Genomic DNA, 72,089 nt, shown 5'->3' on the forward strand with positions numbered 1-72,089 from the left:
TGATGATGATGATGATAGTGATGGGGAATTTTTATGGCGCAAGGGCATCTGCGTCCAAAGAGCGCCATGACACAAGGTATTTTGAACAGTTCAAAGTGGGTTCAAAGACCCATTTCCTAAGCATTTCACCCTAAAGAAGCCCAGCACCAAGCAGGGGAAAGCTTGTACCCATTTTATCGCCGGTGGGTACCCGGCGGCACTGGGGATAGAACCCCGCACCTCCCGAATGCGAGGTGGATGCTCAACCACTTGGCCACCGCTGCGGTAAAAATGTGAGGTTGAGTTGAGGTTGAGTGAGGTCGCTCGTGTACTAAAAAAAGAGGTGAGGGCATCTCAGAAGACCACAACCTCCAATGGTGTGGTGGCAAATTTTTTGAATGTGAGGTCATGTGGAGATGTTTGAGGTCAAATGCCAACTTCTGCGCACAGTAGTAGTCATTTTTTATTTCTTAAACATCTTGCTTCCTGCGAAAAGACATTAAAGGCGCTCACACAAGACAGTAAACATTTAATATAGCTTCGGTGATATTTACAACTGTAATATTGCTCGTTGTATGCGGAGATATAGGACCAAATCCGGTTCCAAACGACAGGCAAACCATGCACGAAATTTCAGAAAGCCACATTAAAAAAGAAATTGGTTTCTTGGAGAAAATAAATGGTGCAATGTGAGACTGGCGTCACTTCCTTTTCTTGCAACCACCTTTCATTTTCCTTCATTTACGGCGCGGTTCCGGTGTCCACCGAGATATGCGAGACCGGCGTAATTTCCATTCCTAAAAACCAACTTTCATTTCACTTTGCTTCCCTTTCGGCATGGTTCGGGTATCTACCGAGATACGTGAGACAGGCGTCATTTCGTTTCCTTAAAAACAACTTTATTTCCTTTTCCTTACCCGCGGCAGTGGCTGAGTGGTTAAGGCGCTCGGCCACTGAACCGGGGTACCCGTGTTTGAATCCGACCACGGCGGTGGCGTTTCGATGGAGGCGAAACGCTAAGGCGCCCGTGTGCTGTGCGATGTCAGTGCACGTTAGATCCCCAGGTGGTCTAAATTATTCCGGATCCCTATACTACACCTCTTTCTTCCTTTGCTCACTTATTTGCTCCTTAGTTCCGCTGCTGTAGCTGACCTCAAGTGTCGAACCTGACTACTACCTGTTATGCTCATGGTTTGACCTCTACCTACATTCAAGGTGAAACTTGCGGCCACCGTGACCTTTAGCTACATTCCAGGTCAAACTTGCGGCCCCGCAGAAGTCTCCAAAAGCTGCCGTAGTGAAGTTTTTTGTTTCGAAATGCAGTGGAGGGCTAAAACGCGGCCAAACCGATTTTATGTTATGTAGTGGTCGCGCAAAAAGGGGAAAAAAAACAATTTCCTTTTTCACCCCCTGGACAAAAAGAAGGCCTGCGCAAGTCCCCCTCTCCGCTGTAGTACATCATGACAGTGAGGTCATGGGAGGCTGCTTTACGGACCGCTCAGCCCGCCGGCTATAAATCGCTGGTGTATCGGGCTTTATGTGAAGCACAAGCCCATGGACTCCTGGGCATGTAGGAGGCCACCCTGTAACAATTCTCTTTCCTTTAATAAAAGTGGTTCCCATCCAAGCAGGGGAGAGATTGGTCGCTGCGAGCGCAATGAGCGCAAATTCGAACGGAACTGCAATCTTAATGTGCTCAGTGCAATGAACAACAGTGCTTTCGGAGCCACTGCTTCATTTTTACTTTTGCAGAAGTTATCATTCCTGACCACCGAAGGTGTGCGAGAACACATGAAAGCTGCGCTAAGTTCTTTCTTACAGAACGAGTAAACGATTATCCGGAGGCTATCCACGAATAGATCTCGAAGTATTGCGCATAATCATTTATTAAGCAGGATAAATTGCTGTTTTGGTTACGGTTTTGGCAGTTATTTCCTCCTGCTTATCATAATTCGCATGCGTACCTGCGCTTATCTGGCCTCCAGGGCAAGGATATTTTTGTAGATGAAAAGGTGTGCTGTCAGCCGCTCCAAGAGCAGCATAAAAACAGTTTCTGTTGAAAAACGGAAATACCCGCCGCGGTGGCTCAGTGGTTAGGGCGCTCGACTACTGATCCGGAGTACCCGGGTTCGAACCCGACCGCGGCGGCTGCGTTTTTATGGAGGAAAAACGCTAAGGCGCCCGTGTGCTGTGCGATGTCAGTGCACGTTAAAGAACCCCAGGTGGTCGAAATTATTCCGGAGCCCTCCACTACGGCACCTCCTTCTTCCCTTCTTCTTTCACTCCCCCCCTTGTCCCTTCCCTTACGGCGCGGTTCAGGTGTCCAACGATATATGAGACAGATACTGCGTCATTTCCTTTCCCCAAAAACCAATTATTACTATTATTAAAAGGAAAGGCGGAGGGAGTTAAAGAAATCTCCCCCCCCCCCAGCTTCCCGAAGGTGTGGCCCTCAGTCAATTAGACCTCCTAGGCCTGGCGGCCGCGTTTCGATGGAGGTGAAACGCTAAAGCGGTAACTCGATGGGCACATCCTACGCGTACGCGCAGAGCGCCTGTGCGCCCAGCGCCGCGTCGCGACGGGCGTCGCAAGTGGTGTGCACCTCCATAGCCTGTCGCTGACTCGCGCTCGTGCGCGCGCTAGCACGTTGTTGCTAGACCTCATAGATTGGAACTGGCCAAAACAGTTAGACTGCCACTTGAAATCTTTAGATTTTGAAAGTAGCAAGGCAAGTTATGTAATATATAAACTGAACTGCAGTTTTAATAGTAGCTTTTCACTCAAACTGGCACGTATTTCAGTGCAGTTTTCTCAGGTCTTTATTTTAACCAACAGCATCATCGCCATAGCATTGCATGGACGGCATTTCCCGCCAGCTCGTCACCCGCAAACGCTTGTCAGCTCGTCAGCATTGCGAGCATTCTCGGTGTTGCTCATACTTGTGCCGCAGTCATGCCAGCAGTGTGCGCACGACAGCAACGAAATGGACTTGTACTGCGTCTGATTCGAACAGTACTTGCTGTCATTCTGAGATGGAGGCGGCGCCAGCGGAGACGGCCACGCTGGTGGGTTCGGCCCGTGTTTGCGGTGCGCAAGGAAGAAGGCCTCTATCACACAGCGGTAAGTTGTTTCGTTCCTTTGCGAGAGTACAGCGTGAGTGTGGAGTTGAGCTGCAGTCATGTTCCATCTGAATGGAATACTACACACACAGTAGCTAGAAAACTTTAGGCGCTCTTTGGGGCCGACTGTCGTTCATTCGTTTCGCTTTTGACTGCGCGGATGCCGTAAACTCTGATGTTCTCCTTCGCCAATGAAGGGCACATAAATTAGAAAGGAATTTAACGTCACATTACTCGATCACTCGCATGTTCCGAGTAAGCGTGGTTTTCAAAAAACCGTGGCTACACTCTGTGGGCTCAGGTGATCATCATTATTACAAAGCAATTCCGGGAGAATCGGTGGCTGTGAAAATTTGGGTGCTTCTGCGCTGCTCTGGCAGAAGCGCAGCGCCTACGTATCGGAGATCCAACTAAGGCTGGCGAAGTAAGAGAGCTGCGTCAACCTCTACAAGGTCAAGCTGTGAATACCACGTTAAAACCTAACCTGGCTTAAATGATATGCGCATAAAAACACTTCTTATTTCATTCTAAGAAACACCCCGCAATAGCTGCGCTGTAATAACGCAGCAACAAGTGTTGTAATCATGCTGTCTGGTTTTTGCTGATTAGCCTAATTGTTTGCATATTTTCTCAAAAGATGCGCCGCATGCGGGAAGGAGACCATGATCTGTTCTACAAGTTCTTCCGGATGACCCCACAGCTATTTGGTGAAGTGCTCGGGTTGGTTTCCCCAGACCTCACACGGCAGCACGTTGTGAGAGAGCCCCTGGAGCCAGGTGAGCGACTGGCAATAGCATTAAGGTTTGTGGTACTTGAGTTTCCTTTGCTAGAAGTGTCGTTTTGGCAAATAGTGATCTGTTAGTGTGGTGAGATGGACATTTGTATCCTTTTAGCCCTTTAAAGGTCCTCTAAAAACAATAACAAAGAAATGGATCAGTGAGGGAGACTGGACCGGCAGAGTTTTCCTTAGTTCATCCAATAAGAGATAGCTTGCTAGGTGCTTAAAAAGGTTTGAAAAATTGGAAAACAAAACAGTCTTGCGCAAGGGGGCAAAAGCACCAAGGCACAGTTAAAGGAAACAGGAAAAAAATGCAATAATTGAGACATGGCAAGAAGGGCTAGGAACTTTTAACAAGGAAGGCTGATGACAATGGAAGGTCAGGATGCAGCAGCTGGAAACTGAAAAGGCGGAAAACAACAGAGTAAAAAAAAAGCCCAGAAAAGTAGGAATATGACAAAACTAATAGGACGTTACTGTAAATAAACGCTGAAATGACTAAGAAGCAGTGCAAAGAGGTGTACACGCTGCTGGCAGGAGAGCTGAGATGTAAACAAATGATAAATGTGTTGAGAATGCAGGAAAATGGACACCTCAGCCATAAAAAAAGAGAATAAACAGACATACTTTAGAGGCAAAATGGCAATTGTCTTTACGCAGAAAGGAATGGCTAGAACAGTGCAGTGTTGAGAAAAAAGCAAACGTGCATAGCACACTATAGCACTGTGGCGTTTTTCCCAGGAGCAAAATAATGGTAAATATAAAGTAACAAAGAGGTGAGGGCAACTTTAATGACGAAGGGGAAAAAAGGAATAGTCATGTAGGTTTACACAATGCTGTCATGTTGGTCGTCTCGCTTGGCGCATGCGCAGACAGGATCCAGCGTACGCCCGTGCGCGTAGGCGCTCCGCCGGTACGCGTAGGATGTGTCCATCGAGTTGGGGCTTAAGGCGCCTGGTGCTGTGCGCTATCAGTGCGCGTTAAAGATTCTGAGGTGGTCAAAATTATTCCGGAGCCATCCCCTACGGCAACTCTTTCTTCCTTTCTTTCAATCCCTCCTTCCTTTATCCCTTCCCTAACAACGCGGTTCATGCATGTGTCCGCCAATATGTGACAGATACTGTGCCATTTCCTTCCTCCCTCCCCCCCAAATAAAAAAAGCAATAAACGCAAAAGGCGCCCACGTGCCTGGGATTTCCCTACCAGGCTTTACCAACATAAATTATATTGGGACTAAAAGAACAACAAAAATACGTCCAAGCCTGCGCCACTATGCATGACAGCATAGCGGACTCAAATAACCCAAGGCGGCTCCAAACACGCACCTTACCCTCCCCTTATATACGCTCGCGCTATCACCAAGTCCACACAAACCCCTCCTGTACCTTCTGCCACCACCCCAAAGCCACTCTCGACCATAACGTTTTCCTCTGCCCGGCGGATCCTCCGCTGCAGGGCCTGGAGCGCTTTACCACTTGGGAGGCTTGGAAGACCCTACTGCGCTCCGAGCACCCGGCCAAGCAAGTCATCGCCGTAGGCCGGGCTGCCAGCGTCATGAGCTTCCGGGACATGAACATTTGAGTGGAGTGGGGCTATGTGGGGGCCCAAGGACCTGCGTATCGTAAACTCCCTCGTGTGAATTAAAATTTTCACCACCACAACCGTAATAACAAAGGGCCACAATTGTAATTTATGTAACAACTAAGATGTGCTTTTCGTGGTTGCCCGCCACGTAATCACTCTGGGCGATTTTAACTGTGTTTAATGCGCATGCTGATGTTTAAAGCCCTAGCAGTGGTCGGCCGAGCTGCAACGCCCTGTAGTCCCGTCACCTTGTCCAATATTTTTGAAGCTCGGTGTTCTTGCGTGGCTCTCATATCTGTTGGACATGGCGCCTTGCGTCGTCGGCAAGCAGGCTGCACTGCGCTAATGTGCATCGGGCTCTGCTACGTGCGTGTCACGAATAAACTGTATTTTTGCCCTCGATATAATTGGTTTTTGGTGGAAAGGAAATGGCGCAGTATCTGTCTCATATATCGTTGGACACCTGAACCGCGCAGTCAGGGAAGGGATAAAGGAGAGAGTGAAAGAAGAAAGAGAGAAATAGGTGCCATAGTGGAGGGCTCCGGAATAATTTCGACCACCTGGGGATCTTTAACGTGCACTGACATCGCACAGCACACGGGCGCCTTAGCGTTTTTCCTCCAAAAAAACGCAGCCACCGCGGTCGGGATCGAACCCGGGAACTCCGGATCAGTAGTCGAGCGCCCTAACCACTGAGCCACCGCGGCGGGTAATTTTGCCCTCGACGCAAGTGAGCGTTTCTGGCTCTATAGTGGCTTTTGAGGAAAGGAAATGGCGCAGTAATTGTCTCACATACCTCGGTGGACACCCGCACTACGCCGTAAGTGAAGGAAGGATGGCTGGAGTGAAAGAAGAAAGAGAGAAAAAGGACCTGTAGAGAAGGGCTCCGGAATAATTTCAACCACCTGGGGATCTTTAAGGTGCTCTGACATCGCACAGCACACGGGCGCCTTTTTCGTTTCGCCTCCATAGAAACGCGGACGCCGCGGTTGGGTTAGAACCCATGTACTGCGGCTCAGTAGCCAGGCGCGCTAACTGGTCAGCCACTTTTTGTGCTTTTCTAACCAGCGGCTAGTAATGCCCGCGCTTTGTCTTCCTGGTACTTAACAGATCGCCCATGGCGACTTGTATTGCGCGTGCTGCACACTCGCGTTCGCGCACGAGCCTGTTACGCGCTCTGCGCACTTCGCCGGCCGACTGCGGCCACGATACATGGGACGCGCTCTAAGAGCTTTGGCGATCTTATTGCTCAGAGGAGGGCCGCTACTTGCGCCGTCATGTTTCACATGACATGGCACTCACAACAGCGAAGCTACAAGTTGAGACGCGTACAGAATACGCGCGTAGTATGACAACCGAGGATGTGGTACATACGCCGCATTGGTGCTTGATCTCATTTAGCAACCGTGCATTTTCAGCCTGGCCCGTGTGCGTGTTCCTAGGTGTCAAGCCTTACAAGATGCTGTACTCTAAGGAAAAAGGGTGTGAAAATGGTGCATCTTTACGATTTATGCTACTTGAAGACGCATGGACTAGCTATGCACTCTCCTAACACGCACGAGGGGGTCTTTAGTCTGTTTCGCAATCCTTACATCCTTTTTTACACTCTTAAAGGTGCACTAAAGAGGAATCTGAACCCGTCTTTTTACCGCGGGAATTCTATCTGCACCTACCGGGCATTCTTTGAAACTATGAGTAATTGTTCTGTGCGGGCGACTGCCCTAAATAAATCGGATTAAACGTCCCGGCTCCCGCCTTTTTAAGAGCGTTAGCACTTATTCATCACGTTTCTCAATTTCTTGGTGTCCGCTACCACCTCCCTTCGGTGTGAAATACTTCTAAATACGAGGAATTCAAGATGGCGGCCCACATAGTAAATCGATATACAACCCAATTGGTAATTGACTGGTGACGTCTTTAGTATATCAAATTGGTGATTGACTGGAGGGGATACACCACAGCAAACCACAGCAAACAGAAGGTTGCCGAACTTCGAGATGTTGAGGAAACGCAGATGCGCCAGCGTGCTCTATCTCCTGCCGAACTGAGTGAACTGAAAACCTACGAGATAAGAAGGCAGGAAGTCTCCAACGATAAGTGCAAAAAACTAGAACCCGACAACGTTCCGCTTCCTTCTTATCCATATTTATTTACACAAAATACCCCTAAAGGCCCTCAATTTGAGGGTATTACATAGGGGGGAGGGCGGTATAGGCAAGTAATAAAAAAAGAAATATATAAGCCAAAAATTTAAGAAACTACAAACAAAAGGCAGATAAAAGCATATTGATCGTTGAATAAAAATATAAAACCGACATAATTAAACATTGAAGCATAAATGGCAAGAAACAGAAACATTAACAGAGTAAAGTTAATACAAGTTAAACAATGTCTATCCACAACATCATGAAAATAAAACGAGAATCATCAATAACAGAAAAAAAAGGCAAACACCTAATGCACTGGTATGTTAACAATGTACTAAAAGATGTAAAGCAGAAGTAGTGGCAGATATTAGTTATAAAATTTCTCCGGGTCAGTGGTGGTAGCAACATCTGAAGGGAGAGCGTTCCAGATAGTAATAATGTGTGGAATCAATGAATGGGCATTGTTCGATGTACGGTATGACAAGCGCTTAACTTTAAACTTTTGGTCGTGGCAGTCAAAAATGAAGGAATGCAAAAAAAAAAGTGATTATGAAGTGTTGAGTGATGATACAGTTCATGAAAAAGTGATAAGCGTGCCACTTTACGACGGACATAAAAATCTTGCCGATCAGCGCATTACTTCAAGGCTGTAATCCTGGAATGGAGTGAATAATCAGAGTAGATTAAACGAGGTGCGCGATTCTGCAATGATTCGATGTTATTTATTAAATATGCTTGATGAAGGTCCCAAATAGCCAAAGCATATTCAATTTTAAGTCGAATAAGAGCGGTGTAAGCACGTAATTAGAGGTGAGAGGGAGCATGCTTTAAGTTATGTTTTAAGAGGCCTAATGACCGATTAGCAGATGCAAGAAAGAGGTTAATGTGGTGGTTCCATGTTAGCTCTGAATAAACGTGAAGACCAAGTTATTTATACGTGGTTACCAACTCAACAGGAGTGTTATTTAACGAACACGCTGTTTGAAATCGAGACATTCGGTTAGTAAAAAACATAAATTTTGTTTTGGAAAGGTTAAGTTGCATAAGCCAAGTAGAGCACTATGCTATTACGGTCTCGACGTCGGATTGTAAGGCTAGGCGATCGTCGTTAGTATAAATTCTGCGCTAAATTACACAATCGTCGGCAAAAATTTTGATTCGGGAAGAAATGAAGTTAGGTAAATCGTTAATAAATATAAAAAAAGCAAGGAGCCAAGCACACTTCCCTGTGGGACGCCAGAATGTACTTGGCTGAGAGACGAATTATGGTTATTGGCAATGGTAAACTGAAACCTGGAACAGAGAAAATCTTTAACCCATGCAATAACAAGAGGGTGAATAATATGAAGAGTTAATTTGGTTTATAACCGGTTATGAGGTACCCTGCCGAAAGGTTTGGAAAAATTAAGAAATATGGAGTCGACTTGAATTCCAGCATCAACAGGTGAATGAAGTTCGTGGATGAAACCAGCAAGTTGCGTTTCCGATGAGTACCCTTTAAGGAAGCCATGTTGGTATTTAAAGATGATGTTGTGTTGTTCTAAAAATTTAATAACCTGCGAATGAATCACGCGTTCAATGAGTTTACAAATCGTGCTAGTTAATGAAATTGGTCGATAATTGAGTGGTAAAGAACGATCACCGGACTTGAAAATAGGCACATCCTTAACTAGGCGCCAGTCACGTGGAACCAAAACAGATGAAAGGGATTGCGACAAAATAGCGAACAAGATGCGATGGGTACCTTCAGATGAGTTCATGAGTATTTTGTTATTAAAACCAAGGTGATCAGACGCGGTTGTCGTTTTAAGTTTCTTTCATAAAGTTTAGATAGCAGTCTCGCTAATAACTATTTCGGACATTGAGGTAATAGAATGATTCTAAGAAGCAGAGACTGAATAAACCTATTCTCGAGTAAAGACTGATGTGAATGCGTCATTAAGAATTTGTGCGCATTAAGCCACAGGAACGCTGCCTCCTTCGGCATTGGTAAGAGTTATATCAGGATGATTCGTAGGGTTGATCGTCTGCCAGAACTTACGAGGGTTATTCTTTCACATTGATTGTAAACCGTGGGTGAAGAAAAGGCGACGAGCAGATTTAAGCGCCGTCTCATAATCTTTATCGCACTTTTTGTATCGTTGCCAGGAATCAGAGTCCCTGTTTTTGTCGGTCTGTCTGTAAAGACGCTTTTTCCTATTGTTCAGGCGACGCTGGTGTCTATTAAACCAGGGCGCGGTGTTAGTGTTTGGTATACTGATAACAGGTATATATCTGTCGATAAGTGCAGCAAGATTGTTGCTGAAAATGTTCCAGTTGTCCTCCACTGAACGTGTTAAGAAATCGAGAAGGAAGTCTTCAGCAAAAACTGTCATCTCAGCGTTAATTTCATCGATGTTTGCTGTGTTGTAGCACCTGATTTGTTTCTTGCGAGTTATTTTTTTATGGAGCGTGAAATTAATCTTTCCGGTGAATAAGGAATGATCCGAAAGTCCTTCCAAGAGCTTAAGATTCGAATGAATATAAGGATTATTGGTTAAGACAAGATTCGGAACATTTCCAGAAGTGGCGGAACAACGCGTGGGTCAGTGATTAGTTGCTGAAATGAGAAGTCCAGCCGAGACTGGAGGAAAGCCCGAGCTTCCGGATCATTAGTTTGAGCAAATAGTGGGGACCAGTTAATTGTCGGAAAGTTAAAATCACCTAGCAACAGGAAGCTTGGCCTCGGAAACCGAACAGCAGGTTCGTTTATTATTCGACAAAATTCATTTGAGAATGAAGTGCTCATGTTAGGAGGCCGGTAAATTACACCAATAATGATAACAGAAGGGCCACATTGCAAGCGAGCCCACACTGATTCCAGGCACGACACGACGTATATAAGCAAAGCGGTGATCTCTTTCTTAACTCCTAGAAGTACACCACCACCCTTACGGCTCATGCGGTCACAACGAAATATGTTAAATTCAGAGTCACAGGTGAAAATGACATTGTTAGGAATCGTGTCATTTAAACAAGTCTCGGTATTCGTGGTGATCCACGAACAGCACGAATCGATTAGTGAAGAAAGAGCCACGTTTTTATAAGGAACACTTCTTATCTTGGTGTAGAGGAAGTTTGTACCCAAAACAGCGCAGAGCTGTGCAAGTGGCCGCAAGGGTGGTTTGTCTGATAATTTCTGAGGACTGGAAGGTGTGCGTCACTCTTGAGACACCCGCACTGCACAATTGGCTTCGTTATCCCAGAAGTAAGACACACTATTGCTATACACTTTATCAAAAACCAAACGCACTTTGTCACCTTCTGATTTTACTAATTTTGCATACGTGAGTAGTTGGCGGCGTTTATTGCGAACAATTTGAGAGTAATTGCGTGAAATACTGAAGTTCGTATTCTTGAGCATGTAGCCCCTACTCTTGACAGATTCAACTTCTTTTTCGTTGAACAACTTAGCAATAATAGGCCAGTTTTGTCGTCTGAAAAACGCCCTATGCGGTGAGCCCGGGATAATGAAGATACAGTAAGAAACAGTTTATCAGAACGAAATTCCTTAACAAGACGATCAGTGTCTTCCCAAGTTTCAGCCTTATCCTTGTCAGGAACGCCATAGAAAAGAATGTTGGACCGGCGCGATCTGTTTTCCACATCATCAATATTTACATGAATGTTAGACACATCGTGAGTGCAGCTCGTGGAAGCCTCCGATGAACGTGTTGACTGATTCTTAAGTTCAAGTTCTTCCACACGTTTAGCTAAAGATTTAAATTCATTTAGCAGGTCTGAACTTGTTTGGTTTTTGAGCTCAAATTCATGTACACGTTTAGTTACAGACTGCATATCCTTTTGCAAGTCGATATGAGTGGTGAAGATCTTATTAACACTTTCAAGGATGTTTGCGTGGCTAGCCTTGAGCCTTTGAAGAGCGTCATAAACAAGCTTAAGCTTTTCCCCCTGAGCCTTTGTCATGGGACCCGGGTTCATTTCAATGTCCCCTCCTAGAACCAATAAACAGCATATATACGTTGCCACAGTGCGAAAACGGTTCAGGACTTGGGGGCCCCGACACCGCTAAAAGGTAGACATCGTCATCTCGGTAACAGGAATATTCGTAGTAACTAACCTGAAACAGCATGAACAGTGCGTGGCGTGGCATTTCGCCAGCAGGGTCGTGGCCCAAGGGGACGGTGAGAACCGCACGCCTTGTGTAGGTGTCCTGATCAGCTGATATTGTTGCGTGTTGCCAAATCAGAAGGTTGGACGCCTCCAAAACAGCTGCGGTGCGCACAGGTAATCTGTACAATGGTTGCAGAGGTCAAGAATCCATTCAGCGGCGGCAGCTTGCGCATCCGCTAGGCATCTCGGTGAAACGGGTGGCTGATAGTAGAATCCGGTCAGCAGCAGCGCCTGAAACAGCATGAATGGTGAGTGACGTGGCATTTCGTCAGCAGTGCCGTCGGAAACGAAGTCGTCCAAGTTGAGCTCTGCCGTTAGGTTGGCAGCTGTTGGCCGTCAGACCATTGTCCCATCATGACACAACTGCTCACAATTCTCCGAATGTTGTTGGTACCAGGTCCGCAGCTGAGACTGTGAAACAACGTCTGGGTACACAAATGTGGTGAATTTTTGACATAAGGTTCTCACGCCGGCCCAGCTGAGCCGTCTGTCCAAAGGTTTAACTTTTTGTCCAGCATCTGGTAAGTTCAACGAGTTTCAACTCTTTCAGGATCTGGACAATTCAGCGCAAAACTTCCGCCCTAGGGAGTATTTCCACGAGCAGAACAGCGACAGACAGCAAACGATACCTACTGTCTCAGATAGGTTGTGGACACCGAGCGAACAACGCGATAGACACCTTGATATGTATATCTGTGGTGCAGAAGGATATCATCAAGGCGTATGCAAAACAACGTCCGGTCCGCAGCAATATTTCGAACGAGAAACTACGGGCTTTGGAAACGTTGCGCAGAGACAAAAACATCGTAATAAAACCGGCTGACAAGGGTGGAGCTATAGTAATACTAGACAAATCAGAATATTTAAAAGAAGGCCACTGCTAGCTTAACGGTGCTCAATTCTACAGGGAACTTCCGAACCACCCTACACGTCAGCTAGTGATCGAGATAGAGGACACTCTTGCTGGACTCGCTAAGGACGGTAAAACAAGTGAGGCAATGTTAAAATCGATGTTGCCGAGCCATCTAGCTCCCAGCGGGTTTTATCTCCTCTCTAAAATACATAAGGTCAATCATCCTGCCCGTCCAATCGTGTAAAGCAATGGGGCTGTGACGGAGAGCATATCTAATTTTATCAACTTTCTCATCAAGGACATCCCTCCTAGTTTTCCTTCTTACATCACCCACAAGCCATTTTCTTCTGGAGATTTCAAACTTGACCAACCCCACAGGAGGCCTTCCAGCGACTATGGATGTTTGCTCCCTGTATACAAACAACCCGAACGCCGACGGCATTGCAGCAACGCTGGCAGCCTTCGAAAGCTCGAATTCTTCGGTAGATTTGGACAATGGAATTCTTTCCGTCCTTCTTGAACTGTTTCTGAATTCGAACAATTTGGAGTTTTGTGGTGAGCACTAGCCCCAGATAAGCGGTACTGCAATGGGCTTAATAATGGCACCTAATACGCCGGAATCTTCATGGCGTCACTAGAAACTCCCTTCCTTGAGAAACAGCCAAAAAACCACTTTTATACAATAGTTTCCTGGAAGACATATTTCATCTATGGGAACATAATGAAGAAAGCCTGTTGGAATTCATTGCTCAGTTTGCTGGCCTGCACCCCTCAATCAGGTTCACCCACAGTATCTCCGACTCCAGAATTAATTTTCTCGACGTGGAGATATCGGTAGACGGTAACTGCTTTTCGACTACACTATACAAAAAGCCCACGAATAGACAGCAATATCTTCATTTCCAGACTAGCAATCCGAAACACTGCAAAACAAGCATTCCATACTCTCAGGCGCACAGATACCAAACAATATGTTCTACAACAGAGGAATTTGACCAACATGCAAGGACTCTCAAAGCCGCTCTGTCACGACAGAAATACCGCGGGGAAATAGTCGATGACGGGATTGAACGCGCTCGCAACCTTGACCGCGCATCCATACTGGCAGAAAACAAGGTGAAAGACGACATCAAAACAAACTTAATCCTTTCCTTCTCCTCAACGACTCCCAGAGTAACACCTAAGCCGTCATTTTAATATAATGTGACAGAGTAATAGATTATCATTAATATTCAAGGAATCGCCCAGAGTAGGGTAACGCCGGACAAGAACTTGACAGATATGTCAATGCGAAACGAAAGAACTCTACCCAAGGTGGGTGCCACCCATGCTTAAAACCACGCTGCAAAGTCTGTCTGCACATTTTAGGCACCAAATGGGCAAAATCTAAGTTCGAAAACTTTGTGTTTAACATAAGTGGAGACCTCAACTGCGACTCAAGCAATGTGATTTACAAACTTCATTGTGAGGTGTGTGGGCAAGAATATATTGGTCAGACCAAGACATCATTTCGCTTCCGCTTTAGCAACCACAAAGCCCACGTGTCATCCTTACCCAGCTTACCCCTTTCCAAGCACCTGCGTCTGCCACTCCACAGTTTCGAAAACATCCGGGTAATCCTTCTCCAGTTCGGGTTACCTAGCACCTATTACAGGGAACAAAGGGAGTCACACCTAATTCTCAAGTTTGGCACGTTTTTCCATGGCATGAACGCTACTCCTGGGAGGCTCTCCTGTTTGAAGGAGACAACGTAGGAAATTTCACCCGTCATAGGCTTTGGACAGCATTATAAATCAAAATACGCCGGATCTTGTTCTTGACAACTTCAATAAAGCTCTGAAATGGCTGGGAACCTAGCTGTTTATTTTGTCAGTAAGCTCCTTTGTCCAAGTTACAGGCAGCATGCATGTTCTATCTGGAATAGACATATATTTCTAACTCTATCACCTAGCCAACTGCAACCACGCAGCAGCCCCACGGGCCACAGACCTTTCGCGGTTTCCGCACACATGCATTAATATTATTTAGTTTTTTAAACTTTTGTTTTATATTTTTTGTATTCTGTGTAATGTCTTCCGCGCCTTATTCAATCTCATTAACCATTTCGTATTTGTTGGGCATCACATTCTATTCATTTTCTTGTGTGTGTTAATGTTTCTTTCAAAATTCTACGTGCTAATAATTTTTTCTGCTCTTTCTCCCTTTCGTTTTCTCTCCCGAATTCCTCTCTGCCTTCTCATTACGCGCTCGGGCTTGGCTCAATATTTTTTCTCTTTTTTTTTCCCCATGGCTGCCGCTTTTTCACGGGAAGCGCACTGCCGGACACGGGTTGAAGCGGCGTAGTATATTTATGGGAAGAAGGGCGCCAGGATGTCCGGTAGAAAAGCGCGACAGAAGAGCCTAACGAAGAAAAGAAGCAAAGATACGCATACGACACGGTCGCAGGTTGCCGTTGCGGCGCGCAACAAGTGTCTCTCCTGCGCGTCCCCAGCAAGCGTCTCAGAATACCTGACACGGGCCACCCGCGCGGACCTGACGGCGTCTTGCGGGAGTGTCGTAAAGAGAAAAGGGGGTGGGGTGCGGCCTCCCGGTGCGCCGAGAGCCGTGTTTAACGTTCCTTTCTCTTTTCTTTCGCTGTTCAAATTCGTTGTTTTTTCTACTCCTTTACTATTTCCACCTCCCCATTTTTCTCTGCGTCTTTCTGTGTTTTATTCAACCGCGGCCCCTCTGAGAACTGCTGCGCGATCCATTATACGGCCCCTTGCCCTCACATTCAAGTTTGCTTTGAGGGCGGAGATTATACTTCCTCGCTCGCTCTGTGTCATTATATTCACAAAACTGTTTCATTGTAAGCTTAAGAGGGCTCTCGCACAGTTTCTGCCCTCGTCGTTAGATGACGTTCCACGTCACGCTCCCGGTATTACAGGACGTGCTACGTCCAACGCTATGGTCGAGGGTGGCGCTGGTGAACACTCTCAAGGTTCGCTTACACCTAATGAACATAAATACCCACGAGAGCATCACATTGGGCAGCCGTCGCCGTAGCTCAGTTGGTAAGAGCACCGGACGCGATATTCGGAGGTCGTGGGTTCGGATCCTACCGGCGGCATGTTTGTTTTTTCTGTTGCTTTAAGTAATTTTCTTTTAGCGATTTATTGATCTAAGTACTATAATATCCCACTGATAAGCACAACCCATAAAAAAAACATTCACCTATGGTTTCGGGGACTGTTGGCTCCCTTCATAATCATAATTTTGTCAAACGGGCCCCTCATTTCCTTTAACTTATCTGCTGTATATATATATATATATATATATATATATATATATATATATATATATATATATATATATATATATATATATATATATATATACATCAGCCTTACTACACCCATTGCAGGGCAAAGGCCTCTCCAATTAACCCTATCCCCTGCCAGCTGCATCCACACTTTGCCTGCAAACTTCTTAATCTCATCCGCCCGCCTAACCTTCTGCCGCCTCCTGTTACCCTTACTTTGTCTTAGAATCCAATCCGTTGCCCTTAAGGACAAGCGGTTTTCTTGCCTTCGCATTACATGCCCTGCCCAAGCCCATTTCTTTCTCTTGATTTCGACTAGGATGTCATTAACCCGTGTGTGTTCCCTCACCCACTCTGCCCGCTTCCGATCTCTTAACGTTACACCTATCATTTTTATTTCCATGGCTCGCTGCGTTGTCCTTAACTTAAGCTGAACTCTTTTCGTTAGCCTCCACGTTTCTGCCCCGTAGGTGAGTACAGGTAAGATTATGCGGTTGTACACTTTCCTCTTGAGGGAAATTGGTAAACTGCCACTCATGATCTGCGAGAATTTGCCATATGCGCTCCACCCCTTTCTTATCCTTCTAGTTATCTCCCTCTCATGATCCGGATCAGCTGTCACTACCTGCCCTAAGTAGACGTATTCCGTCATAATTTCTAGGCTCTCGCTGCCAATTGTGAACTGTTGTTCCCTTTCTAGGCTGTTGAACATTACCTTGGTTTTCTGCATGTTAATTTTTAGACCCATCGATCTGCTCTGCCTGTCTAACTCATTGATCATGATTTGCAGTTCACCTCCTGAGTGACTCAGCAAGGCAATATCATCAGCAAATCGCAGATTATTTAGGTACTCTCCATTTATTCTTATTCCCAACTGTTCCGAATTCAGGCCTCGAAATACCTCCTGTAAACATGCGGTGAACAGCATTGGCGAGATCGTGTCTCCTTGCCTGACGCCCTTCCTTATTGTAATTTTTTGCTGACTTTATGGATGACTATAGTAGCTGTGCAGTTGCTATATAGATCTTCCAGTATTTTGACATAAGGCTCTTCTACCTCCTGATTACGCAATGCCTGTATGACTGCTGAGGTTTCCACTGAGTCGAATGCTTTCTCGTAATCAATGAAAGCTATATATAGAGGTTGGTTATATTCTGCGCATTTCTCTATCACCTGTTTGATAGTGTGAATATGATCTATTGTGGAATATCCTTTACGAAAGCCGGCCTAATATAAATTTATTAGTAGAAAGGAAAGACGCCGGTTACGGGTCCGTCGAGAGCACGATGGTCGAGAGGTGCAAGGTGCCGGCGAGGGTCGCCGTACCAACCTCCGTCGCCGCCGTTTATCGCAAAGCGCAAACCATAGTCGCGCAAGCCGTCGTCTGCTTCCATAGCGGGTGCAGCTGCACCATTTCGGCACCAACCATTGAGGAGGTGCACAGTTTTCCTGCACTTTCCTGAACTAGACCTGCACAACGTCTGCACTTTTTTAAAAGAATGCCGTCGTGCCATGGAGGAAAAAAAAACTTAGGAGTGAGCGTGACGTCACGCGGCCAGCCTTCGCAAGCCGATTGTTTATGAAGCCATTTCATCCTCCATTTTTTCGCTCTCCGACTCAGAGTCCCTAATGTTTTGGTGTCGGTATGTTTTGGTGCGCGCGTCTGCTCGGCCGCGTGGCCTACGGAGCGGCCGCCTGCATTGGCGAGCTCCAAGCCGCTTTCTTCTGGTTCGGTATGTGCAATCGTTCAGCGGCTCCTATGGAATTTGAGAGATAACGTATTTTTGGTGCAACACACATGTCATTCACCAAACTAACAGCGCCAGGCAGAAGCGTGCGCATCTGGTACGTCTCACGAAGATGGCTTGCGCGAATTCAATACTTACTCAATAGAAAAGTGAAACAACTCTTTTGGATGGCTCTCTCTCCGTACTTTCGCTTAAATTTTCACTGTACATGGGGAAACACGTAACTGAAGGCGTCCGCCTGCGATGACGCACGGCAATGTTGCATTAGCATAGACGCCTTTCCCCGTCTTCCAGCATAAAACGCGGGAAAGGATCTGCCGTAAATTGTTTGCATGGATTTTTAAGACACATCTGCTCCAGAGATGAAGAAACGAGGCAATCGCTCGCATATTACTGTGGATAATTACGATCCCAGTTTCGGCTGCCGCATTTCAGTGGTAGCGAAATGCACAGGCCCGTGCATCGGTGCACGTTAACGATGCTCAGGCGGTCAGTTTATCTTGAACCCTCCACTACGGTGGCACTCATAGTCTAAGTCGTTTTGAGACGTTAAATAAACCCAATGAATCAGGCGATTGCTGGGATTATCTTTGGTGCTCTCAGTGAAGGGCATTGCGGAATTATACGCGCGCCGTGGCTAGTTTTGCTTCGCCATCGCCGTAGACGATGCAAATATGTGACTTCTTTGATAGAATCAGGCGAGTACCCTCCCAAAAATGGGGTTTAAAAAAAAACATTAATACTGGCGACCAAATTCCATTTGTGTGCGAAATTTGAGCTCGAACGATTCACCAGTTTAGCTCAGAGAAGCATTACATAAGCAGATTGGACAGCCGTCGCCGTAGCTCAGTTGGTAAGAGCACCGGACGCGATATTCGGAGGTCGTGGGTTCGGATCCCACCGGCGGCATGGTTGTTTTTTCTGCTGCTTTATAAGTAATATTCTTTAAAGCGATTTGTTAATCTAAGTAATATTATCCCACTGATAAGCACAACACATTAAAAAAATACTAATAATAGCGTTCCCCTATGCACCTTGGTTTCGGTGACTGTTGGCTCCCTTCATAAGTTTGTCAAACGGGCCCCTTATTTACTTTACCTTCTCTGCTAATAGCTTAACCAGAGTCTCGGTTCTGGCAGTCTTGATGCCACAGGTTGCTTAAGAGGGCTCTCGCACAGTTTCCGCCCTCGCCGTTAGATGATGCTCCACGTCACGCTCGCGGTATTACAGGACGTGCTACGTCCGCCGCTAGGGTCGAGGGTGGCGCTGGTGAACACTCTCAAGGTTCGCGTACACCAAGTAAACATAAATACCCACAAGAGCAGCAGATTGGACAGCCGTCGCCGTAGCTCAGGTGGCAAGAGCACCGGACGCGATATTCGGAGGTCGTGGGTTCGGATCCCACCGGCGGCATATTTGTTTTTTCTGCTGCTTTATAAGTAATTTTCTTTAAAGCGATTTGTTAATCTAAGTAATATTATCCCACTGATAAGCACAATACATTAAAAAAATACTAATAATAACGTTCCCCTATGCACCTTGGTTTCGGTGACTGTTGGCTCCCTTCATAAGTTTGTCAAACGGGCCCCTTATTTACTTTACCTTCTCTGCTAATATATATATATATATATATATATATATATATATATATATATATATATATATATATATATATATATATATATATATATATATAAGCACATTTACTATGACACGAGCCAGGTCTCAAAGTTGGACTTTTACGGATCTCTCTGAAACTACTGAACGCAGCGTAAAAGACATTTAGACGTTTTTTTTTCAACAAATTTGCGTATCCTGTCTCTCGACACTAGATCTGATGCCCACAGTAATCAGTTTTGAGCGTAGCAGCATTTCCTGATTATGTTTTGGCGTCTACAAGTGTTTCACACAGAAGCAGTTCGATTTCAACTTATTTTAAATTAATGAACAGGCAACGAGGCGACCAACGCACTTTAATTATATTATACAACTCTGTTGCGGCTTCTCGACAGGTGACGCCGAGGAGTAAAGAAGCTGCGACGTCGAGCTCCGCTGTTAATGGCCTTTTTCGGCGGCTTTTAGATTTACCCAGTACAATTTCAACACAGACCGATTTTTGGAAGTCCCAACGATCAAGTGAAACCAACTCTCTAAAAGGTGGGACCACCAGTTTGGTTTTTACGAGACTTTGAAGTTCGGAGCAAGCACGCCGCCAAGTTAAGCCTAGCCTCCAAGCCTAGCATCCGGCCTAGCCGCCCTCGAGGGGAGATCCTCGGACCGCCGACGGCATGGACTGGTGGAGCGAGGCAAATCCGAGCTGTCAGCCAACTCTGAATCTAGTTAAGATGAAAATATGGAGGCGATTGAGGCCTAGAAGAAAATTCGTGGTTCCGCCAGCAAGGAGGCAGATACAATATGTGAAGGATTGTGACGCAGCGTCAGAAGCGAAGAAATAGGAACCGGTGAAGGGGAGCGAAAGGACCGAGGCCCCCAAATCGCGGCAAAGAGGGATAGGAAGGTCACTCGCCGAGAGATCCGTCGGCATGGTCAGAACGAAATTATCGATGGAAATGTTCCGCGTAGTCCTGCGACCGCACGGAGGCGCGGATCAGCTGAGGAGGAAAGCGGGACCGAAACCAGGCCAGTTGCTGACTGCGGCTGCAGGCCTCGACCTGATGGATAGCAGGCTATTCGGCATGCTCAAAAAGAAAGAAGAGCAAACGAAGAAGCTCAAAAAGCAAAATTGGGACCAAAACCTCAGAAAAGAGATTGCCAGACGCAACGTCGAAATAGGAAAATACGCCCGGAAAGCCGAGTCGCAACGTTGGGATAATAAATACGACGAGATGGAGGGAAACATGAATGAGGCCAAAACCTGGCGACTGCTCAGGTTCTTGATTGACCTGAGTAAGTCGAAGACGGTCGCAAACATAGAACAGGTCAAGTCGAGGTGTAACTTTGAAGGCACGGTCAAACACCTCATCGAGAAGCACAAGTCCATGTACGTAGCTCCCCTTGCCACAGCGCAATAGAGATTACAAAGTACCGGCGAAGAGCGAGCTTGACACGCCCAATAACAGTGGCAGAAGTCAGAGGGGAGCAGCACGGCCTAAAAATACGATCGGCCCCCGGGCCGCACCTTGTTAATAACAAGATGATCGGCCATCTAAACAAAGAATCGATCAGCGCCCTAACCAGATATCTAAATCAGGTGTGGGAGAGTGGTCAAGTACCCCAAGAGTGGAAGAGGGCTAAGGTCACCCTAATCCACAAGCAGGGAAAACCACCGGGCTTAGAGAATCTCCGCCCAATATCACAGAACTCCTGCGTAGGCAAACTACTAGAGAAAGACATTCAGAGGAGGCAAGCCAAACACACCGAAGAGAATGATGCGTGACCGGCTGAAATGGTCGGATTCAGGCCCGGTCTCTGTACGCAAGATACCATGCTCACACTGCATAACGATGTGGTCAGAGACATCAGGAAAAAATGCGAAAGCCATTTAGGCTTAGATCTCAAGAAACCTTTCGCCAACGTCAACCACGACGCCATTCAAGACGGGCTCGCTGAGCTAAGAGTAGGCGAAAGAACCTACAACTACATCAGATCATTCCTGCGAGACAGGACGGCGATCATCAGCTTCCAGGGCTCAAAATCGGAGGATTTCCCGCTGGGAAACAGAGGCACACCGCAGGGAGCTCTGCTCTCACTCTTCCTTTTTAACATCGTAATGAGGAATCTCCACCGTAAGCTTTGGCATCTCGATGACTTAAAAGCAAACATCAACGCGGACGATTTGAACGTCTGGTTCTTCGAAGATTACGACTGGCACATTACACCCAGGTTCCAAGATGCAGCAGATGTAATCAGCAAACACGCAGAGGAAAGAGGTCTATGCTGCTCATCGGAAAAATCAAAGCTCCTAGTAATGACCAGCAGTAGCGGGAAGATAACTCCAGGTATCAAAATAAAGTCAACGGGAACGAAGTCTCCAAAGTAGAAGAAATTAGAATATTAGGTATGATTATCAACAGCAGGGGTAGTAACCGAAGCCTGATTGAGAAATTAAAAGACCAGGCGGAGCTTTTACTCAGAGTATTCAAAAAGACGTCCAACAGAAGGAGTGGCCTCACGAAGGCTAGTAGACTCATACTCGTACAAGCTTTTGTCACGAGCAGAGTCTGCTACGCGACTCCATTCTTTAATATCAACGAGACGGAAGAACGGGAAATAAACACCATAATAAAGAGATGCACGAAGTGCGCTCTAGGACTCCCCATAAATACTTCTAACGAAATTCTATAGAACACGGGGTTGCTTAATGAGTGGAAAGAGCTAGCTGCGGTGGTCAGGATCTCCCAGAGAGAGAGATTTGCAGGAACGGCGGCGGGTAGACAGATCCTCGACTGGGTAAACCTACTAGCGCCCGGGGAAGACAAAAGTGTAAGAGAAACCATAGATAGAGAAATCAGAAAGCATCTATACGTCTCGCCTTTACCGAAGAACATGCACCCTGTACACGACGAGGGGAGGAGGAAAAGCAGAGCTAAGCACCTGGCTAACAAATTGGACAACCCCCCCCCCCCCCCCCGCGATCGGTCGCTACACCTCTGTCGCCCTATTAGACAACTGGATCGCCATAGGAATCGAAAGAAACCGAGATCTAATGCCGGTAGAGGCGGAGGAGATTGCAATAGCCATAGCCATTGCACGACCAGGCGTAAAACACTTGGTCAGCGATAGCAAAGTGGTGGTTAGAAAATCCTGCCAAAATTCTGAACGAGTCGAGTATCGCTGAAAGCGTGACTATAATCTTAACCCCAGCACATGCCGGTCTCGCCAGCAACGAGGCTGCCCACATGCTCGCCCGCTCCTCGATCACTACCTCGGGATGCTCCGGGCGCCTCCACAACATCTCAAAGCAAAGAAAGTATTGGCACGTTTAGGGACCTAACCGACAATCTGAAGGAAGACAGGAGGATATATCCGCCACCGGATGGATCCTTGAGTAAAAAGGAATCCTACGAGTGGAGAAGACACCAAGCTCGAAATTTCTCGCCCATGTGGAGGAGCTTGACGGGTGCCAGAGGGCGGAAGAGACACGGCGCAGAAACCAAAATTTGTAAATTCTGCGGTTGCGTGGCAACATTAGATCAAATAATATGGAGATGCATTCTTGCCCCAGGGCGCAATGCGATTAAAAGTAGTGGTGAATGGGAGACCACGCCAAGACGCTCCGACGAAAAAACTCAGCACTTCGCCGTCCGCCTGACGGCCGAGGCTGAAGACCTCTTCTCATAGACGGGGTCGGATGCCCTCCCGGCTGCGGTGCGACATACTGCCCCCCCCCCCCCCCCCCCGCACGCCTGTGTGCGGACCCGGAAGTGGCTGCCGCGCCACATTCGGTAGAAATAAATGTTCTTCCTCCTCCTCTCTTGTAGCGCTCTTGATGAAATTATGCTGCATGCTTAGAAGAGCAGAAATTAGCTTCGCAGTGTACTTGTACGTCATTTTTAGCTCTTCAGCTGTTTCGAGCAGTTCTAATCATTCAAGTAGTACAGGTAGGCAGAAATGAAGTTGATTGTTTTCATTTTTGGCGAATAGTAATGACATGAAATCATTGAATTCACCAACAAATCGGGTAACACAGGACACAGTAACCGAGCCGCTAATATTACGGCAGTGCATTGTGTATTTTGATGAAATGGTTCATGGATCAGGAAATAACTTTTCTTTTAAAAGGTAATAATAAGCACTAAAAGTAGATTGCACTGGATAGACGCAACCCGAAAACCCAAGTTCGAAAATAAATGAAGCTTTGGCGTAGAAACCAAGAGGGTTTACTTCATCATCGTAAGCTGCTTCGGTTGATTGAGACTAATGCCTTGTACGCACAAATAAAACTGAACTAAAATACGCATATTGTATCTCACTGACGAACCCATCTTTAACAAAAACATAAATTGAGTGGTGGTAGTTGCCTGTCTTGAATAAAACGAAAGAGCGTATAATAGACGGAATCGCCCGAACCGTCTGTCGCTTGAAGCTTTTTAACATGTTCTTGGGCTGGCAGAGCACTGGCAGGGCTTAATTCCTGCTCAGTAGACCGATCCTTTAAAATATTTTGAGAACTCCGCATACATTCCAGCGATCAGAGGTGAGAACTGCTGCATCAGCTGTGCTCGACTGTTGTTTGAAATCTTTTTCTGCGCCATCTTCCTCACCCGCCGCGGTGGCTGAGTGGTTAGGGCGCTCGGCTACTGATCTGGAGTTCCCGGGTTCGAAACCAACCGCGGCGGCTGCAATTTTATGGCGGCAAAACGATAAGGCGCCCGTGTGCTCTGCGATGTCAGTGCACGTTAAAGATCCCCAAGTGGTCGAAATTCCTCCACTACGGCACCTCTCTCTTCGTTTTTTTCTTTCACTCCCTTCTTTATCCTTTCCCTTACGGCGCGGTTCAGGTGTCCAACGTTGTATGAGACAGATACTCCGCCATTTTCTTTCCCTAAAATCCAATTATTATTATTATTATTACCATCTTCCTCAAAAGTTCAAATGTCTGATTGCCCTGTGTTTGCCTGAAACTTCTGAACACTCAGTGCGGGTTTAAAAATCTTTACTTGTATATCTGTATCTGTTTCGCTTGAGATAAACTACTTTGGAACAGACCTTTTTTTTTCTTTCTTAGGAATCGCCTGAAACGTGCGGCCCATAAGCCGAAAAGAAAGTTGAAATTTCATATCAGTATTACAAACTGGTACTGTATCTGACGTGCAATCAATAATGCTCTAGCATTTACATGGCTTTCTTAGCCAGTTCTATGAAGGACTTTGAAGTACAGGAAGGGAATTTTATCGATAGTTATTTCGCAGTGCCCTCCGTATGCGGCAGTAAACGAGACAACAGATTTACGTCAACATATGCCTATTTACTGATACTGGATATTAGCTGGCTATCAGAAAAGCGTTAAACAGATGCTGTAAGGAAGAGCAGGAACAGTCGATACAACAAAAGTCTCTCCGCGCTCGTTGTCTCTGAGAGCGAAAGAGCTGTGGACGTGTCGAAAGCGTGGAAAAATGGGTGGCACATGGGCAGAGGAACGCACGCAAAAAGAATGCAAGCAACCCGCACATTGCAGCCACCGAAGGCTGTCGTCCCGCACGCGGGTGGCGTGACGTTGGAACACTGCTGGAAAATATGTGCAGTGACGTTCCTTCAGTCAGAGGAGAAAACGGAAAGAGGGCAAGCGCGGCTCCCTGCCGAACAAAAGTAAAACGAGAAGCGCGCGAAGCATTTTCTTCTTAAATTTTGTACTTTTTCCCTCTGTTCTTTATGTCTCGTGCCTGTCGATTTGAATTGGCTATTTGCTCCCCTAGAATCGAAGATGAAGCCGCTTTTTACCACGCTTGTCGTCCTTGTTGCAGGGTGCTCTGCGTATGTGTCACGGCGCGCGTTCATCTTTTTGTGTTGTAGGGAACGCGTGCGTTTTGAATTCAGTTGTGCTCAGCGATTACTTCATCGTGTGCGCTTCATTGATGTGTGACCCTGCAGTGAACGACATCTTCGCGAAAGAGTCAACGTCTGAAAGAAACGGCACACGCCAGATCGTCGCAGCGAGGTCGTCGTATACGGCTTCTTCGCGCCAAATTTCATCCGTACATGTGACCTTTTCGTTTGGTCGTACGTGTTTTTCACCTGCCACCAAATTATAGTGTATTGAATAACGATGCTTTATCATGAATTGTGTGCGCGAGTCACTAATAGCTGCAATTTTTTGTTTTGAGCTGGCTGTACAGCGGCTGTAGGGACCCGATTCGTGTACAAATCACGACCGCAGCGGCGCAATGTACAAGCATCTTTCTCATGTTTTCTTTCGCTACAGCCTCCGATCCTTCGTCTCCTCCGCGCAAGAATATTGCCTGTCGCCTCTTCGACGCAACGTGTTTGTCCCTGCTCATGATCATTCAGTCAGGTATGTCAAAAACAGTCTCCGTTCATAAAAGGGCGATTAAGTTAGTCTGCACGCTTCTGTGGCTGGTACTGCGCGCCGTGCTCACTTCTACCGCAGCACTGTATCTGATTCTCATTGGACAGCAAACATGTTATAATTTTAGCGCTACAAGCGGACTCCACCTGCCAGGTAGCTTTTTTTTTCTCTCTTATGGGTGAATGAATGGCGTCAGTTTATTTCTCTACCATAGAGTAGAAAGCAAACGATAAAACAGTAAATGTGGGACGTTGATAAGCAAGACATTAGATGCTCATTTTTGCTCTATGTTTGGTAGCGCGCGGCCATTTTTGTACATACCTTGCAAATTTTTTTGCTAACCCAGAGAGTGACTTATCATGCCAGCAGTTTTGCTGTATTCGAATGGAAGGTGCGTGTGCGAGTGGTGTTAAGTTGATATGCAACTTTCTTTACACTCATGTTGGGAACTAATGGAGAAAACTGGACTTGTTTAATTGTTTTCACAAATGAAAAAGTTTAGGCTGGTTGGTGACCGACAACTTGATCACAGAAGCGTACACTCTATGCCACCTCTTTTTGTGCTCTTGTACTCTTGTATTCTCTTAAGTTCAGTTCAGCGCTCAATCCTTGTGGGAGAGTGTAGGCTTTGTAGTGTAGTTTGCAAGCTTTTTCTGTTACCGGAATTTTGAATCTAGTAAGCAGTAACAATATAGTTCTTTCTTCCTTCTGTAGTTGCTGTTGTTAGACAATATGTTAATTATGTTAGGCACTTAGTCACAATTCACTGATACTCAGCGACTGTGGTGTAAAAGTTTGTCTAGCTTACTATGCGAGCAGCTGCCCGGTATAAACCAATGCACTGCGTCAATTACACATGTTATAGGTACGTGGTAAGGGCTGCAATGAATAAAATTTTGGTTCGAATGTTGTACTTTATAATTGCCAAAATATTCCTGTTGTTTCTTGAGCATGTGTGCTGCCATTATGTGGTTTAATGATTATACAAGTTATTACCAACCGTTACACCAATTCCATCAATGGTGCCACTATTGCAGTGCACTTGGCAGTAGGAGGGATGCAAAGGCGCGCAAGCACTGCGGCTCCTAGCACTGAACTTCAACCTGGCTTCTTCAAAACCGCACAAGTAGTCGAGAGAAGATTTGTGTGGTAAGTGTTTTATTTTGTAATTATTACATTGTAGCAAGTTCATAATCGCAAGATGTCCATCAATGAACATTATATACTATGTTATACAGCTACAACAATCGTATTGCATAGATTTTGGAGCCGTTCAATATTTTGGAGGACTTAGAAGTGAAGGAATTTTTGAATAATTGAGATCTCTTCTTATTGCCTGAATTATAATTACAGTTTTTTTCTCCTAGACTCCGATGATTTTTAGGAAAGAGGTGCATAACTGGCTCCCTGGGGCAGTGTACAGCTGAATCGCGATTTGAGGTACGTGGCGGTGGCGAGAGATGTGGGCTGCATGCATTAGCGCTGACAACGTTGTGGCAGGCACGCGCTACTGCAGCAATAAGCCGCAGCGTTCATTAGGTGAGAAACCTCTCGCGATCAACCATTATTTTACCGCCACCTGGCCTGGTGGGCGCATTGCCTATCTAGTGTGCGGAACGCACTCATCGCTAGAGGCCAAGCCGCGTGCACTTACCCCATACACCACAACTTTCGCTCTCTAACCATGTTAAGCAGTAGTTGATCCGCACCTAATTTTTATAATCAAAACACAAAAATATTGGCTTTCATCTAAAACTACGCACGATTATAATAACGCCAACTCATCGCGCGTTCCGTTAATATCATATTTATTCACAGGTTGCCTACGCATACATAAATAAACCCTCCTGTGTCGCTCCGACCGAATTCACTGGTGGTGTACTGCATTTGAAAGCACTGTCCGAAAATCGCACTTCGACATCAGTGGCTGCACAGAATATTATTGTTCTAGTCCCAGCATGTGAAACGGGCCTAAGTCTGGGTGATAACGTATCGTGTGTCAATGGAATGCCACAGCAATGCCGTATATATAATGCAGGCATCCTTAAACCTGTAGGACCCCAACTGATCACTATGCTGAGATTAAAATAAGGGGTGAGTGTCTCCACCCGCCGCGGTGGCTCAGTGGTTAAGGCGCTCGGCTACTGATCCGGAGCTCCTAGTTCGAACCCCACTGCGGTGGCTGTGTCTTTATGGAGGCAACACGCTAAGGCGCCTGTTTGCTGTGCTATGTGAGTGCACGTTAAAGGTCCCCTGGTAGTCGAAATTATTAAAGAGCCCTCAGTACGGCACCTCTCTGTTCGTTTTTTTCTTTCAATCCCTCCTTTATCCCTTCCCTTACGGCGCGGTTCAGGTGCCCAACGATATATGAGACAGATATTGCGCCATTTCCTTTCCCCGAAAACCAATTATTATCATTATAATCTCGCAACAAACGCACAATGTAGCGGAGAGCGAGTAGCCGGCAGCTAAGCACGGACGCGGAGGGAAGTGCGAACCCACCACTCGAACGTGGCCGCGAAGCGCCGCACGACAAACCAGTTTCATGCGAACTGCTGCACTACACCCCCTCCCCCCCTCACCACGCACATAAAGAATAGCACAGCCGATTAGCGTAGCTAATCAAATGCAAAGTAGGTGCGCTACCACTGCCTACCCCTGCAGCTATACGTTTATAAGCGACGCGAAGATCACCGGCGTTCTATGCGGCCGCTCCGCCTCCTCATCTGCAAAAACGCGGCCTCACCACCCTCTCCTTCGCGCTTTAATATCACTGAGCATGAGAGAGAGCTCTGGTACAAGTGCGCCTAGCAGGCTGCCTGCTGCAGCCTGCGCCGGCGGCCGCCCTCGTCGGCTGGTGCTCTCTCTCTATCATGCTCCGTGATCTTAAAGCGCGAAGGAGAGGGTGGTGACGCCGCGTCTTTGCCGATGAGGCGGAGCGGCCTCATAGAACGCCGGTGCACTTCGCGTCGCTTATAAACGTATAGCGGCAGGGGTAGGCACTGATAGCGCACCTACTTTGCATTTGATTAACTACTCTAATCGGCTGTATTGTTTTTACGAGGGTTGTGGGAAGGGGTGGGGTATAGCGGAGCAGTTTGCATAAACTAGTTTGTCGTGAGGCGCTTCGAGGCCACGTTCGAGTAGTTGGTTCGCACTTCCCTCCGCGTCCGTGCATTAGCTGTCGGCTGCTCGCTCTCCGCTGCACTGTGCGTTTGTTGCGAGAGGAGGAGGCGCTGACATATTTTAATCCTGGCATAGTGATCAATTGTGGTCCTACAGGTTTACGGACGCCTGCATTATATATACGCCACTGATGTGGCATTCCACCCACACTAACAAACATTAATAGCAAATATTAATGACATAGCATTTAAGCTCTCGTCGAGGGAGAACCCCGATGTTCTTTGATACGAAATTCAGTGTTTGGTCGAAAGAGTTGTGATGTCTTAAAGGCCCAAGAGGGGAATCAGCCAGGCCAGTTTGTGAATGTCAAGAAAAATTCAAAGCGCTAAGGACGGGACAAAGTGAAAGGAGACACACACGCCAGCGCTACTAACAACTGAAAGAATTTGGTTGCCACAAGAGCAATATATATCCATGGGCAACGCCCACACCCTAAAAACGTAAAAAAAACATTAGCAAGGTTCTGCGCATGCTCAGCCATCGAGGAATCTAATCTCTTTTCGTTTCAGCGTTAGGGAGGGCGCGCTGACACAGGTTTTCCCTCTGCAATGAATAAGATAGGCTGCATACATTTCGCGCACACGCTGATGCTGGTACTTTCTTAGAACCGTGCTTTTGTCAATGTTTGTCGTGCACTTGCATGTGGTGGACACCTGGGAGGATAACAAAGACTTAAAAGAAGGAGCAAGTTAAAACCTACCTGACTAAGGAGTGTAATGGCGATAGCCATTACAGTCCTGTCAGTCTCTCGCACTTTGCTTAGGATGACGTCGTCTTCTTCTATTCGTGCGCAATGGGTACACACTGCTTTCGCATTTCCTTCTTAAGGTGTCTTAAGAGGGCCCCTAAATTTTTTGACACGAAAGACTCTAAAATTGCCTGGAACAAATAAATCAGTGCTAGGCGCAGCACTCTCAGAAAAATCTTAGAGTTATGTACAGAGACCCTTAAAGGGGTCAAGGCCGCCGGAAATATGAATGCGTTTAACCCGCACGGAATTACGGTACACTATTACATGTTCAATAAATAGCTCATTATGGTATTTTTTACAGCCAGCGATGGCATTATGAAATAGGGGTGTCATGTCAGGCTAAGAAAGCTGAACTATTCGGGAAGAGCCAGTCGCTATTTTTGTAACTTACCTCAATTCTTGCCTTTGTCAGCTTAATTTCGAAGCTGTGCTTCTGAAGAGCTCTAAGCACGTAGGGTACCTAATGCAAGCGAAAATGACGAATTGTCACAGAAACGTAGACCGCCCGTCTCAGATACCCATTCCCCATGATGATGATGATAATAATGATGATAGATTTTTTTTGCTCAAGGGCATCTGAGGCCAGAGAGCGCCGAACGCAAGGCAATTGGTCGACTACAGTTAATGGAATGTGCTGGGTTTGAACTTTTTTAAAGAGCGCCACTATCACAGTGTGCGTTACGAAATAAACTTGAATCTTGAAAGGTGGTGTATAGGGCATAAAAAGTGATTTGCGCTGTATTATGAGATGAGGAGAAATTTATGAAAGGCTACGTATATACGCTTTACAAGGTCAAAATGCCTTAGCGGAAGTCCTTACCTGGGCAAGGGCTGCAAGGCTCCTGACATGTCTGATTTAAAAATAAACACAAACATCTATAAAATGACGAAGAGGCTATGGTCCATGTTGGTGAGAAACTTCATGTAGAAAACCTACTTTTAACAAAAACTTAAAAACTCTTTTTGAAGGAAACATTTATGGTCACTGATAAAGAAGGACGGGTGTGTATGTATTTGATGCATGTAGAGCTCTGGAAAGTGGCGTCTCCTTTCCGGCTCTAGCCGCCGACGCATGATTAAAACATGGATAGGAGTAGGAGTAACCCCCCGGTCACCGCATCTAGGGCAATGCGGTGCCGGGGTGTTCGTTAGAAGATAGGAATGCGTTGCATATGTGCGGCCTATAATCAACCCGCACAAAGTTACTTTTTTGAATCTCCCTTGTTTTTCTGTGGCATACCTTCCTGACCTCGCCTTTAATGCGTGTAGTTTGTTTTCGTTGCTGCGTTCTAATCATATTTGCTTTACTCTCGAATCGTGTCCCTGATGTGTGGTTAAATGGTGGAGCTATGGTTCTCGTAACGCAGCGCAACGACTCGAAGCCAAACGGGAAATGGACAAAACACAGCGCTTACTAATAACAGCACGGTTTCACTCAGGACACCATACCACAATGTCCGCCATATCGGGATCCACTGTCGTTATTGTTCTTTCCGGCCGATTTTCGAGAAGAGCCAAATTCTAGTAAAAACTAAAACCAACTCACCAGAGAAATAACTGACGCGTCAGAGATTATGAGGCTATGCGTGCAATGCATAAGCGCCCTTTCTGTTGCCTATCGGACGAAAAACCACGAATACTTGCTGTTCTCACATTACTTGCATCGACAAACTTCTGCAGGCTCAGAATGATTTCCCTTGTGAATCTTGATGTTTTCTCTTCTTTCTGTTTTTTATGCGATACCAGCGGATAATTAAGCACTGGAGTCCTGAATAAAGCTGTTCTGTCAATAGTCAGCGCTGTCTTTTGTCCATTCCTCGTTTGGCTTCGAGCCGTTGCGCTGTGTTACAAGAACCATGTCTGACGAACTCGCCCTCCAGTTGACGTTGTATTCGTGAGCCACGCTTTGGACTATTAAGGCAGAGCAGCAGTGCTGGCTCGACCGGCACTCCTGTTTACCGTAAGGTTCTTATGTGGAATACGAGATAACATTGAAGATGATGCACTGCTGCGAAGTCCAATTTCACTGCTTTGGTTTGGCTATTACACACACACGCGGTGCTATAACGCTGTCTTCAGCACAGTGAACATCGTGGCTCACTTTCCCTTATAATCTTCGTTAATACTGCGTGGTGCGCTCACATATCGGGCATATCTGAACGCACACAGGTTGACGAACAATACTTGGACCAACCCAACATTAGGTAGCCCTTTTTGTAGAACAAATGCTGACGTCTAGAAGTTAATTGTTCCCTTTATGCGATGAGGGACGACATAACGACTGCTTTAGGTTCTTCCGTGCAGGCAATATGCTTGACCTTGAGCAAGAGTAGAGATAAGAATAGCCGAAATTTGAAGATAAGGAATCAAAGCACAACACGGGTGCAGAAACAAATCGCTTTAAACAGCTTAAATCAGTACAAAATAGCATCAAGGTCTAACCTGCATGGGGCAGGGAATGTTTAAACGGTGATCTCTCAGCGGATGCTGCTGAAGGCAATGAATTCCGCACTTGTGAAGTTGACACCGGGCAAGACGCTGACGGCGGCTCGCTTAACAGGAGAGTACAGCTTGATCTGCCGCAGGTGGGTGTCCTGGCCATTCTTGTGGTTGGCCAACACTGCAATCTGCACATGGTAGGCGCGCACAGGGCGGCCATCCGAGTCTTGCGTTGCAATGTGCACCCATCCCGTTGGCTCATTCAGGTCAACAGTATCGACCACCCGCAGGTCGTGGAAAGTGCTTCCCACTTTCACGGCAATTCTGAAAGCACAGGTCAGACCAAATGTTAACACCATGCGGGCACTTTCGTTCATGGACTACAGGAATCAGCAATGTGAGACGCAAACTGAATTTGACCGGCGTTAGCTGATTGGGGCAGCCTCTTTAGCCTAAACCCTACGTCGTGGTTCGAATGTGAAGGCATTCCGCGCAGGTTGCGGAGGAGTGTCATGAGGGTGGGGGGAGGGGGGGCGAGAAAGGAGTGGCCTGTGTGTGGCGATCTTGCAGCGGACACCTGAACCGCACTGCACTCTTGGGCATAATACCTACGCAGGAGTGCGAGAGCGCCAACTGAAGAATGACGGCCCTGTGACGTGAACAGCGGAGACAACAGAGGCGTAAGAAGACCGGAGTAGATTCCACAGCGTTTAAAGAAAAATTACAGCCACGAGGTGGAGTGCATTGCTCTATGTATTGTGTTCATGTTTCTGTGCGTGTTCTGCCGAGTAAGAGAACCGAGAATGAAGTGCGTAGTGTGGTGTGAATAAAAGAAAACTAACAATTACACCTGAGTACGTCCTGTCTGAAGAACATCAACGGCTGTAAGAAACAAACGCGCCGAAGCGCAGCGTGTGCCGTGAGTTGCATGCACCCCAAGATGATGTGCGAGGATCAGCGTTCGCGGTGGTCTTGCTGCACGCAATTTTCATGTTTAATGACATCGCCTAACCATTATAACCCTGTTGCACGCGAGACCAATTGTGAGCTGCATAGTGTGTTCAACGAGCGACGCAGTCCGAAAAGACCACCACCAACAATGGCAAGCTGCACAGGCCGCGTCCCGAAGCGATCCCGAAGTTGTATCCGGCGGCGAGAACAGGTGGCGCCATGAATGTAAAATAGCGAGGTGGGGGAACATCCAAAAATCTGCGAATGAGGGCTATTTGTAGCCAATGAATTTAATCATGGGTGCGACATGTGCGACAGGCAATACGGCTCTAGCGTGACATTTGGGGAGTCACGTGCAACCGGCCCATTCTCTATGAGTATTGTGGACCGTAGACTGGGCGATATATCAACGCCTTATCACGACACGGAGCGGACAAAGCAACCAGAATATGTGCGTGCGCCGAGAGTTGACGCCAGCACGACGTCGTCTGCTAAGATTTCTCACATCCACGCACAACCCCTGTCGCTGTTGGCGCCCGCGTCTGCTAAGCGATGACAGAGGCAATTTACTTTCAGTACGTGAGGCATATGTTACCATGCATTTGTTCTTTCTGCGAGGACCGTGAAATAATAGGAAAGCTACATAAGCACAGGTGAGACACAGCTTGGTGCGAAATCCAAGTCACACGTTGAAAGCGCATTTTTTTACAATTGTCATTGACTTCTGCACAATATGAGATGCAGCTGGGACACGAGGTTGTAAACGAGCAGCGGCAATAAACTTGAAAGTTTTGCTCACGCCATTCAGGGCCGTTATTCGTCCACACAGTTTGGGTAGTGTATAAAAGCGCGTCGGAACACATATGGGTGAGAGAGAGAGAGAGAGAGAGAGAGAGAGAGAGAGAGAGAGAGAGGGAGAGAGAGAGAGATGAGAGAGAGAGAGAGAGAGAGAGAGAGAGAGAGAGAGAGGAGAGAGGCGCAACGCAGCTAGGCGGGCACGAATGAGCGGAGCAAGGGAGGCAGCGAGCGTCCTATTATGGGGGCGGCAATTTTGACCCATGCAGTTCTCTTCTACCCAGAAGTCAAGAAAAGGCGCTACCATATACACTTCGTCCCCTTTATAGAGAGACCTGTGCAGGCCAATTAACACAACAGTTTGTCACTTCGCCACGGGAGATGGTGATAATTCTGGTACTTTCACGCTGTTGACGACGGATGCCAGTCACTGCTTTTCATTTTCACGTAATACAGTCGCATTTTCCCAATAAAAAGACAGGCTTTGGTAAGATTCGTTGCTTCCACGCGTAAATTTCCTGCTAGAGCTGGTTTACTGTGTACTGTGCTGCTTTGGGGATTTGCTTACACAGCGCAGTTCGGCTACAGTAAAGAACAGGGGAGCTCTGCTATGTTAAGCTTAGGTCGGCACACTCACTAATGAGCGGACTCATATCGCATCACTCACACTGACGTCTGTGGTTTTGAGTGAGTGGTCGTGTGTGTGTGAGTGCGAGCGAGTGGATGTGACTAAGTGTCAGTGGAGATGAGTCTGAGTGCGAGTGAGTGAATGCTAGTGTGAGTGGCCATGAGTATGAGTGAATGTGAGGGGAGATGAGTGGTGAGTGGACATGAGTGGTGCGAATTGATGTGAGCAGCTGTGTGTGGTTCTGAGCGAATGTTTGTGGCGAGTGGATGCGAGTGGTGCATGGACGCAACAGCGAAGTTTGCAACTTGCGTTTCGCAACGACGGTGTCCAATGTGTGTTGCGCGACGCCGGAGTTTTTGGAAGCCCGAAGCAGTGAATTCCGCTGGCACAGGAACGTTGATCTTTCATTGCTGTTTGCCTTACTATAACTCAGTTTCAATGATCAGGTGCAACGCTGTGAAAGGTACGGAAGGAGTCCGCACGGAAAAATAAAGGAATGCGTGCTACTCCGTGCGTGTTCTGTGGCCGAGTGGTCCGAGTCACGAGAAAGCGATAGCGTGTCGTCACCAATAAGACCTTTTTTAATAAAGCTCATAACAGATGTGTCGCGCAGTAAGCCTGCAGGCAAAGTATTTACTATGCCTCGTTCACAACAAGAAGCGCACTATTTTTTGGTCGCGGATTCAGGCAGCGCAAACATGAACGCTAGCTTTTACAGCGCTGCACGTGATGTATGAAACAGAGTATAGTTCACCGCTGGCATGAGCGCCCGCTGTTCGCTGGTGCAATGAACCGATTCAGGTTGTGTCAGATCCTTAGATCGAATTTTGTGCCACTCCTAGAAACGTAGATTCCTCTTGTCACGCCTCCTGCGCGGCTTAAGCTCATATACGCTGAGTTCCAATGCTTGCTGCTGAAACAATGAGCGCCCGCTTCTCAGCAAAAAGTAGCGTAAGGTTGGATCTTGAGCACTGCAGTGAACGCGAGGATTTTTTTTTCTCTGCCCGGTTGTGTGCTTTGTAGAGCTGTGCACTGGTCGTAATTTTTTTATTGGACCGGGCCCGGAACCGGCTGAGCCTTCCATTGCCGACGCGAAGAACGTGCCCTACTTGGCCCGGATCTTGAACTGCACAAGCTTGACTGAAGGGCGGAAACGACGCGAAAACGTAGCGCGCTTTGAGGTAACGCCAGAGGTTCTGGTTTCTATCATGTACTTGAAGGAGCCCCGCGTCGCAAATCAAGCATGTGGTTTTTATTTCTTGTGTGCATACCATCAGACGTGGTGATGCCTTGACACCTAGGAGATAGCCGAAGTTGTAATATTTGATGTTTCAATCTGCACCCTAAATGCTTGTTTCTGTGCCGATTGTGAGGAAACATTGCGGCGATTTACGGTAGTGGATATGCGAGGTGGCAACCAAATTGGCCGCATTCTTTTCAAGTGGTTGGATGTACAGTTGAAACTTAATTCTCCTACACTGGGTAAAGGGATCTAAAATATAATGTGTCTCAGTATTGGTCACATTTTAGCTCGAGAAAAGACTACAAAAGGAAAGCATTGCAAGCGAATGAGAGCTAATAATAATCAAGCTAGGGCGACAGTTTTCGTTTCGCCTAAGACTATCCTGCATGTGGATACGGCTGCTAAAACTGCCAACACCGAGAAGGCAGCGAAGAAAAACTATCCGACGCGAAAAGTGACGAAGAGAAAACAGGAGCGTGGTGGCGGGAGGGGTGATATTTTTCATGTACAGGTCGAAGGCCGCCGGCCTGTTGGACACTGGACTGCTCTTAGATGAACGCCAGGGGCCAATTGCTCTAGTGTTGCGTATGTCACGAGGCTGCTACATCTCCATCGGTCCTCCACTTGCAGGTTAAATTACGGCGCCGATGGCCTTGACTTGACTAGGCCAGTAAAACTTTAACTTTAAAAAGAAAATTCTCCTGTGCTCTCCTTGCTTTCACAGAGTGCTAGTTCCTTTCATATGTGTATCACAGTATATAGGTCCCTTATCAATCTCTCTACCCCTAAGCTCTCCTTGCCACGTGAAATCCTGAAGATAAAGGAACAGCGCAAACGCCTCATAATGGGAGAGCAAGTTTTATTAGAAACAGGCCTTGATCATGGGAAAGTTGGAAGCCAAGGGGAGACGGGGAAAGTAGACGATGAGATGGATTGACCGAGTGAGGGAAGGAAAAAACACGAGCTTAGCTGAGCATACTTCGTGACCATGAGGTCACGATGAGACAGGCACGACCGTCCGACTGAAATGCCTCAACAACGGCATATGTGGTGTCACGTCCAGCAGCACGTGGCCACCGCGAGACGCCGTAGTGGAGGGCTCCCGAATAATTCCTACTCTGGCTTCTTCAACATGGAGTGACATCAACAGCATACGGCCGGATTTGCATTCCGACTCGAGCGCAATGCTGCTGCGGGATTCCATAGCGCGACCTTGATATAAGCAGCCGAACGTCAAAGCGACCAAAGCGACTGAGCCGCCGCGGTGGGCCAAAAAAAAAAAAAACGCGGGGTGAGGGCGGGACAAGCAGACATTAGGGTACGTTATATGTTTAATTCTTACACCACCCACAGCGGTGAACATTATTTTTCTTTTCCAGACACATTACTGTAGAAGTAGCGGGCTTCGTGTTCATGTGAAGCAATTACGTAAACACAAGAAAACACATGTACACGCAAAATCTACAAAATGAAGTGCATTAAGCATCACACATTTCATAAACAAAACACCTTGTACAGATATTTAGCCACTGTTTCATTATGACTGCATGTCTTTATTTCCCAACCGTTCCATGAGCTTGTCGCCATACCTTTCATAAAAATGCCAAGTTATAATTTTGTTTGTCTCTGTATATTTCTGTATATTTTTTCTGTACATTTGTTTCTGGATTGTGTTGCTTCGTTGCCGTCAATGCCAGGGGGGACCAAGATTTTTTTTTCAAGCCGTAAAGGAACGGCTCTTCTTCTTGGCCCCTTTCACAATGTGTACGTCATGTTGTGAAGAACAAATAAAAATGAATGAATGAAAAAAAAAAAACTTCCAGAGCGCTCCGCAGCAAGCAGAGAACAGCGATCGACTGACTCTATGATGGCTGCGAGGCACCGGAAAACTACGTCGTTCCGTCAAGGTCATAGTGCGCCCAGCCACCTCGTGAGAGGCGCCGGCTGAGTCATGAGTCACGGTTTGGCGCGCTCGGCGCGAACAGGAGATCACGGTCGGCGCCTGCTGTGGCTCCGTCGCTCCGTCCAGTATGTGCTCCTATATAGGGCCCCTGCTAGTGAAGGAGCCCGTTGAAAGGCGGCAGCCCGAACGATACGGAGCAGATCTTGTTGCTGGTCGGAGAATGCGGTGAGACGGCGGCGATGGAGACGGGAGGCGTGGCGTAGTCGGGAATTTCCCAGGGGAGCCGGTCTTAACGATGGCAGCTTTTAGGCGATTGATAGACACGGAATTCTGGCGACCATGCACATCATTAGTGCAGAACTTGTCACTGCGCTTGATGATACGAAACGGGCCATCGTAAGGGCGCTGCAAGGGATTTCGCACTGTGTCGCGACGGACCAACACATGTGTTGTCTCCAAATAAGCAGTGATGTAGGGGGAAACACGGTGTTGTAGTCGAGGTTTTGGGGCACAAAGATTGCGCTCAGCAGAGCGCAGTTGCTCCACGTACTCGGAGCTGTCCGGGTAAGGCGAGGTGGGTGAAGCGTCGGACAGTTCTCCTGGAAGGCGGAGGGGTGAACCGTACACTAGGTCGGCAGGTGTACACTTGATGTCCTTCTTTAAAGTACCACTAAGGCTAATCAAAATAACAGGCAGGGAAACCATCCTGCTGACCGTGTCGGGTTGCGCTTTCAAGGACGCTTTCAGGGTCCGGTGAAAACGTTCGGCCATGCCATTTGCGATGGGGTGATAAGCTGTGGTGCGAATCTGTGAACTTCCTAGCAAGGTCATGCGGTTCTTGGGAAAGGGAAGACTCGAACTGTCGACCGCGATTGGTGGTAATTTTAAAAGGGACACCGAAACGTGACACAGAACCCGAAACAAAAATTTTAGCGATGGTTTCGCTTCTGATGTCGGGAATGGGAAACACCTGAGGCCACCGAGTAAAACGGTGAATGCGCGTCAGCATGTAGGTGTTTCTGTCTGATGAAGGCCATGGTCCCGAAATATCAATATGAACCGTGTCGAAACGCTCCGAAGGTGGTGCGAAGGAACAGTAAGGAGGCAAGGTATGGCGATGAATTTTTTACTGCTGGCAAGGCAAACAACCGAGGGTCCACGCACAAATATCCTTGATGCCCGGCCAGACGAAACGCCGAGTAATTAAGGTGCTGCGTGGCGCGGATGACAGGGTGGGATAGTCCATGCAAAGAGTCGAAAACAGCACGACGAAAATCAACCATGACAAAAGGTCGTGGGTTCCCAGTAGAAAAGTCGCATAGCACGGGAACTGTGCAGGATAGAAGCGCAACTTCACGAAGGTTGAGCACTCCAAGGGACAGACGAAGCTTGGAAATTTCTGTGTCTCCTTCTAGCGCGTCAGCTAGGGCACTGAAATCGAGAGGCGTTGGTGGTGCGGCACACGATACAGTACAGACAATATTAGCCATGAGAGCGCATCAGAGGCAGCGTTCGCAGATCATTGCACGTGTCGGATATAAATCAGTAGTGAATTCCGTGATGTACGTAAGGTGACGACTTTCACAGGGTGAAAACTTGCTGTGGCAGATTTGATGGCAAATATCAACGGCTTGTGGTCGGTGGCGATAAAAATACACCGAGCTTCAAGAAAACGCCTGAAATGGCGCACAGCCATGTAAGCAGCGAGTGGCTTGCGGCCGAAAGTGCTGCAGCGGCTTTCGGTGGGGGAGAGCTTGCGCGAAAAGAACGCTAGCGGCTGCCACTATCCGTCAATGCAGTGCTGTAAGGCGGCTCCAACTGCCACATCAGACGCGTCTGTCATAAGGCAGAGTGGAGCGTCAATGTTGGGTAAACAAGAAGGATGACGTCAGTGAGCCGTGTCTTACCAGCTTCGAAAGAGCTGGATGCCTCATCCGACCCTGTAATAGGAGAGGAATTTTTGTTACCCTGCAGCAGATTAGTGAGGTGTGGAGTCCCTTGAGCACAGCGGGGAATGAAACGCCGATAAAAATTGATCAGTCCCAGGATCTCTCGAAGCTTTCGTATGGAAGTAGGCTGTGGGAAGTGACGAATTTCTTGCAGTTTAGTAGGGAGTGGCCGAATGAACGTTTGGCACGGCGAAAGTACACGCTGTCTTGTAGACGATCAGGTCGTGTTCAGCAAGGCGCTCGAAAACTATCAGAAATGTGAAATGTGCTCGTCCGCGTCGCCGCTAAAGATGAAAAGATCATCGATATAGGCGAAGCATAACGGAAGACCTCGGGTGAGTGCTTGAACAAAACGCTGGAAAGTTTGAGCAAAAGGGCATCCGCAGGTATTCAAAAAGGCAAAACGCTGTTATGACAGCAGTCTTGGGAATGTCCGAAGATTCGACAGGTATCTGACGATACGCTTTGACGAGATCGATCTTCGAAAAAACGGTTGCTCCGCGCAGTGGTGCAGTAAAGTCTGCGATGATAAGCAGGGGATAGCGATCGGGAATGGTGGCTTTGTTCAAAGTGCGGTAGTCATCGCAGGGTCGCCAGTCGCCAGGGGATTTCATTGGCACCATGTGGAGTAGAGATGCCCAATGACTTGATCATGGTCGCACAATGCCAAGCTCGAGCACGTGATTAAACTCGGCTCGGGCAACCTTGAGTCGATCGGGCGTCGTGAACGAGCACGGACAGGGGGTCTTGCGGCGATTGTGAGGTTGGTAACGTCGTAAGTGACGGGTAGCAAGGAGTTGGACGGGCAAAGAAAGCTTGGAAACTCGTTCAGTAATTTCTCAGAGACCGATGAAGCCGGGCTGTTGGTAACAGCGCTCAGGACGGCGGCTATCGGTGCCACTTGTACCACAAGGTGAGTCGTATAGCATCAACAAGACGCTTGCGAGAAATTTCCATGAGCAGGTCAAAGAGACGAAGAGAATCTGACCCAAGAACGGAGTAAGCCACGTCGGCTACTAGGAAAACCCATCACAATACACGCCGGAGTCTAATGTTCAAAGTGAGGGCACGTTCACCGTAAGTTGCAATGGTGGTCTTGTTGGCGGCTTGCGGCGCAACTGCCGGTTGGCGATTCTTCGGAAGTATCGACTAGGTTGGGACAAGACTTACTTCGGCTTCCATATCTACGAGGAAACGAAGACCAGACGCCTTGTCCAAGAATAAGCGGCGGCTTGCTGGACCGCCACCACTCGCCGCATCTAGAGGTGAGCCTGGGCATTTCCCGAGAAAGTGCAGGGTGATGCGCACTTCCGGGAGGCTGCAGTGAAGGTGCTGTGGTACCAGCACTCGCCGGGATGCGACGATCGAGATGAAGAACGCCGACGGGAAGAGGAGCGGCGACGTGACAAGGATCGAGAGCGTGCAAACAGGGCAGCGATTCGCGCGGATAGCTGGTTTATCTGGTTGCGGAAGTAGTCGCAAAGGGGCCGCAGCTAAGGTGGCGACGGACGAGATGCCTCACTTGTCGCTGATGTAGTGGCAATCAATGAAATAGACGGGGACGTGGCGTCCATGACGGAGTCGGCAAGCTGTGCGAGCTTCTCCAGGGACAAAGAATCTGCAGGGCGAGCACCATGCGGACGGTGGAAGGCAAGAACAGCTCTCGGAGTAGGCTTTGACCGAAAGAGGCCGCCTTGTCACCAAGGAGCTGCTGAAGACGGCGCAAAAATTGTGAAGGCTTCCGGTCGCCTTGTTCTTCCGCTGAGAGGAGCTTCTGCAGTCGTTGGCTTTCCGACGACGACGTACGCTTGAGGAGCTCGGCGGTCAAAGTGTCGAAAGGGTTTGTCCGCGGCGGAGGAAGAATGAGGTCTCGGATTGCTCCGGCAATCTCTGTAGGAAGCGCAGACACAACGCGCTGAAGCGTGGAACTCTGCGATGTGATCCGGGCTGTCACAAACTGGCTGTTGATTTGCGCCAGCCAGAGGGAGGGGTGAGCCGGCCAGAATTTCCACAAGCGATACGAGACAGCGGAGACCACTTGGGATGCGCCGGAGTCGGATGTGGCTTGCCGGGAGTCGCCGGTGGGTTCCCTTTGCGCCGCAAGTAGCCAATGGTTGCCAAGGTTCGAATGACCGTGGTCACCAAACATTTCTAGACGTAGAGGGCTGCGTGTTCAGGTGAAGAAATTAGGTAAACACAAGAAAACACATGTACACGCAAAATCTACAAAATCAATTGTATTTAACATCAACTTCCCGAGCACTCCGCAGCGAGCAGAGAACAGAGACCAGCTTAGACTACAATGGCTGCGAGGTGAGGAAAACTACGTCATTCCGCCAAGGTCATAGTTCGCTCCGCCACGCCGTAAGAGGCGTCGGCTGATTCGCGGTTTGTGCGCGCTCGGCGCGTACAGGAGATCACATACGGCGCCGGCCGTGGCTCCGTCGCTCCGTCCCGTGTGTGCTCCTATAGTTGCAAGCATCATCTATTGTACAGTGGTACGCATGCTCGCCTACCTAAATATCCTGTTAAAAACTCATCCTTTTAACGTCAGTGGACACCCATGGCAGCACGTACACGCAGCTCGGTCCCCGCACGTAGCGCCGGGCATCTTCACGCAGGCTGGATGCGGGTGCAAGACCCTCAGCAGTTGCCTTATGATAGCTGTACCGACAGACATTGTAGGATGCGGCAGAATTGCAATAAATGGAACTTGGGACGTGCGACAGCGCGCTTGCAGACGGAGTCGAAGATTTCCGAGCCACACGCGCGTTCACCGAACTGCACACATCTTCCATTGTGGCGCATCCCTTCGTGCCTACAGGCGCTAGCGTGACAAATGCACATGACGGCTTTTCGTTCCCTGGATACGATTCCAGAGGCACCGATATGGCACGCAATGCAGAGGCGCAGAAATACGAGAAGAAAACGCCGTTTCAACCAGGCGCCGTCATGCACTAAACCTTTGTTAGTGAAACAACGCATCGTGATGATTGAGAGTGGCATCGCGTTTGGACTCCAAGTAAATCACAAAGAAAGCCGCAAAACCCTTTCGGGCACAAAAACAGACGTGGCAAACGTGACCTCGACACTAAAACCCAGGCAGCCACGTGACCCATCCCGACCTTCACGAGGCGCGAAAAAAATTTCTGGTTTATGGTTTATGGGGGTTTAACCTCCCAAAGCGACTCAGGCTATGAAGGACTCCGTAGTGAAATGCTGCGGAAATTTCGATCACGTGGGGTTCTCTAGCATGCACTAACATTGCACAGTACACGGGGCTCTAGCATTTTGTCTCCATAGAAATGCGACCACCGCTGCAGGGATCGAACCCGCGTCTTTCTGGTCACCAGCCATGTGCCATACATCCACTGAGCCGCCGCGACAGCCTTTTCTGCGCTCCGTGCAATTGCATGAAATGTCGATGAGAGTGAGAAAAACCAAGTACCTCTTAGGTGTGTAGGTCTCGTCGCGTTTGTGGTCGACGTAGATATAGACTGCCTGTATAGCCGTCTTGCGGTGAAACTGAATATTGACTTCGTGCGGTTGAAGCCCATCCGATTGCCAGTACGTATCCAGGCTGTTGTCTCGCAGCTTATCGACGCCATATCCTGCAAAAAAGTGCGTTGACAAGATACCTCAGAACGCCCAGCCAGGATTCGCCCTTCGTGACGGTCGGGAGGTGCCTCATAGATTACCGGGCAGGCAGGAAGACAGCGACCACACAGCCTCGGCTCCCACCTCGCGAAAATTGCCCTGCCTCTCCAAACTTGAGGGGTCTTGAGCAGAGGAAGCGTTCATGGTCCTAATAAGACGAGAGAGAGGAGGAAGGAAAGTGGGAAGGTTAACCAGGAGAAAGTTCCTACTCGCCCTAGCGCCCACCTTGAACGCCGGCACTATAGTCAGCATTACCCGGAAGAGCAGATTTACTTGATGTGAAGGTCGGAAGGTCTTGCTTCCAGGGCGGCTACCGTTACAGTGAACAGACGCATATGGGTTGGTCGCGGCCGCAGTAGGAAAAGTCATGACAGACAACTTAAACCACGGCACAACGACAGCGCACAAAACGGCAACGTGGACTGTCCGTAGGCAGGCAGCGTTCAGTCTCGTAAGGGGTTACATAACGAGATGATTCTCGGTCACTTGTGTTGGATTCGGTGGCTCTTCCGGGCACAAGAGAATTTATTCCGGGACCGCACTTCTTTAAAATATTTATGCGGAACACAAACCCTTCAGCGCTACAGATTTTTTTTACCGTTACCACAAATAGTACTAGAACCACACAATTTATTTGGAGCTTAGAAACGCCGTGACCTCAGCGAATCAAACCGAATTTTGCTGAAAGCAGTCGATCGCCTCTTAGCGCACCGTCGCAAGAGGTATCCCTTCTATAGCATGATACAAGTTAAAAAAAAACAGCAGGTGGCAATATTGGGCCACGATCCACTGCGTCCTGTATCACTCCGCTGAGAACAGTAAAGGAAAACATTTGTTTATTGTTTTACTCTGCTAAACAAACCACACAGATAAAAAGTCTCGAGCTTATAATGTCGTCTGGTGGTTAGCCTTCTGCTTAGTTAACAAGAAGGGCTTTAACAGCGAACTACCTTTTCTCACAGAGAAAGTCTGTGCGGCGGTCAGTGCAGACTTCAATTGTATCCAACTATAGACACATCGTGAGAACATCTATTCGCGTCCAAAAGCTGTATACTGATATTTCAGCCAAGAGACTCAAAGCACAAAAAACAGACATACATTAATATACCTCCTCCCACTGAGGGGTGACGACCATAATCGGGTAGTCATGAAAATGCAGCACATAACTGTCAATGTGTCAAAAAAAAAACATTCGGTTTGTTTGCTCCCACCATTCAGATGTTCACCAGAACCTAACCAGCACGCGTGCGCAAACGACTCCCATTTCGTCACGCCCTCAAGACATTTTTATTTCTTTCTTGGTCGCTAGCCTTTCAGCCTGGTAGCACTGAAAACCGCAGGGAACGGTGAACTTTCGAAAATACATTTTAATGAAATTGGCATACTTGTCATAAACAAAAAAGGTTAAAAGTTTGTTCAGGAGTCACCATTAAGGTTTGAAAGCTGTAGTAATAGTGTTTTTAGAAACGACTCTTCAAATATTCGTGTTTCAAGTGCCAATTAAATACGTTTGTACTGCTATAGGATTGAAATCGTTCGCGAAGGAATTAAGTATCGGGATAAACGCGAAGGCAGAAATTTTTTTCGTTTAAAAAACTGAAAAGTTAATAAATTCCTGTCACCACCACCATCATCATCATCAGCTTAAAGTGCCACAGAAAGGGGTGTTTGAGCTTGGCTTTGAAATGCTTGCACTATGTAGAGTACAGGCCACCGAGCGTCCATGCCGCGTGCAAGACCTCAAAAGCGAGCGGTAAATTTACAATACACTTTGAAAAATACCCGCTCTCGCACCTCGCGGCGACGGGTGGTGCCGGGCGTTCACAGGAAAACCTGGCAGACGACGTCACGTCCTGCTAATGACGTCAGCAGCCGGGGGTTATCATTGGTTCAAAGCGTCAAATTCTTGCAGACGTCAGGCGCTACCGCGGCCGCGGCCACTTCGCGCGCGCCGCAGCCGGCGGAGGTAGGGGAGGGGTCGAGTGAGTGGGGCCGGCAGAGGAGCGCCGCCGTTTCGGCGTGCGAGAGGAGAGGGAGAGACGCGAAGACGCGGAAGTTCAAATTTTGTGTGCATGTAACTCAGCTTCCACAAAACACAGTAAAATAATTCTCGCTGGGGGATAATTATGAACCGTCGTCTTTTAACATCCCAGGCATATCGCACCTTAATTGAGACCCCCTTTCTGGTTCCCTTTAACTACGTCCACTGCTGGGCCTCTCCCATGGCCTTCCATTAACCATTTCCTGTGCCAGCTGCGGTCACCCTACCCCGCAGACTTCCTAAGCTCATCCCCCCCCTCCCATCTCGCACTTCGCAGTCTCTTGCCACGCTTGCCCTCTCTTGCATTCCATTCCGTCACCCGAAAGGACATCGTTCACCTTGCCCTTGCAACACATGACCTGCCCATGCCAGTTTCTTTGTTTTGATTTCGACTAGGATATCACTACCTCCCATTTGTTCCCTGACCCACTGTGCTATTTTCCAGTCTAACGTTACACCTATCATTTTTCCTTTCATAGTTTGCTGCGCTGCCTTCAATTCAATTTCGTATTTTCATTATCCTCCAAGTTTGCCCCATACTGACAGCAGGTATAACTACTGCATAATTTGTTATGCAAACCTGGAACTAAACACAGTTGTCTAATAACAAGATGTTGATACAGGATTCTAACCTCTTCAACGCGCAGACTCCGAAAGAACTGCGTATTTTACATGGGCTCGTCTAAACATGCAAAAAGTTCTCATCTCTCCCCTCAGTTACAAAGCGGGGTGCACCGCCGAGCCGGAATGAAAGGCGAACGTCGCAGCGCGCGGCTTTCGGCACAGGCAGCGACAGCAATCACGGGCACGAAGATTCGCCGCCTTAACCAGCCTTCAAGTAGCCTCGTCGTCTCTCCCTGTTGGCTGAGTGCCGATTGTAGCCGCTTCAACTAGTTCGCCTCTTCAGCGCACGCGCGATCGGCGCTGGTCGCTGCCAAGCCGTTCACGCTGACGATGCGTTTTCGAGTAAACGGAAAGCCTTCCGCTGTCAATGCGGCCGATAAATCTTTTTCCTGAGCTAGGGTTGATTCACTCTTGGAGTAAAATGACGAAAAAGTGGCAGAATTTTCGCTACTTTAGTGCTACTTCCCCATTGCTCCCGAGCAGTTCCCAACCTGCCCGTACAATGTCCCCTAGATTCTCTATCTAGGGGGCATCGGCCCCTCTCGTGGCGTGGAAAATGGGGGCACTCGGCGAAGCAGAGGCGTCCGCTTCACAATAGATTCGCCGTCGTTTGCTGCGCGTAGCGCTAAATAAAAAAAAAGAATGATGCGTAAGGATTTCCATGCATGTCATTTCGTCCGCGAGGCCAAGTATAGTCGTCGTGGAAGCGCGATATTCAAATATGGACTTTCTTTGAACAGTCGCTCTGGACTGCGCGTCACTCCTGTCCTGGTGTTTGATATGCTTAGGCAGCTCCGTGCACGACTCTGCAAATGAAACAGGAATTGCCAAGCATGAATATAAGAGTATCCGTACTCACGATCTCTAGAATGGGAACCGAGCGTGCATCCCGCTTGTCCACCGCTACGTACAATTTGGCGTAGAGGAGAAAATTCTAAGATACGAACCCCGTAGGGTCTTTGGGCATAGCCCGCTCGCATTTTTATGATACGCATTGTGAAGAGGAAAACAGTGAGTTTGCCCCCAGATGCTTTTGCAGTGAGCTGATATAAGCTTCAAAGTAGAAGTACAACGGTTCATATCGTGTTCTTAGCCACAAATGAAGCACTTCGCAATCATGAATCGACGTTTCTTTTTCATCATTACTGCGAAAGCATTATATGGCTCAGTTGTGCCCGCAAAATGTGTCCACTGTTTATGCCACTCCATATGAATGAAGGTGTAAATGTTTAATGGTGACGAGAATAAATAATTTTGTTATATGCCACGATGATGATGTCGTAAAACCGTTGATTAACCAAATCAATTATTTAGTGTAGTTAAGAAATGAGTTATTTTCTCAAGTTGAAAAGAACGACGCGAAAAACGATGATCCCATTACTAATTAGCGTGCCTAATTAAGCAAAGTACTCAGTGGGTCACGCGACAAGACACGTAAAAGAGATTGGCATGTTCAGCTAATGACGTCACATTAAAGTCACGTACCATGATGACTTGACGTCACACCAAAGCTATGACTTCACACACGAGATGAGTTGCAATTGCTGCCACGTGCAGAAAGGAGAGAGGAAGAACAATGGAAAGAGACGCGTGGCCGGGGGGGTGGGGTGGCAAAACCGCGTCCGCCGGAGCGTTGATGCTGGTTTGAGCAGCAGTTGTCGCAGGTGCAGACGACTTCCCAGCGATGGCATTAATGATTCACCTCAGCGTGGAGGCAGCATTCCCCAATATATTGAAGCCAAAATTTTGAGTAACGGTCCGTCGTACAGCATTCTTGGTGGGGTCATAGCATTTCTCTTTGCATATAGCTTACATGCTTTAGTGAAGTTGGAGGCTAGATTGCGACAAGGGGTTCGAACAAATTAGATATCCGCCTTCAATTTCATGTCCTTCAGTTTAAGGCGCGGTTGAGTTGTCCACCGAGATGTCGAGATATGAGAGCTACTGCGTCCTTTCCCTTCCTCAAAAATACATGCTTTCGAGTTCCTCCACATAAGCAAGACCTAAGTTTCCTAAGATTTTATTTTTTTGTTTGCGCATAAGTTGTTCTTATTCGCAGTAGCTGGCAGCTGCACGTTACAACCTGCCGAAAACAGGGATCGCATTCCGTGCTTCCCTTCGTTTTTCTTTACTGCTGAGCACTGGCGACGGGAATTGGTCTGTCTGCCACTATCATCATTTCGCTAAGTGTCTGCGATGTTCACATGAATTCGCAAAAACTTTTTCCCAGCGAGAGGAAATTGCCTACTTCCTTAACGCTGACTCTTTCAGCTCCACAGTCAACACATCTTGAGGAGCACCTCCCACGGTGGCTCGGTGGCTTTTTCGCTCGTCTGCTGATCCCAAAGTCGCGGTTTCGATCCGCGCGGCGCCGGCCGTATTTCGAAGGAGGCGAAATACAAACAGCCTGTGTACTGTGCCATGTTAGCGCGCACGATGAAGCAAACCAGGTGCTATAGTTTATTCCGGAGCCTTCCGCTGCGGCGTCCATCATAGCTCATGTGTCCCTTCGGAATGTTAAATCCAAATTTGTTTTAGTCAAGTGCGTCGTACATGCTTATGCGCCTCTCAGCTGCCGACCATTCCTCTTTCACTAAGCCTCTTTCATTATTCAGAGCAGTAAATTCGCTGCTGCACGGACAATGGCAGTGGTTTCAGTGGATTTAAATAACATCCTGCACTCTATAAAAGAATTCACATTGCGTTTCAGTTGTTTTCGCGCCATTTTCGTGCGCTGCAATGCCGTGGTCCGTCCCAAAGTTGGTCTCTTTGTCAACAGCTAGTCCATAGAATTTCCACACGACACGCATATGTGGCAAGACGTGTGTCGTGCGCAAATTGAAGGGATTAATGGCAGCTCTTGAGAACTAGAATTGGCGTTACTCCCCGCCTCAAGCGTTTTTTTTTCTACTTAAAGCCATTTATTTGCAGCTTTAGACTGTTCGGTAGTTTAAATTCATCTAGGGGCGTGCATTCACTCCTTGTCACAAGCTTTGCTGCTTCCACTCAGCCTGTTCGGTGACAGAACAGAAACGTTTGAAGTTCCTACAACACTCCGTCAAATTTACTTTCCAAAGGAGCGCTCACTGTCGCCGCGTGGAGCAGAGTATTGTCATTGGCTCTTTCCGTAGAACAGGCGAGTTTAAGACCTCGAGACAGCAAAGGCCAATGGGATTCAGCAATGGGGAAACCACCACCCGTCTGATTTCAATCAAATCTGCATTAAGGTCAATAAAATATTTCCTCCTCCTCAACTGTATTCCCGCTAAAGTTAAAGTGTATGCGCACGAATTCAGGGATCACAACGAAGAGGTAATTCCACGGTGTACACGATCCTTTGGGGCGATTCTGCCTCGTTATCAAAAAACTTCAATGACATGTTTCAAGAGAGCGAGGGTGGCCAACATATTAAAAAGCTCTGCGCAGTTATCAGCTTTTATTGCAGCAGATTGTTAGAATGAACCCTTTTCATTTCAACGGCTCACCGTTCTGACTTCTTGTGCTCCTCGCTGCCTCCCTAGCTTTGTTCGCCGCCACATGATATTCTATAAAAGTGCTTTATGTGGAAAATAATCTCAATGTGAACCGCTGACCTGACCTCAGGCTCCAGTACTTCTCTACTCGGAAGCGGGAAATCTGCTCAGATAATTAAGTCTAAATGTGGAAACCCCAAGAAGCAGCGTGTTAACCTCAGGCTACCGGTCCTTCTCGATCAGCACACATCGCACAGTGTTAAACAGTCCCGCTGCATCGAACCGTGTTGCGCCGCACACTGTGCAATGCAACTCGGCCAACCTTAAAATAATGAATGATCGAACTAAAAGAGGCCACAAAACAACGCCTCTGTCACAAATCGCATCATTGCAATGTAATGTCAATGTTTTTTTTTTCGCGAAGCGCACTTCAGCTGCGCTAAATGCTCAGCTACTGCCCTGGAGAATAACACCTTCCTCGGTTTTCATGGTAGTTTAGTGCAGCCTTCGATAATTTTACTGCGACAGCACTAACAGCGACAATTGGAGAAAATGCCGGCGTTATCTGGGTGAAGCCTTGATGAATGAAGCGTCCATCCTTCGGAACGACCAGACACCTCCCCGCAGCACTCCCTAGCTATAGGGAGGAGGACGTCCACCCAACTACCGACACCCTCTACCCACCTCCCCAAGCGCCACCCACCACCAAGGCACCTACCACACCGTCCACAAGGCCTATACAAACTAGAAGCCCTCGCGGCAGCGGAACGAAAAAGCAACGAAGACGAAGTGGGAATTTCAGCTGCCCTCCACAAGTCGCCTCTCCAACTCCCACCCATTGCCACCTTCAACCAACCTCCATCCACCCAGTAAAAACATTCATTAGACTAAAAGCAACAAAGTAATCGTCGAGGCGCGTTTCGCGCATGATGGCCTTAGCCGCCTATGTGCCATAAAACCCAACACAACACAACACATAATCGTCGAGGGTAAATTCATTGCTATCGCAGCCAGCTCGCATCGCGTTTCATGTTCTTACTGTTTGTCTTTAGAATAATCCCATTCATTTGTACATGATTAAGAAAAGTGCTTCACTTTAAACATTCAAAAACAGTGTTTTCATGTCGCTTCAAGATGTATAGTTTCAACTTAAATGTGAGCTTTGTTGTTTCTTACAATCATTATGTCCGTTATGCAGCGATTTATTCATTATCTTTTTTCATTGAGTTATGCAAACTCTGCGTGTAGGCACATTCTTTCCGGTTTCAAATATGAGCATTAGCTTCTGTACTTGGTTCGAGCTTTGGTTTTGGCTCTTACTATGCCAGATGTATTACTTGGATAACTAAATCTTTAACTATAAATGAAACGGTAATTTCCTTCTAATGCTTAATTTTTTATGTTCTACTTTGTTTTGGACATTTTAAAAGGTAATTGCTTGGTTTCTCTTGTTTGGTGCATGTTGTTTCCATCTGAACTATCCCATTAGTTTCTTTATTTAGGCTGAAAAGTGCGCATATTTATGCCGAGTGCTGCGTCAGACGAACGACTAGAAGTGAGGGGGGCTGGCACTCGTAGTTGGGTATGGCTAAGCCTTCTAATGCGAAAGCATTGGGAGGGCCGCAAAGGCGAAAACTTTCCGGCGTCGGTAGCAGTGTCTGTGTGAAGCCTGCACCTACCAACCGTGGCGGGTGGTGTTCAGGGGGATTTCCCTTTTTCCGCCTGTCGCCTGCCAACCATCCCGCTCTTCACTTGCAGTACAGAGGAAGTAGGCGCCGGACTAAGAAAGAAAAAATGAAGACTCTGACAGCAGCACGCATTACGTCCAAAATAGGCAGCCTCCAGAAGATGATGTGAAAGTGGTTTTATTCACATAATAATAAAGGGAGCAAAAAGATTTTTGCTAGCCCTGGCATCTGCCATCGATACCGAAGCACCTGAGCTGTGGTAGAGGAAATGAAGAATAGCAAGCAGATTGGAGAATTAAGTGAAATGAAAGAGGTGAGGGAATAGGAAGAAATGATAGGGTGATAGGTAATATACGCAAAAACTAATTTATACAATAGTAACTATGCAGAGGTTGCACGCGAGATATGTTTATGATAAGGGAAAAAAACGCGCGCACAACACTACGTTCACTACAGCTTGATTGAGGCGTCCTGCGGAACAAGTGCTAAAATGAGTCTTGCGGGAACTGTTTCTTGTCCTAATTTCTTGTAAAGAGCAACCTGGGTCTCACAAGCCCCGCCTGTGTCTATGTCTGAGACAGCCACCTGCCAGAGCAGTGGTGCATCGCTTGACCGCTGCACCACTGCGCCGGTTGGGGTTTGAGGGCTCGCCGCGGTCAACATTGTGACACGCTTGGCATGGTTGCCACAGCCGGAGTTAACAACTGTGGATGACAAAGTCAAAAGGAACCTCTGCAAGAAAAAGACGAATTTCTCTGACAACAGCAGGTCTGCGTGTACGATAGAGAGCCTTACGAAGATTTATCTGTACGCAAATGAGGCTTGCGGGAGCTATTGAGTAATCAGAATCAAATTAAACTGGCGAGTTGAAGAAGAATGCTATCGTATTTCGTCCGCGCCAATCGAATTCATAGCTCCTAATTTTTATCTTGTAGTTCTTGAAACGGCTGAGTGACCAGGATGTCACTGATGTTCACAGAATAAAAATCCATAAGGACAACAAAAAAATCTCAACGAATGAATCAGTCCTCACATTAAACTATAGCACACTTGCAGAATCGATATAATTTGGATACCTGAAAATAAATGTTGGCCCATAAATTTCAAACCCGCGTCGCTGTTTCAACTGTCAGAGATTTTGTCATGGCTCCAAAAGTTACCGCGGCCACCAAACAGGTGCGAAATGCGCTTAATAGCATTCAAAAGTCGATTTGCTATCGCATCTGCTCTGCATTGCTCCATTTGACCACCCCTGCATTTTTCAATGCAATGCATTGTTTCCAAAGAAGCCAAAACCTGGCGCTGCTCTACCTCACGGCTAAGCTTATGCAGGTCAAGCACGGCTGTGCAAGCTCCTAGTACCTTGTGTTGGCCACGTATATTACAGACTCTAGCGCTTATTCCTTCTCGAGTTACATTCATAGCAGGTAGTAGATGCAATAACGGCGTATTATTCTCGATGACAAGAGACAACCGAAACTCGAGGGCGCGAGGGGTGCTCGCATGGCATCTCCTTCATGCGCGGACTGGCCCGAAATCGGGCCTATTTATAGGGAGGTGGGCGGGTGTATTGTTGTTCGACTGCTCCACCCTTTCCTTTCCTTGCTGTTGTATCATTTTAAAATTGGTCGTGCTGCCGGTCGGCAATGACAACTGCACCGCTGGTCCAATGTAGGGAGAGCAGAGAACACATTTTCCATGTTTTTATTGACACATCCTTCGCGTTACTGTCAGTCGAAAAGAGGTATTTCTTCTTGAAATATACTACCTGCCTACGTTAGAACATTTTATGTTATACAGATATAAACGTGTGTCGCGCACCATAGCTGTGAAGTAATTCGGAAATTGTCCAGCTGACATATTCAGAACATCATTTCGTGCACACTGAGTTCCAGCTAACTAACAAACATACCCTGCATACTGAGTGTACGCAATGTAATGCAATACGATGTTGCTTCAAAGCGTAGGTAATTGCAAAAAAAATTGTCGAGTATTTATAGAAGCACAAGAAAACAAACCAATATCACGCAACGCCTTCACTGGGTATGCTAATAATATGCGAAACCAGTAGCATTAAGCCAACGCCCAGTTTAATAATCGACTTGCACAATGTGTCGACTCTTTTTCAGGCCAAAAACGATGACTGTTTCATCAACAGCACTGATTAAATGACATTTAATGATCGCTGCAACTAATGGAAGTGCCCGAGAAAGCGTACGAAGGTAGCAGTGCTCGCTGTATCCGTGCCGGTCCCGTTGCACTCTTCGCCATTTAGGAGGTCGCGAGCCCAGAACGAAACACCACCGTAGCTGTCTGTCGCTGCACCGACATCACTCACGCACAAAGGAACAGGACGCCAAAGTGACCGGCATCGCAAAGCAGGTGATGGCGCCCGAGATAACGCGACTTGCGCAGCTCAGAAAATAAGCAAAGGACTAGCGGCGGGTGTAACGGTCACGCAAGTCGAAAATTGAAAAGAGATAGAGTGAGAGCCCTTCCCTCCTTTAAGAACCCTCTCGTTCTGTATCCATCCGCCTAATGTGAGGAGGTTCTTCGAATTAGTCGGAACGGAAGTGGCTTGCGCTTTCCTCCCCTTGGGCGGCGTGCGCATATTTTTATCGTTTCCGCAGAGCACCCGGATTCACTGTGGTCTGTAAAATACAAACTTTGAAAATTAGAACCACCGGGTATTTTGGGGCTTAGCCAACTCCTTAGTGATATTTGCTGCAGTGGAGACCTGATGGCTGGAAGTGCAACAGACAACGACTGGTGGATATATGGTGCTTACACGCGCAGCCTGCGACGACTTGCGCACAGAGCACCCAACTTGCACAAAACATTCATTCCACACTTTTTCTTGCATCAACGGCTAGATACAGAAATTTTCGGGAGCACTGGGCACGCAGTGTTTCGATAATTGAGTCCTGGCCACAGTTTGCGGGTTGCGGCTCATACGGAGAGCGATTGTACAACCAGATCTTGGGGGAGTTGGTAACTTGTCTTAGGCATAGTAGCAGCGTAAAAAAAAAGAAAAAGCTTGGGGTCATACTCGGGACAGCCAGCACAGTGGACCACGAGCTGCACTCGGAAGCCACATATATTCCTAAAAATGCAACCAGAAAGACGGGCCGGGTTTTTTTAGCACCGGCGAATAAACATGGCAGTTGACTCCCGCCACTGGTGCGTGAAAAAAAAGAACACATATGAGCCGTCATTGGTGACATCGTGGAAGGTAGCCACTGCCTATATCAGCCTACAAAGGAGCACCTGCCAGACACAGCACGCGACGACACGTCTATCCTGCTTCCGGAAGGACCAGCACGTGCTAGCGCGATCAAAAGATTACAGGACACGCGTTTTTTTTTTTAAAAACATTGTTGTCGCTTTGCCTCGCAACACAGCCCCGTGATATTGCTATACACGTTTCAGGAGACCGGACTACGTGTGGGCTCCAAAAATGTATTTCCTTTGCCTACAATCGTGTCCCGTAAAATTTTGATCGCGTTAGCACATTGGTAACTTTCAACTTTTATGCAAAGATAACGCCACATGGACGTAAACGGAGAAGGCCTTACTGTTTCCTTCAACGCCACGGCGCTCCTCCCGATGTGTACTAGTGGATCTAGCCGTTTCTACCGTCGAGGATGTTTTGAAGAGTCTGGCAGGTCTTGCTTCCTTCGACGCTCCTCAGCTGTGCGCAGTGGTGCGGTTCTGCCGGAGCGATACACCTGTAAATGAACAGGGGAAAAAACAGATGAAAACACATCGCTCGGCTGTCTTCTCCCCCCGCATCACGGGATGCAGCCTGGCGAGGAATCGCGGCGCCATTCAGAAGTGGTATCGACTACAAAGGGTATCTTCTTACATGCAGGGAACAAAAGCGAGCCTCCGCATAGACACCGCACGGCCGTACATGGCACGTCCGCAACAAATACGAGATGGCTCCGGCGCTATATGATCTGAGCGGAAGAGGCTGGCGCCGACGGCAAGAGGAAAAGGAGCAAAACAGCTTACAAACATCGAGTCCAAGCAGAAGAGAATTGTTGACCATTCTGTAAGGAGCTTTCATGTGCTCAGTTCTGTAATATATTCGTTTATTTGTTGTTTTTTCCCCTAAAGGTGTCTCTTCTCTGCTTCAGAAGCAGCACAAGTTAAAATATCCCACAACACCCTTTCTGTCGTATTCACGGCGCCTCGTGGATGCCGATCTTATGACGCGAACTGACACGCTTGCTCGACTGAGAGACGAGACCCAACTTTTGCTCCCGGCAAACGTGGAAAGAAAACTCCCCTTCATTGGACTCCGCCGCAGATACATGATACGCAGACGGTACAAGACCACGTGTCACGTGCAGCCGCCGATCGGCTTCTGCTTAGCGCGGCACGCAGCGCATATGGAGTTCCCAGCCCATCAACTCCTTTTCAGCACCCATGGAGACAACATTTTCAACTCCTAGCGATAATTGCTTTTGTGACCCCAGGTGGGAAAATGCCCTCATTTTTCTTTTACTTCTTCACCCTCACTTTTGAATACATGACTTTCCCTCATCCTCGCCCTCATAATGAGAAATTTCCGGCCCTGCTTCCCCTTCACTTCGCAAATTTTGCTGGCCCTCCTTCGCCCTCGCTAAAAGTTTTTTTCCAGTTTTTTCTCAATAGTATTTTCTAGTCGGCAAATTCTGCTGATATTACTGGGTAAAACGTTGGAGGACTCCTATGCTGCGCTTATGAGTTGACACGATAGCGTACGCCGTTTGGTGCGTCATCTGATGCTGATGAGACTCTTCAGGTTCTTTGACTCGTCATCTACTTTCCATTCTGAGGAGTTTGACACCGTTGAACGCATTTTTGATCTTTTTTTCAGTTGAGTCAAATAAATGATTGATAAGTTAGGCGCTATAAAAATTCTTAATTAGCATCATCAAGTATTGGCTTTTCATTGCGAGCATTTTGACACCTTTGAACCCCATTTTTTTATAAATTTTAATTCTTTAATTGTGCAATTAATTACAATTATTTCAATAATTTGACAGCGCCTATCAAACAGCAATCAATTATCAATGACTACAACTAAAAATTACCAAGATTTCCGCACTAAAATATGACTGCCTTCACTTCTGTCACACACTGCACGCATACGTGCGCCCTGCACTTATAACATTCCATTGTTATCTATATGCACTGCTTAAATGAGTCAGCGCGTTGTTGTGTCTGTGTACTAAAACTTATACGTGCCATGAATATTCAGAGTATATTTTTCTAAGGTTAATTGGAACAAGCTGCCTGCCTCTTTGGTGACAAAGAGGCTCAAGTGTCTTGACTTCTCGTTATTCCAAAATTATTTCTAAACCTCCTCGCTCATCGGCTCATTACTCTAATATTTTGAATCAAATCTAAACCAGTGACTCAAATATTTGTTCAGATATTCATCATGATGGGCTTTCTGATCATGACATAATAACGAGCACATCAATCACCTTTTCAGCGAAAGAAAAACTAAAAAAAGGATGGTATAACAGAACTAACTTTGCTACAATGGACTCCGAATTAACCGTATTCTCTGAGCGGTATCTTACTTAATGGTCCTATTGTTATGTTGAAGAAAAATGTATCTTGTTCAAAACAACACTAACTAACCTCATTAATTAGTATATTCCGCTTATATCGATTAAGAGCAAGCAAAGTGCACCCTGGTTTGATGACAGACTTTGTGGAGGCAACAATAGGGAAAAAACGTTTGTACAGAGAGGCCAAAGCGAATCAAACTTCCCATTCGTTCCACAAGCTACAAACAAAGTGATAAAGAATACCTAATGTTCAATTCAATTTAATTCAATTCAATGTTTATTTTCCAGAAAGTGTCAAGAGGGTGTGCTTGGCTAAAAGCTGCTCATGCAGCTTGAATAAGGCCAAGAATACCGTTACTGAGAAAATCCCGCAGGGAATTCTCCAGTAATGGCTTGCAAACAACCATCACTAATAACCGACGCAGATTCTGGCGCGCTAACAATCCCCGCCAATATGATGACATTATACTTACTGACTCGAATAATACAATTCCTGCATACAAATGGGCACAGATGTTTCTTTCAGCATTCACATCTGTATTTACTCACGAATACGTCACTTCAGCGTCGAGGATAGATCCATTACTGGATGTTTCTGTGCCTTAAATGATTACTATTGATTAGGGAATTAAATCGCTCCTTAGCGCCAAACAAGCTTTCCGCCTTATGCCCGAAGGTGAACAAACCTCTGATCGCCCGTGGGTGTGGGCAGACTCATTCGGAACAACTCGTCCCCTGCAAAACCGGCGTCGTCTGCTCTCTGCCCGTATCCTGTGGGAAGAGATATATTGGCCAAACAGGCAGGTGCCTCAACATTAGGCTTCAAGAGCACAGGAATAATGTAGACAGTTTGGCAATTTCTGGGCACCTTGCCAAGCACTGCAAAAAGTGCAAACGTAAGGATGATGATCCGGACGAAACCTGTTACCCAGATTTCAATCGCTGCACAATTCTTGTTAAAGGACGGGATAGGATATCCAGGGAAATCGTAGAAGCATTCGAAATCCACAACGCAAAGGAACAATGTGTGAGTGCACCCTCCCTGTGCTTGTCGCAAAAAGAATTGGATTTTCTGAGAGGCAGGGTAAACGTTTAATCCTGTTCTTAAATGCCCCTCTCTGTCTTTTTGTCAATCACCTTGTGCCGCGATTTTAGTCCCGTTTTTACCGTTAGTTTAACGCTGTTTTTTTCCCCTTTTGGCGCGTGCATATCTGTTTTCATCGTTTTCATCGCATTCACCTTCCGTCCCGGCCTCTTACACCGTGGTTTTATCGCCTTTTTGTCTTTCTTTCGGCCTTTTCACCTTTTTATCGTTTGTACCCTTGGACGTGACCACACTGTTTCGGTGATTGTGCAGGATCGCCTTGGACACACCCCCATCTTTGTACTGTATATATGTGTCCTGCATCGAAATAAAAATTTCAGTTGTTAGTCAGCGCCCGTGTCTGTGTCTTCTTCCTTCGTGTTTTCGTCTCGTTCCTTGCGCTGTTTTTTCATCAACGTTAAACCAACTTGAAATTCTGATCACCTGGGATTTAACAACATCTTTAAAAACACCTCTGAAAGCATCTATCAGGTATTGTCGTATCTATTTTTGAAATCATTAACTTCTGGATCGATTCCTAGCAATTGGCGCATAGCTAAAGTGATGCCCATATTCAAAACTGGTGACTACTCTAATCCTCGCAACTATCGCCCAATATTTTTAACAAGCTGCATATCAAAGTGTTGGAGCACGTTGTTTACACTACCATTATCAGCTTTCTTGAGTACCACGGCATTATATTCAAATATCTGCACGGATTTCGAAAGGAATACTCACGTGACACTCAGCGTTCCGGATTCATTCACGGCCTGTTTTTATCAGTGGACGCAGGCATTCAAGTCGACGCTCTGTTTCTCGATTTTCCTAACGCATTTCACCGGGTCCCCCATCGCGAACTTATGCTCGAGCTAGCCCATCTGAACATTCATCCGGCCGTTATTACTTGGGTTAAGGCTTTACTTTCATGTCGATCCTAGTTCATTTCTGTCAATATTCGTCTGTCTTCTTGTTCCCATTTTTCCTCCAGTGTTCAAAAGAGAAGCGTTCTGGGACCTTTACTATCCCTAATCCTCAATTATGAGTTATCCGCTTGCGTATCATCCGGGATCAGATTATTCGCAGATGATTGTGTTATACACCGCAACATCACTGACGACACTGACCTTCAAACTTTGCAAACAGATATTGATTCCATTAACAACTCATGTTCAACTTGATTAATGACGCTTAATACTTATGAAACAAAACTGGTCTCTTTCGCTCACAAGTCATACCGCATCCCGACATCTCACACTCTCTTTATTAACCTGTTTGAACTTTCTACTACCTAGAAATATCTGGGACTTCATCTTCAGTCTAATTTAACATAAAACTACCACATTAACCAAATTCTGCCTGCTGCTAACCGCTCTCTTGCACTTTTTTAAACTTAACCTGAAACAAGTCCCTTGCCAATTCAGGAACTAGCATACATTCGCTTAATACAGCAGTACAGCTTTTTGTTTTTTAGAAACTCGTACAATGCAAGGCGGAGCGAGCGATTATCAGACTAATGTGCTTAAGCTGCTGCTTTATTTACATGGTAAGACTAGTGTGATTGGCTTTGCCCAACAGACTTTGTGGCACCGCTTTGCTATATATACCGCGATTGCAGTGAAAATAGAAAATAGAAATATGATACGACTCTGCTGAAGTACTCGCAGCGTGAATGAAAAATATCCTTACCAACGCCACAAACAGATTTTTGCCTGCTTTGGTTTGCCAGTGGCACTTCGTAGAAGCATATTTTTTTGCGCTGCAGCCAGTTCTTTGAAAACTCATTGAGCTGAGATCGGACTTCGTTTCTACATGTGCCAGATAAAATAAAATATAGAAAGAAGATATGACTGTACTGAAATACTCCCAGCGTGAATAGAAAAAATTCCACACCAACGCCACCAACCGGCTCTGATTTGACATTGGAATACCGCAAAAGCAATTTTTGCGCTGCAGGCCATTCAATGGAACATCACTGAGCGGAAATCTGACTTCGTTCCGGCTAAGGAGGCATAGAACTTGTGTTGTAGAACGTGGCCTTACTAGGCATAATTTCTACATGTTTTACTCTGCACTCTGATCATTTGGAAGATTCGCGGCTGATAATGAAAATGTTCTCTGCGGTTCCACGGTTTCCAAAGGTCCGGCGGCCACCCGCATGGCCTGGTCAGTGCCTCCTTGTTAGAGCACTGTGTATATTCTTGTATACCCGACCGGCGGGTCGCTTCATGTCGCTACTACCTTGGCTCTTATTATTCCGACAATTGGACTTCTCTTCCGACACTGTATGGTATCGTAATAAATGAATAGCCATACCGTAGCGAGAAACGTCTTTAAACAAGTGACTCCAACATTTAGGAAGTAACTGATTAACCTAGAGATGGGCAAAACGGCTCACTTCAGTGAGCGGCTCAGAACGGCTCCGCTCACTGAAGTGAGCCGGATCATTTGAACGGCTCACCCGCTCACTTGGGTCGCTCAGGAAAGAGCCGGGTCTTTTGAGCAACTCCTTTAAAGAACGAGTGAGCCGTGGTTCTTTCCTTTCCACTCCCTCTCTCCACAAGTGCGGCGCAGGGACCATCACTTTTTTTTTTCTTTTCCTTCCGCATGCTACCGGCTCCTTCAAGCGCGTCTCTATTCTTGATGGCGCCGAGGCGTCGCGGGCCTCCGCTATCTGATAATTCTGGGACGAGCCAGTGGGTTAGTGGCACCGCCAGTTAGCTGAGAAAAAAAAGAAAGAAAACTTGTCATCCTTCGAGAGGCGACGCGCAGGTGGGGCGGGGAAGGAAAAGAGCATCACGCAATAAGGGTAAGGGCTCCCGTAATAATAGGATTTTCGGAAATTTTCGTTATGTGTTTTTCTTTTATCCAAGCCCTGGGCTCGAGGTTGTGTCAAACTTCAGGGCTGTAGGTGGCTACCTTCATTGGTTATCGAAACTTAGGACGGGCCTCGAAATACGGCCACCCTAACTTCTTTGTTTATAAAACTTACAAAAACGCAAGCAAATGCATTACAAATCACAAGTCGGTATTGCCTAGTTTAGCTATAGAGGCTCCGTGCAGTGGCTTGTAATTCTGCAAATATACCTAGGCTTTAACACGTGGGTCGATAAGTAAGGTCTTGTAGTGTATGTTCTCTGTGTGAGAATTACCTTTTTTTTAGTTACAGTTAGTTCGACCGTCTGTATGAGATCTGCTTCTGTGAATCAGTTTGCCTTTGTACATTTATGTAGATATATTTCCTCTCTTCATCATCTGCATTCGACAATCGTCCCCATCTTCAAACACTGCCTGGAGAGGCCCTGTTCCTCTCTAAAGAAAAGGAAGAGACCATGCCTGAATTTACTACACGGCTATTTTACGGATGCATATATTGTTTTGTTTTCATGAAAGCCAAATAACTAGCAGGTTACACTGTAACCTCTGCTATAGAGTTTAGTTATTTGGCTTTAAAAAAAAACGATATGTGCATTAGTAGAATAACCGTGTTATAGGTATTTTTACTAATACCTTCGAAATGTTGCACCAGCTCACGATGCAAGATTGGTGGGAGTCGTGAGACATCGCTCGAACAACAGCTGTCAACGAACGGCGCCATCCTTTGCCAATGATTTGCCAGAAGACACGTTCTGAGCGAAACAGCGCTCGCAGACAACGGACAACAACAAGGAAGACACAACACCGCAGGACAACACAAAGCGAGGACAAGCTCTGCGAGCGCTGTTTTGCTCGGAATGTATCTCAACCAACTCGCCCAGAAATACGCACTTAGCCAGAAGACCCGGCTCTGATTGAACGGTTCTTCGAACGGCTCACTGAACGAGAGAAGCGCCCCTTCAAAACAGCCGCACGGCTCACTGAACGAGAGAGAAGCGGATCTCCAAAAGAGCCGCGCGGCTCACTGAACGAGAGAAGCGCCTCTCCAAAAGAGCCGCACGGCTCACTGCACGAGAGAAGCAGTTCACCAAAAGAGCGACTCTCCAAAAGAGCCAAACGGCTCACTGAATGAGAGAATCGGTTCACCAGAAGAGCGGCTCTCCAAAAGAGCCAAACGGCTCACTGAGCCAAAGACCCGGCTCTTCAAAAGATCCGGATCTCCAAAGGAGCCAAACGGCTCACTGAGCCAAAGACCCGGCTCTTCAAAAGATCCGGATCTCCAAAGGAGCCATTCGGCTCACTGAGCCGAAGAACCGGCTCTTCAAAAGATCCGGATCTTTTGAAGAGCCGGGTCTTTGGCTCAGTGAGCCGTTTGGCTCCTTTGGCCGGGTCTTCGGCTCAGTGAGCCGAATGGCTCCTTCGGAGATCCGGATCTCTCGTTCAGCGAGCGGGCGACCCGTTCACTCAACCAGCTTTCTCGCACTGCTAATAGATGGCGCGCAAATCGCACCCAGCAGCTCTGACGGACGGTTCGACACGGCTAACTGAACGACAAACCAGCTTTCTGGCACTGCTAACAGATGGCGCGAAAATCGCACCCGGCAGAAGACCCAGCGACCCAGCTCTGACGGAACAGACGGTTCACCGTTCGGCACGGATCACTACGCTGGACTACGGTCCTATAGATCAGTGAGCCGGATCTCCAAAAGAACCGCCGCTCACTTTTACTGAGCCACGGCTCACCCGCTCTTTTAAAAGAGCGGCTCAGAAGATCCGGCTCACTCCTGAGCGACCCATCTCTAGATTAACCTGATTTTTGACGCAAAAATTTGCTACTACTTTTCTGACCGCTGTGGCAACATTGGCTAGGAGACGCACTTTTGAACACAGCTTTTTAATATTACCAGCTGCAAATCTTCCCAAAGGGTCATGCATCAAAAATGGCTGTTTGACGTGGCCAAAGTTCAGGCATATATAAAGCCCCTTGATAATAGGAAAGTACCGCCATCCATTGAACTTTGCCGCCGCCGCGCGACATCCTCGCCTTCACCTTGCCACTTTCGTTTCCCTTCCCTGAGGGCCGGCTCCACGCCCGATTTCCTGCGCGACGATTGGTCTCCCTGCCGTTGCCCTTGGAAACGCGTCGGTTCGCTGTATTGCTTGTGTTCTTCTTTTTGCTTCGCGCGATTTTTCTCCTAGGCTCGGCGAGCGAATATTACGCGAATATTGCAACGTGCAAGCGCTATGCCGTGCTGTTGCGCGTACAACTGCAGCAAGCGACCTGAAGATGGTTATGCGGTATTCAAGATACTTCTAGGCAAGCGTGACGGTTTGCGCAAGAAGCAGTGGCTTCACAATATTGGCCGAAAGAACTTTATTCCTACAAAGAACAGCGTTGTTTGCAAGGTAAGGCGCCTTTCTCACTGCCCGTAATAACGCGTTCCCTGACGCTGCGTGTTCTATTCTGCCTCCTTGCTCCTTAATATTTTTGCTGTGGCAACTTGTTCGTTCCATGAAAAGAGGTTGTCCTCTGCAGCATGCTGAATATTCTGTGAGGCTCCATCATTTCATACGTTTTCGACTTCTGTGCAGTCAGAATTACGGCACTATAGTCTGCTTTCTGCTGTCAACGATATGTGGGAAGGTACAGCCTCCTGATTGCATTTGTCGCGATTTTGCTAGGATTCCTGTCCTGCTTTACTAAATACGGAAATTGTGGCTCGCCGAGGAGCTAGACTTTCCAGCTTGTAGTAGTGTTCGTAGGTTACATAGGAACAATTAATACTGGCCCTGAAAAACTCATTTCCAAGTAAACCCGCGGTATTGCGGGTAATGAGCGCTAGCGAGTTCGCACTGCGTTTTTTTTTTTTCAATTCTTGAATGTGGCTTGCCATGCTTCCACGCATGAGGGGGTTAACAGGTATGGCTTGGTTTTATCAGGGATACGGCCAATGTGCAGGGGGTGTTCACATGATCACACACGCTTCAATTTGATCGTGACTACTAAACGTTGGCAAGGAACATTCGATTTGAAAGCTGGAGCTCTAAAACCGCAATTTCGCGTTTTCTTTTTCTGCGGGAAACCTTTTCCCGTCGATGTAAAATCAGCTGGAATCATCGCGCCAATTTGCTGTATTTACGAAACTTAAACAATCAATAATGATTGTGGTTATGGCGTAAAAATAGGGGAACATTTTGCGAGCAACAATTCTTATCATTGTAGCATATTAGTTATTTCAATGGTATGCAAGAAGATTTTTTTTTTCATCTTGCCTGAGTGGTTAAGTCGTCGCTTTATGTTCTAGCTACATTTCACTGAGGACCAATTTGAGCCATAATACACGAACTTGGGAAAAAAAAGCTGAGGCCCAACGCAGTTCCGACAATTTTCTCTCACCGACCTGTCCCGAAGCAAAGGAAGCCTCCTCGACAGAGACATGAACCTCCCGCTGACAGCAGTAAGTTATTTTTGTGGCTTGCTGTTTTCCAATCTCCATTTATGAAAAAAAACAAGAAAGTATAAGAAATTAAAGTAAATGTACAGATGACTTGTCAGATGTTATAATAGAGATAAGACTGACAATGTAACTCAATAAAAATTGAGGTATATCAGTGGGTCACGTGACGGCATCAGATTATATAGTGATGGTTATGAATAGTGATACCTAATCATGGTGACTGCTACGGATATTAATAGTAAATGATTGTAATAGGCCCGGATAGTGATGTGATAGTGTTCGTTACTCATAGCGACGGTTATGATAGATCACTTGACGGAATTACAGTAGATAGTGATAGAGAGGAATAGCGATAGTTAAGGATGCGGCAGTTATGCTCTTGCATTTCCGCACGTTGGAGACTTAAGTGCACCCTTTATTTTTTTTATTGTTGCGTTCAATGAAATTACTCTCTTTTGCATAGCGCATGAGGCCACCGCATGCTTGCCCCATCACTGCAGTGCACCGGCAATAGGGCCCGTCACTTCTCCTAGTGTACCTTGCTGTAAGCTGCTGTCTCCTTAAGCTCATGCGGCTGTTTAATTTCTCCATCAGCACCATCTAAAGACTGCCGTGGAGAACCTGGTGCGAGCCACTAACAAGCTTTCATCAATGGTAAATTATACGTTTTATTTATTTCCTTGTTGAATTTTTGACACTGCGGTCTTTTACACAGCGGAGGAGGCCACCGCATGCTTGACCCATCAATGCAGTGCGTCGGCAGTAGGGCTCAACACTTCTCCTAGTGTACCTTGCTGTAAGCTGCTGTCTCTTTAAGCTCACACGAAGTCAGTGAGTGGCCGCGTACTCATACAGCTGTTTAATTTCTCCATCAGCACCACCTAAAGACTGCCGTGGCGAACCTGGTGCGAGCCACGAACCAGCTGTCATCAGTGGTAAATTATACATTTTATTTATTTCGTTGTTGAATTTTTGACACTGTGGTCTTTTACACAGCGGAGGAGGTCACCGCATGCTTGCCCCAGCGTCGCAGTGCGTCGACAATAGGGCCCACCACTTCAACCAGTGCACCCTCCTGTAAGCTTCTGTCTCTTTAATCACACACGAACTCAGTGAGTGGCCGCGTACTCATACAATTATTTAATTCCTCTTTCAGCACCATCTCAAGACTGCCGTGACGAGCCTGTTCCTTGCCCCCGAAGCGGTTTTGCCCAATGGTAAATAGCCCCTTTTATGCATTATGTTGCGATAGCCAATGATACAGTGCTCTCTAACGCAGTTTCTGCTACCACCAGACCTTTCTTTCATACTTAGTCACAAAAAGGGGGCTTTCCGCGTCTGTTTGTAAATTCGCACGCGATGTTTCTCGTTCTTCAGTGTACGCTTGAACTACACGTACATTGCAGACACTAATATTTTTTTTTTTTCAGCATCGCACCAGGCACTCTTGGAACGAATAGCAGAGTTGGAGCGCAATCAAAAGGACACAAATAGGAAATTACAAGCTGCAAAAAAAGATACTTGAAGAGCGAGGCGAAAAAGGAACAGCTGAAGAAAAAGCTCAAACATCTTTTCAATGATGATCAGATGTCGTCACTGGAGCGGCTGTCAAATCAGGGATCGCGGTGGGAAGCTGACACACTTGTGAAGTCACTGAGGTTGCGGCTGGCATGTGGAACGCGGGGCTACAGTGTCCTAATGGAATATGGTTACCCTTTGCCCTCAGAACGAACCCTGCAAAGGCACATCGAACATGCAAAGTTTCGACCCGGACTTCTTACTGATAATTTGGAACCCCTCAAGATCAAGGTAAATAGTTACCATATGCCAAGCCTGTTATACTGTGAGCTCAATTGCCTAGTACCAGGTCGCTTTGCGTAGTTAGTTTTGACGGTTTTACCTTTCTTGTCATTGTTACTAAACTAATATGCTGAATAGTTATACCTATATGTTTGGCTGCGTTTCTACTTTTTTTTTAGTGGTGTTTCCTGCGCGTTTTAAATCTGTATGTTTACTTAACACATTAATACTATCGCGAGCTTACTTTCATTCATTCTTAACATCGATTTGCATTCTACAGGTGAATCTCATGAAGCCGGAGGAACGCCATGCTATTTTGATGGTAGACGAGATGCAGATCACGTCGGGTCCCGTATATGATCTTTCATGCTGTGAAGTTTTGGGCACACCCACACTGCCTTTGTACGATGGTTCGCTTCCTGATGACTGCTTAGCCACACACGCTTTGGTATTTATGCTGGGAGGTCTTTCCACCAGATGGAAGCAAACCATCGGATATCAACTAACCGGCAACTCTATCCATACTGCCAGCTTTAAAGCTCATGTATTTCACCTAATTACCACCTGCGAGTTCATCGAAATCAATATTCATGTTGTTTCTGACATGGACACTGCGAATCAGGCACTTTGGAAGTTCTTTGGAATCACCGTAGGAAAGCACAGCAGGCCGCGAACCAGTTGCCCTCACCCCTGTGATCCACATAGAAAGCTTTGGTTTATGGCTGGCGTACCACACTTGTTGAAAAATCTAAGAAATCATTTGACAAAAGGCCAGCTCATTTACCTTCCCGACGAAATTGTGAAGATACACGATTTGCCGACAAACTGCGTGAACGTCGAGTTTATAAAAGCCCTAGTGAGGCATGACGAAAAGGATGACATCAAGCTCGCGCCGCACTTGAACGCGTCTGTTCTTGACCCGAATCATTGTGATAAAATGAAAGTAGGCCCTGCTTTTTCTCTTTTCCATAACGACACAGCTTCTGCATGGTTTGCGTCTGCTTGAGGAGAAGACAAAAATTCCCATAATTGTGCGTACTACCGCGTGGTTCATAGAAACAATATTTAGGTGGTTTCGCCTGATGACCTCACGAGCGACAAACCTCGCTTTCAGCCATGCGGTTGAGGAGGCTTATCATGACAGTGTAGCATTTTTGCATGCGACAGCCGAAATGTTCTCTAAAATTGTTATTGGCAACCAAAACAAAGCTGTTTAGAAGCCTGTACAAACAGGCATCATATTAGCCACAAGAACATCTCTGGAAGTCCAAGATGTTCTTATCAGCAAATACAACTTTCAGTACATCTTCCTAAGCAGATTAAGCCAAGATGGTCCGAAAATTTGTTTTCCACCCTGCGTGCGAAAAATCCTGTCCCGCGACTGTATGAATTTAAATGCGGCTTGAGGAGTGCAACTCTAGCGCAATTCCTCAAGCCCAGCAAGCATGGTAGCTATTCTGCTGAAGAGGAGGGCTATTTGTTGATGAATTTGCGGGACACAAGTGAGGCAAAAATCACGACAAGCAACTTTCAAGCGCCAGAAGACCTTGTCGATTTAAGTCCTGAAGTAGAGGAATCGATTGCCTACCTCGCGGGTTACGTTGTCTCCAGGCTGACAAAGCGGATACAGTGTGAATATTGTCATAATTCACTGGTTGATAATGGCATACCTTCAAAGTTGATAGAATTCAAAAATTTTTCTGAGCACCGTCAGTCCCTGACTACTCCGTCTCAAGGCGTGATTGAGGTCATCAAAGTTGCTGAAAACTTCTTCCGCAACAATAAAGAAGCGCTGATACATGATTCTGTAAATGTGGCCGAGGTGCAGCAAAGCGTTACTCGAAACATTTCAGGGAAAACATGCTTTCCTTCTTGTCACAACGTGATTCCTAATATTTTTCAGATATTCTGCAATCTGAGAATGCAGATTCTTGTGTAAACTGAAGCGTCAAAAAGATTTTCTGCGGCTGAAAGTGCGAGATGCGCCAGCAAGAGTATTGGAATGCGTGCCGCAGTGTCAACCATCTGGTGAGGTGGCAGTAAGCAGCTGCGCAAGGAGTAAATGGGGTGCAACTGCATATGTAAAGTTTTGTACGTAACCTGAGCCTTAGGAGAGGGCGTAAAAGTCAAACGCCACAGTCGCTACCCACTGCTATTGGTTAAGGCAGACTTTTGCGTGGTGTATGAAGCCAAGGTTACCAATATTCACTGCAGATAGACTGCTATTTTCTAAGTATCACTTGCGTGTTTTATATGCTACAGTCAGATAGAGCTCAAAAAAGAAACCAGAAGGAGACCCTTCGGCAAATGACATCGACCAATCACCATGGCGGCGCGGTAAATGCTATTTCACACAGAAACCTACCAGCCACATGCGATGTCACGTTAGGGGATTAACCACGACGTCATAACAAATGGTTGACGCCGTTGGTTTGAAGGCATCCTTCGAGGGTTGTTTGCTGCTTCGTTTTTAGGTTATTTTGCAAGCGAGGCCACAACGCAACGAATCACCAAAGCATCCGCGCATTGCATCTTCTCTGCAAATAGCGTCTGGACTAAAAACGTGCTAGGTCTTGCTCCTGCAGCGTCGCCTTTGTAAAAACAATTCCGCAGTCTTTAACACACAATCTTTTAGCGTAAGATACCATTATTCGTCAACTTTCAGTTGCATAAAATTGCTGCATACATGTACAAAGTGATGTTGATTTGAGCTATGACATAAACCACTGTTGTATTTCCATGAGCATGTTTTTTCTCAACTGTCATCAATACTGCATAGCACATTTCTGTGCTAGAGTAGATGCTGAATATTATGTGATACTCCTGTCTGTTACGTGTATCTTGTCAACCGACGTTCTTGTGCGTGCGCGAAAATAAATCATCCTGCTGACCATGCTCTCATTTTCTTTAATGATACATTTTTTGTGATGCCTAATCAAAATACCAGCTTTATATCCCCTGCTACATACTGGAACGAAATTTCGGCGTCAAGTATAACATTACATTATCGAGAGGAGTTTATCTTGCCCATAGATAAAGAGTGCATCCTCTCATAGGTATATTCTTCAGCTTCCTTGACACTAGTTGCTAATAATTAACCAATTATCCAAACCAACGGTTGATCACGTGACATATACTATGCTTAGACGGATAGCTTGGCAGTAGCGAAATAGACCATGTCCCGCTTTGACCTCTGATTTTGAAGTTCAAAACTCCAGCCTGGGCCGTTTTCCGAAGTTTTACCGCGGTGACAGAGTTCGCGCCCTAAAAAAACAAACAGACAAAGTCAGAGGCAGTACTAGATCAGGTGCACAAAGTAAAACACCTTATCATGTTACTTAAAAAGCGTCTCTAGTGCCGAACTGTCCTGAAAGCTTTGTTTACATCAGTATTCCCCATTCAAACAGTTCTAAGAAGAAACCGATCTCTTCATGAACGTTACTTTGGGCATTCTGAATGCTTTTCTCGCAATTTTGCAAATATTTTGCGCACTCCTGGAGAACAGACCTGGCCCAAAAACACGCGCTTCAATCACTGCTGCGGCCGACCGGCGAGCGCCAAGGAGAAAAAGAGTATCGTGCGCAGAGCTCGCAGCCGCCGCGCGAGGAGAATCGAGAAAGAAAGCGCGGCGCGGAGGAGAGTGCCGCTACTTTCCTATTATCAAGGGGCTTTAGGCATATACGGATTGCAGCGCCGCTCGCGGTGACTAATATAAACTATGTTCAATTTGAAAAGTTCGAGATGATTTATAAACCCACAAACTCCTTCAACAAAATCAGTTAAAAAGACGCATTAACGAAAATCTGTAGGTGTAGCAGTTCGACAGATAAAGTAAGAGACAAAAGAAGTAAAAAAGAAGCTTTTTCGGAAGACAGTGGCGACATACGGCTATCACGTTTATTTGCCATTTCCAGATGACGCCATCATCGGTAAGACCCGGTACGTGGCTACGGAAACTAGCTATATTTTGAAGCGGAGTTTCGCTGCAAGTATGCAGCTCAGCTTTTCAAGACTTTTTCGCACACTGCAATAAAGGCATAATTTGTGTTCGCTGTATACTACAGGAAATCACACACGGTATTTTCGTCCAAGAACTGCGGAAGGCTCCTGCTCTTATTCTCGTCGGTCAGCCACTTGCAGAAATCATCTTTCCTTGTCGCCTTTAGTCCCACTTCCTGCAAAATCCATGTCCTTGAAGCCCTTGTCTCTGCACACGTCCACAGCAGCTGGCGAACATCCACCTCTGCAGCCGGTGTCGAACACCTCAGGAGGATGGTTGCTCCTGCACCTTCCTGAGAGCCCCATCGGCCCGTGACCGACGGGATAAGGGCCGCCCCAGCCCTTATCCTTCTAATAGATACCTCCTCCAATCTGATTAAGTTATGAGGCAGGGGCCAAGTCCACGGGGGAATGAGGACACATGTACTTTTCCTTAAAGAGGATGCTAAAATGGGGAGAGCGGAGGGTGCTTCAAAAGGGAGTCTGGTGGGGGATGCATTAGTGTGTGGAATTAGTCGTGTAAGATTGTCTACTTTTTTCTGCAAAGCGTTCTCAGCATCGCCTTGGGTCCAGTGTACCTGGATGCATATCTTTGTTTTCTTATTGAGTGCATAGATCTCCTAGGTGACACATAGTGTCCTTGTCACTCTTTTCAGTTGTTTTATGGTGGCTAAAAGTCTGTATAGGTATGGGCTTCTGTTATAGACTATATTTTATTTACGGCATCCATAGCATCGTGGACTGCATAAAGTTCTATCACAAGCGAGACCGGGTGGACTGATATGTATTCATGACGTACATATAGCTATTTGTGTGTCGGGCTAGTGGTTGCTGTTCTACCACAATTTATATATTCGATGCGTCCATATATGCAATACGTGTTCTTGGGCAAATCCATCCCCGAGCATTTACTGGGGAAAGTGAAGAGAGCGCGCGTTTGCTCCGCTCGCTTCGCTGCCTGAAACCAGAAGTCCAGCGGCAAAGCGCAACAGATCCCCGTGCGCCTGCCGCGGAATGTGACGAAAGCGTGCGGCTGCAACCGCTCGTGATGCTGGCCGGATCCCGAAGAGACACCCCACGGCTAGTGTTGCCAGATAAGGCGGAGTGGAATAGCCAAAATATACAAAAATTGTAGCCAAAAAAATAGCCAACCATGCAACTGGGCCAAGACCGCGAAGAGTAAATAATAGCCAACGTTGTGGCTACACAATGGCCGTCACATTACTATTGGAAAGTGATGCGACCTTTTTTTATTTCGCAATTTAAACTCCAAACATGATAAACCAAACAGATCAGCTGACAAAGCAGAAAGTGAAGCATCCCATATGCGCCAGCTGATATCCTTCAATAACATCACTAATCGAACGTGAATGCACTCTTCAATTTTTACAAGAAGAATATGCTTGGCTCAAAATTTCTGCAGCACCCATCATCAGCACCCTTTAAACCACATTGCACGCGGTTGTAAAGTGCTTGCTTAGTTTGTTCCGTTGATCTGCCCGTCGTATGACACTGGCAGAGTATGTGTTCAGAGCATGGGTGTGAACGCGATGTGCAGTTTATTGTAAGTCTTCAAACCCAAGCAGACAAAAAAATCTGTCTTATATGTTTAGTTATGAATGAGTAATCATGAGCTAGTATATTAAAGACGCCAAAATTAAGCGAGCACCATGCGTTTCCAGTATAATTCCTCCCAGCTTGGCGTGCAGTCATAACGCCACCCTGTAGGCACGCATTGAAACCTCCCTTCGCAATGCACGGTTCTGGCCCGGCAGATGGCGCGCGTATCTTCTCGGTCTGCGCCTTCCCTGATTGCTGATGTCCCATCTAAATCAGTGGGTGCTCGACCACAAGAGAACGCTATCGCGTCTCACTCTCAATGCGGGGCTTAAGCGTCTCCCAATTTTATAGTTGTCATGCATGGATGTAAAGAGAGCAAGCAAAACAAAAAAGATGCATCAACAGCTAACTAATCATTGTGCACTTCATGAAACATGTTTCTTTTACCAAAGTTTCAGGGAGTGTTAAGGCCAAAAATAGTCACAAAGCCAAACAGTCTAAAAAGTAGCCAGGAAAAAATTTCAATAGCCCAATTTGGCTACAAATAGCCCAATCTGGCAACGCTGCCCACGGCTCCGCGGAAATCCGCGTAAACTACGAGGTGGCGCTCCCGCCGCTGCTTTCGCTTCCTCCATGAGGGATAGTTTCCTCCGCGGCCAACCGGTGCTGTCCTGACGAATGATGGTGAAGATAGTCCGCGTCGAAATGGAGAGGGGAATCAGGTACTCCACAAACTTAACAGCATGAAAC

At 46.9% G+C, this 72,089-nt stretch overlaps 1 protein-coding gene and 2 long non-coding RNA genes across 3 annotated transcripts; 2 read left to right on the top strand and 1 right to left on the bottom strand.

The window, feature by feature from the left end:
* Positions 1–25,563: 25,563 nt before the first annotated feature.
* On the top strand, positions 25,564–32,724 carry LOC144101044 (uncharacterized). Its single transcript, XR_013307923.1, has 3 exons — positions 25,564–25,654; positions 26,707–26,818; positions 32,662–32,724. It is a non-coding gene; the product is annotated as an uncharacterized LOC144101044 (long non-coding RNA).
* Positions 32,023–54,752, bottom strand: LOC144101036 (anaphase-promoting complex subunit 10-like). Its single transcript, XM_077634049.1, has 4 exons — positions 54,573–54,752; positions 43,213–43,319; positions 42,963–43,125; positions 32,023–32,369 (listed from the first exon to the last, which is right to left on the bottom strand). The coding sequence occupies exons 2-4, from the start codon at positions 43,313–43,315 to the stop codon at positions 32,084–32,086; spliced, it is 552 nt and encodes a 183-aa protein (XP_077490175.1). The 5' UTR covers positions 43,316–43,319; positions 54,573–54,752; the 3' UTR covers positions 32,023–32,083.
* A 10,103-nt stretch (positions 54,753–64,855) lies between these two features.
* On the top strand, positions 64,856–66,883 carry LOC144101050 (uncharacterized). Its single transcript, XR_013307924.1, has 5 exons — positions 64,856–64,915; positions 64,977–65,057; positions 65,137–65,197; positions 65,411–65,789; positions 66,061–66,883. It is a non-coding gene; the product is annotated as an uncharacterized LOC144101050 (long non-coding RNA).
* Positions 66,884–72,089: the final 5,206 nt, after the last annotated feature.

This window comes from Amblyomma americanum, chromosome 1 (genome assembly GCF_052857255.1).
Source record: "Amblyomma americanum isolate KBUSLIRL-KWMA chromosome 1, ASM5285725v1, whole genome shotgun sequence".
NCBI lineage: Eukaryota > Metazoa > Arthropoda > Arachnida > Ixodida > Ixodidae > Amblyomma > Amblyomma americanum.

Bases quoted from the DNA above. Each gene is read 5' to 3' on its own strand.
- LOC144101036 (XM_077634049.1), bottom strand. From the start codon at position 43,315: ATGAACGCTTCCTCTGCTCAAGACCCCTCAAGTTTGGAGAGGCAGGGC. The intron at 43,126-43,212 runs GTAATCTATGAG...ACTTTTTTGCAG, and splicing joins GCTGTCTTCCTGCCTGCCCG to GATATGGCGTCGATAAGCTG. The intron at 32,370-42,962 runs GTACTTGGTTTT...CTGTGCTTTCAG, and splicing joins GAGACCTACACACCTAAGAG to AATTGCCGTGAAAGTGGGAA.